Below are 69,968 nucleotides of genomic sequence, written 5' to 3'. Positions count from 1 at the left end.
CCCTGCCCCATCCCCTTCACCCCCCATCTCCCGTCCTTCGCCTGCTGCTCTCCTTTGGATCTGCTCCCTAGCTCCTGTTCCCCACCCTGTATCTTCCCTCTTCATCACCCCTCTGTGTTCCAGTCAAGCTGCTCTTCCTCCTCCTCCATGTGGTCTGGGCCTAGCAGGTGGGTAATGGAGAGCCCAGGAGAGACAGGCTCCCTGCTGTTCCCACTGGTGCCTACTGCAGCCCCACACTGTGGCAAAGAGCAATCACAGGGCCAGTCCTGCTCAGATTCATTATCGGTGGTGCTGACAGCTGTACGTATGATGCAGTAACACTCTTCATCCCAAAAGATCCCATCACGTTTCATTGCCTCTGAATAAAGCGCTTGCTTCCATCTCCATTGAAAAGCATCTGCCTCTGGGGTGGCATCTGTTTAACGACACAGAAAAACATTACCCAGCAGTGTTGCAGGAGAAGAAGCAAAACATAATTTCTTCACTTCAGAGTTCAGGTGGAATCATAGCAATGTAGGCCTGGAAGGGACCTTGAAAGGTCATCTAGTCTAGTCCCCTGCACTGAGACAGAGCTAAGTATCATCTAGCCCAGTGTTTCTCAACCTTTTTGATACCAGGGACTGGCTTGCTGCCTTCCTAAACTCTGTCCGGGAGATATCGGGGCTGGCGCCAGTCCACGGACTGGCTGTTGAGATTCACTGATCTAGCCCCTGACATCCCTGACAGGTGTTTGTCTAACCTGTTCTTAAAAACCTCCAATGATGGAGATCCCACGACCTCTCCAGGTAATTTGTAACTTACAGCTAGGAACTTTTTCCTAACCTAAATCTCCCTTATTGCAATTTAAGCCCATTATTTCTTGTCCTGTCCTCAGTGGCAAAGGAGAACAATTAGTCACCCTCCTCCTTATAACAATCTTTGATATAACTGAAGACTGTTATCATAGCCCCCTTCATCTCTCTTCTCCAGACTAAACAAACCCAGTTTTTTCAACCTTTCCTCATAGGTCAGGTTTTCTAGACCTTTAATGATTTTTTGTTGCTCTCTTCTGGACTTTCTCCAATTTGTCAGCATCCTTCCTGAAGTGTGGTGCCCAGAACTGGACGCAATACTCCAGTTGAGGCCGTATCAGGGTGGAGTACAGCAGAAAAATTACTTCTTGTGTCTTGCTTACAACCCTCCCGCTAATACGTCCCAGAATGATGTTTGCTTTTTTTTGCAATGGTGTTACCTGGTTGACTCATATTTACTCTGTGACCCACTATGATCCCCAGATCCTTTTCTGCTGTGCTCCTTCCTAGGCAGTCATTGCCCATTTTGTATGTGTGCAGTTGCTTATTCCTTCCTAAATGGAGTACTTTGCATTTGTCTGTATTGAATTTCATCCTATTTATTTTAGACCAGTTCTCCAGTTTGTCAAGATCATTTTACATTCTAATCCTGTCCTCCAAAGCATTTGCAATAGCTTGGTATTGTCCACAAACTTTGTAAGTGTGTTCTTTGTGCCAATATCCAAATAATTTATGGAGACACTGAACAGAACCAGACCCAGGACGGATCCCTGCGGGACCCCACTCGATTTGCCCTTCCAGGTTGGCTGTGAACCGTGATCACTACTCTCTGAGTACCGTTTTCCAACCCATTGTTCACACACCTTATAGAAGGCTGAATGTAGTTACCCAAGTTGACGGGTCCTTTGGGCGAACTCCTCTTCTCTTGCGAAAAGGGTGGTGGGGTTTTTAATAACCACGAATTTTCAGGATCTTGATTGTTTTTTTAATCTCATCTACAAGGTCCCACCAAACCTCCAACCCAGGATTCAGTGCAGGGAGCTGTGCGGGGTTGGGGGACAGGCACCCAGAGGGTAGTGCCACTGCAGCAGTGTAGCACAGCATGCGGACGGACAGACCCCCGCACCAGAAAAGCATGTGAACACGCTGCATATTCTTCGCGTAGGACGAGCAACTGGCTCAAAGAGCAATGAGCAAAGCTATGTGTTTTGGGGAACAGAATCGGAAGCCACCACAGGGGGATGTTATGGGCTTGTCTACCAGTGTCGATCTCGCCCTGCTCTGGGAATGCTCTGGAAACATGAGCAAACGACCTGCACCAGGGCAACCATGCAGATGCTGCAGAGGTGCAGGAAAGCCAAGTGGGTCAATTAATGGCTCTAGCAAGGAAATTGCAGACCGAAGGCAAATCTGGGGGCTTTGTTATGGGCTCCAGAGGTCGGAGCAGCTGTGGGGAAATAGTTAGTTATAAAACCCATATGCTTGTGAATGGAACACCAGGGTGTGGGAAGAGGGAGGGACAGACCGTGCTAGCAAGGGCCAGGAAATGACCAGGGTGCACTGAGTGGGACTGAACATCAGAGCCGCACATTCAAGGCCGTTCACACCCTTCCCTCCCTGAGAGACCCACAGACTGTGCCCTGGAAGCTTTGATTATTCAGCCTTATTTGTGCTGCAGGCCCCAGCCAAGGCCAGGACTGCGCTGGGCACTGCACCGGCACACGGGGAGGCCTTGGGGATCAGCAATGACCATTGTGGAAGGGGCAGGAAAGGCAGATTCCTCTGGGTAAAGCAGGGGAATGGCCTGACCTCTCCGTCCCTGTTTGGTTTTATGGACAGGAAGGCAAAGCCCAAAACACAGCACCTCCCTTCCCCCCACAAAAGAGGGAGAGGGGAGCGTGACTGTCCTGGGAGAGCAGGTGCTGGCTGCCAATAAATAATGACAGACGCCGCAGCAGGCAGCTGAGGGCGCAGGAGGCCTGGCAGGATCAGGCCCTCGGAGGCAGAGGGGGAGAGACAAAGGCAGGGCGGAGGGAGCTCCTTTCCCCACTTGCTCTGAGTCAGCGCCTCCACCACAAACCAGATGTGGTTCGTTTCGCCCTTTGACAGTGACCTTTAAAGAGCTGACTCCACGGCCGCGCCGTCCTGCCCACAGACTGACACAGCCGCCCGTGGCTCACCAGGCGCTCACTGAGCGAAGAAAAGGAGCCATGCGGAGCAGTGGCCGTAGCCGTTCGGGGGGGGGGGGGGGGTAACGCAGCCCCAGCGTGCAGCATGATTTAAACTGGGGACTGGCTGAGCCGCTTTGCACAGAGCGTGTCCTGCCCACTGGGGACCAGCCACAACCATCCCTAGAAACCACTTTCTAGGTTGCTGGGTCCTGCCACCCCACCAAGTCCAGCGCTGGAGGGGACCCCAGCTGCACAAATGGAATACACAGCTCGATGGAACCGTGTGGGGAAGAAGCCTGTGACACAGCTGGGTCCCCACGGCACAATCGACTCTGTAGGGCAGACAGGACTGTCCCCCCTGGGTAGGAAACCACATGTACCAGCCTCCCCTCCTGCCCTGTGTCTGCCTTGCCGGCTCCGCCTGTCTCTCCCTCTGGGCCTGTGCAGACAGAACGGGGACCGTGAGTAAGCGGGTCAGCAACAGCCCCTGAAAGTGGCTCAGGTGACTAAACCCAGGGCCGGTGGGGCCGAACTGCCTGTGGCAAGGAGACTGGTTCCCCTTTGCGCTTGGCTCAAGTTCAGCGCTCCTTGGTGCGGCCAGTTTGATTGACCAGTGGACCCTCATCGTCCTGTCCTCATTGACCCTTGTGTATCATCAGCGCAGATAGCTCTTGAGTTAATCTAATTACTTGATTTCCCAGCCAGGGGCTTACTCCATAAAGTCCTTGGATAATGAGAGTATCTGGCTCCAAAGCTACGGTGTTAAAAACCCCAGAAGAAAGCCCCAACCAAGCCCACAGCAGATCTTTGCATATTACTTTCTGCATCTTTTTAAAGTGACCTGGGGGAAAAATAAAGAAGCTAGAAATGCAAAGAATCCAGCAGTCAGGTTTTTCCTTATATTCTTCTCAGTAACATTTCCACATTAATGGATAATTTACAACCCGTTTAACCCCTTCCACGCTACTGACACAAATCTGCTCTCCTTTGTGCAATAGCCTTCTTTGAAAAAAGCCAGCCCCGCCTTTTAGCTAGTGTTTGCATTGAGACAACACAAATAATTCCAGAGAGTGCGGGTGGATTGGTTTGCTAATCTCTAGGGAGGGGAAAAATGTGACAAATGTTGAGCATGGTGCTTGAGTCTGTGGCTGGTTCTCTGGGGGTCACTCCAAGGGCCAGGGAGGGTCCAGCCAGGGGAGGGGAGGTGTCTCACCCCATGGCACAAGTGCAGTTTTGGTGGAAAGGTGGATTTTTGCCACAGACCAAAAACCCAAAGCTCTCATTAACTCAGGTGTGTGCGCTGGGATCCAGGACCTGGGGCATTGGGGCTCACCTGGACGAGGTATTCAGGTAACCATGTGCCCAAGGGCGTGGCCCTAGCAACGAACTGGCCGGCCCAGTTGGTAGGGCCCGGCCCATGTGCCCCTGCCTCTTCAGCGATGGTGGTTTCGTTATCAGCTTGATGCGCCAGTAGGAAGCAGGGGTCATTTCTGAGAAATGCAAAAGGCAGTCACTGTTTGTATTGAAAAGGGGGGAGGGGCCCGTGGGAGGGAGGTTGGCGATCAGGTGTAACTATTTGACAACTGGAACAGGATCGCACGGGAAGGTTTTTTCCATTAAAATGCGAGTGAATTTAGTGCTCATGAAGTTGAGGAGCTGACAGCGCAGGCTTGAGCCAGGCATCTTGCAGGCAGGTGCTGCGCAGCTTTTCCCTCACACAGCTCTGCCAGGGCACTCCAGTCCTGACCTGCAGCCTCCCCGTTAGCCCAGCCCCGGGCCCCACAAAGCTCTGCCAGCGTCCCTCACACCCTGCCTGGGCTCCCTCCAGCTCCCCCGCTTCTCTAGTGCGGGGCATCCCAGACAGCTCCTCAGTCCCGACCGGGGCCCACCCTGCTCTGCCTGGCCTGGGTTTCTCCTGAGCAGGCTGAAAGCTGATGGATGGATTTGTGATGGGCAGCGAACCAGGCTGAACTGAACATTTTTCTCTTTTAACCACAACCCCGTGTCTCAGCGTGGGGGCTCCTAAGTGAATGGTGATGGCATCACCCCACTCGGGGAGTTGCGCCACCCACACCCATTCCCACCGAGGCTGCAAATGGTACCGTGGCCTCTCCAGCCACTGAGCCCTTAAGATCCAAAAAGACAATGCAAGTAATCCCTTCCCAGAAGCCTTGGCGGGAACATTCCCTGGCATCTGGTACAGGGTCCTGGCCTGGCACCTGGGCTTTGCACCCCTCACTGCCGTTGCTCTGCTGCGTGCCCTGGGGCAGGCCCCGGCTGCTCAGTGGGGAATATGATGCCACCTTTGTACTTTGCAATTGAGGGATTAAAGGCAGGTGCAGCGCATGACCCTTATTGGAGAGTTTGCAAGAAGAGCAGAGTATCAGGGTCCTGCAAAGCCCAAGCCAGGTTCGTTTAGGGTTTAAGCCCCAAACTTCCAGAAGCATCCTCCACTTTTGGGTGCCCAACTCGAGACCCTTAGAGTCTGATCAGCAAAGGGGTCAAGCACCTGCTGCTCCCCCAGACTGCATCTCTGCGGGCCCACCGTGCCGCAGACGGGCTCCCCATACGCAGAGCCCTTTGAAAAGCGTTGGCCTGGTTCACCTTTAGCGGATGGTGACGCCAGGCCAGAGCTTCTAGCAGCCCCCCCTCCCTGGGCGGTTCGGTGTCCTGCGCATTGGTCGTTCAAGACCTAGGCGCAGATCCCCAGCTGGCGCAATCGTAGCTCTAATGAAGCTACAGGAACGGTGCAGGACCTGGCCCATGGGTTTGCTGACACCCCCGGGCAATCACCAGGGCACGCGGATATCGAGGCCTTAACGAAACTTGAGTGGCTGAGAAGCATCCGTGCAGCGGGGCTAGCTCTGGACATGCTCACAGGGGAGTGGGCGGGCGCTTCCCAATGACCGCCCTGAAGAAGTGGACGAAGCAAGCCTGGGACACAGTGTTCTCGCTGCAAAGTGCATGGCGTCCCGCTCCCCCCCCCATCCCCCCAGTGCCAGGGGCTTGGCATGCTCGCGGGGGAGTGCGCCTAACAAAGGCTGGGCTGTGCCTTGGCCGGCTCCCGTGAATCTGCACGCTTTGCCAGTGAGATCAGCGCGTGCGAGCAGCTCTGGCTTTTTCTGTGCAGCCGGGAGGGAGCGCTGGGCAGCGAGCAATTCTGCTGGCCGCGGGGCTCTGGAAACCCTATCTGTCAAGCATGTGACTCCGCTCCCAGCGTGATTTACTGTGACGGCTCCCAATCTATTCAATTTACTTCGACATTACTCACCGATGCAGGACACGGAGGCCGAGAGCCTGGATCAGATCCAGCAGGGGCGACGGAGAGGGCAGAGCGGGGGAAGAACTAAAGCCAAACTGGCAACCTCACGAGCAGCTTTTCACCCCGGCCCAGTTTTATTGAGCAGAATAAGCTGGCACGACGTGCCAGTGTGAGCCACCCGCCCCTTCGCCTTGCTCCGTCCACATGGCCCGGATCCTCCTCCAGTGCAAATCCAGGCCACTCCACCAACTTCGGGGAGCAGGCGAAGCAGCACAGGGAGGGTGGGGGAGAGCAGGACTCCCTTCTCCCTCCGCTCCCAGGCTTGGGTAAGCGGTGCTCCCCCCCTCCATGGATGGGTCCGGGAAGAGGGCTGCCCCGCTTCCGCTCTGATCTACACTCACTGCTGGTGATGCTGCTCTACGCCAGTTGAGGATCCTGCCCCATGTGTTCCCCATTAGGGGTGTGAGGTTATCAGCCCGTCAGCAGCTCCAAGCACGCTTTGGGGGGCTGTGATAAATAACCATAATGAACGGAGCAGTGACAGCCCGCAAGGAAATATTGCTCTCCCAGCACGAGATTGACATTGTAAAGAGGGGTGGCGGGGGGCGGGAATGAGGTGCAGGTTGGGGGGCTGGCAGGTATTTTTCCTCCTGCCTTAAAAAAAACCCTGTGAAATAAAAGTTATAAATCTAGCGTGTCAGGAAAGGCCCAACAATATGTATCTTTGTTTGGTAACGTCCCTCGCCTAGGAACTGGCCTGGCTCGGGGGCTGCTCTGTGTGCACAGGGATGTAATGAAATATGCCCACCTCAGACCTGAACTACCGCCCTCCCGACGGCCAGCTCCACCCTCAGGATCATTAGGGGCCTGGCAGCTAGATGGAAACACGGCGCTCCCACCTCGCCGGCCTTGCCCTCCCATACAGCGAGCCGGGAAGGGCATGACCTGCAACCCGTGTTCCAGCAGGGCCTGGGCGCTGGCGGTGTAGGTGGTGCTCATTCCAGAGGGCAGCAAGAAGGATTTCTAGAAACCTGACAAGATCTCAAAAGCTGGGCCCAGCCTCAGACCTGCCGAGCACTTTACGGCTTCTCCGAGTGTCAGGAGCCTGGAGTTAGTGGGAGAGGTAAGAAAGGAGCTCAGAATCAGGGCCCACCCGTGTAGATGCAGGCCTAGGCCCAAAGTCACAAAGTGAGTTAGGATTAGCGCTTGTTGTGGAACCCAGGCGTCCCTGGCTCTAACCGTTAGATCTCCAGAGTAGGAGTGGGGCACAAGGTCATGCAGTGAGTCAGTGGCAGAGATGAGAATGGAACCCAGGAGTCCCGACTCTCAGTCCCGCCGCCGGAACCACAAGCTGAGGATGAGCTGAAATTCTCACAGACAGGAGGAGAATGAGCCGGTTCAAGGGCCCACCCATGCTCAATTAACGGTCAGCTCTGGTGCCATGGCCCATAATCCCTGAGGACGTGGGGCAGGTCCACTCTCCGGGCTGCTAAAGTCACTAGGGAAATAGCTCAGGCTTGAGGCATGGCAGACACCAGCGGTGCTTTCTGACTGGCCGCCAGTGATGTCACTCACAGCCGTGTCATCAATGGGCACAGGTGCCACTTTCTGACTGGCCACCAGTGATGTCACAGCCACGCCGCTAATACCCAGGAAACGCCTCCCTCTGGTGTCTTTCCCCTTTGCAGATTCCATCTCGTGCCAGGCCTCAGACGCTCCCTGTGATTAGCTGCTCTTCTTGGGTGGTGAAAGCACGTTGGCCCCCGGCCCCGCGCGATGCATATGGTATAATTGCCCGGGAATGCGTGGCCCCCAGGGGCTCTCCCCAATCCAACACGCACTTGCTCAATTAGCTGCTGCTTCTCACACTGCGGATAAGAAGCAGCCGGTCGCCCGGCCTCCCCTTTACTGCTGGGAATGTGCTGCGGCAGGGGCCGATGGCTGGCTCTCTGAAGCTGCCTGGGCCTGGCTCTTCTCTGTGCCAGCCCTCATGCTCTTTGCCCACCCAGTCTGTCTGCAGAGGCCTCCGGCAACCTGGCTGGGTGCTGCAGGGTGTGGACCTGCCCTGCGTGGCTGTGGAGCCCACATAGACAGCTTTCATCAGGGTGTGAGTCCGCCAGGGCCCGGGTGCAGAAGGGAGATGCACTTTCGGGCTGGCTGGGCCAGTCAGAGAAGCCCAATGGGCTGCCGTGTCAGGTGACTGAGTCTGGGTCAGGAGCCACCCCTCCCTCCGGGGCCCACAGAGCCCGAGAATGTCTAGAGAGGGACACATCCACGGGCCAGGCCCTCCGCCAGTGCAACCCCGCCCGTCCCTGTCTCCTTGGGGGCCGGAGACCAGTGCCCATGTCACACAAATCACCTTCATGACCACAATGGGCACTGACCGGTCCCCTCCATGGCACCCCCAACAGGAGGCAAAGCGCTGGATGGGCCGCAGAGCCTGGGCGACCCACCTGTGCTCCTAGGGCCTGCATGGAGCAAGCAGTGCCCGTTGGACCTGCCCTGTGGATGCAGGCCCCAGGGGCTTCGACTCGGCACCAAATCCACACAAACCCAGGGAGCCTGGGTGGCGCATGTACCGCCGGCTGGGTACAGACCAACCCCAGGCCAGCCCAGCCGGCCACCAGCCTGGCCCATGGGCGGTGACTCACCCCAGCCCAGCTCCATGTGGCTCGTTCTGTCTGTGCCTATGAGCCTCTCTCTCACCTGACACAGCTGGTCCCTAGCAGGCTGGACTCTCAGCAGTGGTAGCACTCAGGCCACATGCCTGGCATCCTGCACCAGCAGCCGCTGCCAGGTTCCTTTCCTCCCCCAGACCTGCCCTCAGCTCCCGTCGATCCCAGCCGGCCCCTTGCAGGACAGAGCCCTTGTGACTCAGCAGGTTCCAGCAACAGGGTCACTGTGGTGTCGCCAGCCGACGCCTGATTCACACTCTGCTCTGGATATTCAATAGCTGCTTTCCCCTGGCTTTCCGTCCCTTTAACGGAGGCTCCATTACTTTTGATGTGAGGCTGAGTAAAAGCCATTCACTATAACTGAACAGTGCATGGTCTGTCTGTCCGGACTAGGCTGTTGCTCTGTCTGAGGGAGAGAGGAAGCTGTTGCCGGGAAGGCAATGACTGGAAATCAACTCACTGGTACTAAACTAGCCCCCACTAGCTCCCGTCCTCCCCTCAGCCCCGCTCCCCCCAGATGATTCACCAGAGATTTGGCTCAGCCTGGGAAATGGAACCAGGCCTGTTGCACTTCCCTGGGGCTCGTCCACCCATGGGTCTCATCCCCTCATTAATTAACGCAACCCTCACTGTGATAATTTCACCTGCCACTGAAATGCAGTCAGCTCTGGGGTGGAACGTGGCACCTGTTGAACAGCTCACAACAACACCACACAACAATTTTAGGACAGGAAGTGAGAGAGAATATTGTTGGCAATTGCATTTGCAGTGGGGTGGGGGCAGAGTGGGATGACTTAGGGCCCCAGTGGAATGGAATAGGCAATGATTATTGCTTTATTCTTGGTTGCTCCCAGCATCTCCCATGGGTACTGCTCACCCAGCTGGTGTGAATCCAGGGTGCTCCTCCACCTGTCATTTCACTGATGCCCTTGTTAGTTCACTAGGAACGTGCAGGGAGTGCACTTCTGTTCTCCGTCTCATCTATCTCACTAGCATGCTGGGAAATGCCTGGGGCCTTAAGAGTTAATCACCGGAATCAATAATCATCTAGTCCAAAGGAATCGCACTGAACGCCTGACTCACGCACCAATGCTCAGTACGTTGTGCTCCCTCCTAACATGCTTTGGCCCTGGCTGGAGGGGGAAGATCAGAACCGCTTAGCAGAGGAAGGCAGCAGCTGGCCAGCTGTTCAGGTGCCCTTTGCAGCAGAGAGCTGCATCTGAGAGGCCTGGATACGAGATGTCTCGCTCCCTGCTTCCCCTGCTGTGCGACCGGTGCCACCCAGCTGCAAAGGGGTGCATCCCTTAACGGCCACCATGCACCCTTGGTTTGGCTGGCGTGACCAGTCAGCGCAGAGGATGTCATACTTGTGGACAGTGATGCCAATATAAGAGTGTCGGGCCTGTACCAGGAAAGGCGCCTTCACCCAAACCCTCCTGTCATGCATCAGCTGGTCAACCTCCAGAGCCCCGCCCGGGCCCTCTTGCAAGATGACTGCCCCATAACAGAGCATCTCTGCTAACTAGGAGACTCCAAGACACGAGATGGGCAGGTGGCCCTGACATCTTCTCTGCCTTTGCACTCCAAGCTGGGAAATGCAATACCCCCCTGGAGGCTGCGTGACAGAGCTCTTCGGTACCATGGAGCCCCTTGCCTGGGCCTCAGGCAGGATTTGTCCTGACCATCTACTCTTCATGGTTTTCCCTTGTCCTGTTCTGAATGACTCAAATGACAGGGCTCCCACCACTTCCTTTGGGAGACTGCGTCTGGCCACGTTTGGGATGCGCCGATTGCCTAGTACCTAGATGATACACTTGGCTTATAGAAAGGCACTGGCAGGGGACAGCCAGTTCTCCGCCCTTCTCTTGGTTTATCCAGCACATCCCACTGCTCGACAGACCCCACGCTAACCTGCGCCCTCCACTTTCCATTGCCTCATTCCCGCCTCCGACCCACCCGGCTCCGTTCCTCTCCCCGCAGCAAGTGAGCGGAGGTGAGAGTTCATGCCGAGGGGTGATCCCAGCCGGGCCAGCCCCAGCGCGGACTGCGCCGCAGGAGAGCAGGCCTGGCTGCACCATCCTCCAGTCCAGGGAACTCCTGGGCACGCTCATCCCAGGGCCCCTCAGGCAGCCCCAGTGATGGAAGGGTCCCTGGGGCCTTGTGCCAGCCCTGCTGAGCACCGGCCCTGGCTCGCTGCTTCTCCAGCAGCAGCTCCAGCGCAGAGCCTGCAGCAGGGATGCATGTGGCACCGTTGCATCCCCTGCTGCCCGCACCCCCCCTCTCCTCCCCCCGTCTCTCTCCCAGACTCCCTCGCTCTGTGCAAAGCACGTCACGGGGCTACAGACACCGCCGGGCACCGCGCGCTCCCTCTCCCCGGGCTGGTGGGCTGCAGCCCCGCACTGCGAGCGGCCGGGGGGAGCCATGCAACGCGCCGGGATGGCGGGGCGCGGCCCCCTGCCCCTGCCCCTGCTCTGCCTCTGCCTGGCGCTGGCCTCCGCCGCGGGCTCCGAGGCTCCCTTCTCCCCGCCGCTGGGGGACATCGGCGCCTGCCAGCAGCGCTGCGGCCACCCCCCAGGCGCAGCCCGGGTGAGTGCGGCGGGTCCGAGCCCGGCTCTGCCCGCCTGGGAACCGGGGGGGGGGGGGGGGGGTTAGAGGAACAGATTTGTCGGGGGGGGAGGGAGCCTGTGAGCAAAAGCAAAACACCGGGGGGGGGGGTGGCGTCCATCTTCCAGTGTCTTTGCATCGTGCCGGGGGGGCGCCAGCCCTGCTGTCTGAAGGGGGGGGATTGATTTGTTTTGCAAGGAGGAAGGGGGCTGATGGGTCTAATTATTTTTTTTTTTGCAGCAGGGAGAAGGTTTGTCATGTGGAATCCCCCCCCCCCCCCAGCCTGGCTCTGCCTCTGCCTCTTTCTGCTTATGCGGGTTCGGGGCCTCTGGGCTGCCCGGCTCCCCTTTGAAAGCCTTGCCCATGGATTCCTGACCTCGCCTGGTGCTGGGGGGGGGGTCCTTTAAAAAACCTGAGCCGGGGGGGAGGGGGGTGTGAGCTTCTTACTAAAAATAAGGGCATTCATCAAGGAGATGCTCTTTGACTAGTGGAAGGTGCCCAGGCAGAGGCTGCTGCCCAGGTGCGGGGGTTGGGGGCGGGCGATGAGGGATGGTGTTGATAAAATTGCTGTTCATCCATTTTATTCTGCAAGGCACCAGGTGTCCAATTAAAGAGCAGAAGCCAGTGGCTGGATCTGGTTGTGTTATGCAGCCGGACACCTGCTTTCTTTCCCACAGCTCCCCCCTCACAGGCTCAGCTGAAAGATGTCTGTGTATTCCCCTCCCCGCCCCATTCTCCAGCAAACCCATGAGTGAGAGAAAAGCACTGCATCCCTAGGGCACCTTCTCCTTCCCGTATGCCTCCTCCGCCAGGGGGAGGGCCGTGTCGGAGACTGAGAACTGCCAAACTCCTCACACTGGTGCACGCACAGCATTGGATGAAGCTGTCGTTAGTGCTGGAGCCAATAGTGCGCTCAGGAAATCGCTTGAGTATCATTCATAAGAGCTGCAATGACAAGAACCAGACAAACAATAATCATTGAAAACCCCCCAGTTCTGGCTTCTAGACTAATAACTTCAAACTAAGGCCTCGGATCAGAGTCTGCCTAGCCTTGCCGTAATAAATGTACTAAGGTCGTACGTTGGCAGGTAGAAAAGGCCATCAAAGCTCCATGTGACATATCCAAACACAGCAGGGGAAAAGCCCAGGTGATTGTTTTAAAACCAGTCACATTTTCTGCTGTTAAAACCAGTTCAAGGGAGGGGGGGGAAATGCATGGTGTCATCAGACACTTGCCATCCATAATACACCCATAATAATAGTTTAGTTAAAAAGTAATTGAAATACTCCCCACCCCCATTCATGGTATCCACTCTGGTCATTCATCAGGAAAGAAGAATCCGGTCTTTGTCCTCCCAGACTTGGTAACCGATCCTTTGAAAATATATTGAACAGGTTTATCTGCACTTGGTGTCGTCCCCTTTCATCCAGAAATGGGACCGACTTTTGTTTGTGCAGCAACAATAAAAATACTTGAAAAACTCAAAGCCCAAGATTTTTCCAAGTCCTGGTCGTGTCCATTTTAGCTTTTGTTTTCTGGATTGTTTGTTTGCAATAAATAATGCTTCGGGGGAAGGATTTTCTCAAACGAACAGGAAGGCGGAGGGGGGGGGGGACTGGGGCTGTTCTGGGTAGGTTTTTGTACACGGGTGCGTGTGAGAACTCGTGTTATTCTGAAATGGGAAGGCTGATTTCCAAGCCATTTGGGCTGCTTTCTGGTTAGCGATCCTGCTTTGGAGGTGAAAGCGTGGAGTCCCTGTGGGTTCAGCCACAGGAGCTGGGTGCGAATCGAAAACATTTGGGGGGGTCTGTAACTTTATATCTCGCAAAGACCTGCTTAAAATGTGAAACCCGCTTGAAGTACATGACACATGCTGCAAAAAGGAAAAGCCTACAGCTGGCCTTAGCAACTCGCCCAAGCATGTGAGGGCAGCACCTGGCTTGTATGGCGTTCGGCTGGTTGCAGCCACCTCGCTGCGGCTTGTGGAGACTACAGATCCCAACATGCAATGTTCTATGGAGATCTGAGTGCCTTTGCTGGAACACTGCATGCTGGGTTCTGTCGCCTCTGCCCACGGCACCTCCATGTTTAAAAAAATCAGGGCAGCCTTGGGCTGTGCTGTAGAATTCCCAGGGTTGCTTTTGCACAAGGCTGAGGCTGCCCGCGATGTAGCAGAGAATGGAGGGGACTGGATGCTGCTGCAGTCCACTTGAATGCCAGCATCTCCTTCCTGCTGGAATAACTCCTCTGAGCCAGGATGTGCATAAAGCAGTGATTTCAGGGGGAGAGCTAGCAAATCGGGCAGCCTGGGCTCTTCCGGTGTATCCCCTTGCAAGTGGCTGTTTGTTTGCCCAGACAGAAGCTGGGCAGGCGGCGATAAAAGTTGTTTGTTTTAGTGACCCTGGACAGCGTCTCCCTTTCTTAGCAAGGATGATCCTACCCCGCTTCCATGCCCTAGGGCGTCCCTCAGTGTACAGGCCAGTTGTGTGATACATGGACCCTCGAAGAGGAAGTGTAAAATGGATCCTTCTAAAGGCTCATGCCGAAGGGTATCCAACGGCATCTCTGTTATCCGCGCAGCATTTGAGCATGAGAAATGCAGGGCTGCGCTCCCATTTCCTGGCACAGAGACGTTTGGGATTCAGCCCTGGTGTGCTGTGCAAAGCAGAGGTTATGAAGCTGTAGACTTAGGTAAATCGTGTGTCTTTGTCTGTTTTCAAACGCGACCATAGAGAAATACACTCCCGGGCTGGGAGGTTGCTGAACATGTCGAGCCAAAGGACAGACTGGTGGAGATGGGAAATTCCCTTGCCCCCTTTTGGAATAAATCACTCGTGGTCTCAGAAAACCAACCGTGCAGTTCTGTGGGCTCCATTTACCAGCCAGTGCTCAGTTATTCCCAGGCATTTTCCTTTCTTGCCCTTGTTTTAGTTCTGGGTTTACTGTCATTTAGTCTCATGCAGTGAGATCGCCACGCACGTAGAGAAGACTAATAAATTTGTTAGTCTCTAAGGTGCCACAAGTACTCCTGTTATTTTTGCGGATACAGACTAACACGGCTGCTACTCTGAAACGTAGAGAAGAGTAACCACAGCCCTACTTACAATCGCTGGTCCAGGGCCATGCTGACTTCCTGCCAAGCTTGCCTTAAAACTCACCTCTTTCACCCTCCCTGCAGAGTGCTCCGCGGTGACTGGGTCAGCTGCTTGTCAGACTGATGGGAATATCTCCTTCTTCCTGGGGGCTCCTGCCTGGTCTCTGTTGGGTCTGTTTGCTGTCTCTTGGCTAGAACACTGGCCTGAGACTCAGGAGATCTGGGTTCTATTCCTGTCTCTGCCACTGGCCTGTTAGATGACCCTGGGCAAGTCACGTCCTTGCTCCATGCCTCAGTTTCCCCATCTGTAAAATGGGGGTAATGATTTCAAATCTACTCATGCAAAGAGCTAGGTAGTGGTGTAGCTACTTTACTGTGGGTCAGGGACCCTCCTTTTGTTACGCGTGTGTCCGGCCCCGAGCATAATGGGCCTTGATCCCAGCCAGGCATGATCCCAATACACACGATATTGGTGATACTAACACTGGGGAGGGATCAATACTTCACACGCGTGTAAGGACGCCCCGTGCCAAGTGCAGGGCCTGAGCTGTGGTGCCACAGAGACTAAGGTGGAAGCGTCACATGGCTGGTTTCCAAGCAGCCTCCTCAGTGGCCGTGTGGGGCAGAGGTGAGCTCAGGTGAGAGGGCTCAGGGTTGGCCTCGCCTCACAGGGCTGCTGTGGGTGATTGCCTGGCAGAATCGGGCCCTGGCAAAGACAGCTAGGCGGGGGGAGGGGGCTGTGTGTCCTGCTGCGGCCCCGAACTCCCCCACTGCTGGTCAGTGACGATATGGGGGCAGGTTGCTGGGCGCAGCACCCAGGAGACGAGTGCAGCAAACGGCACCTCGGTTCTTTTGCTGCTGTGTTTGCTGAGGCCGGAGCAGGTCTCCCTGGGGCCCAGCCCCATGGTAGGAGCCATTTCTCTCGGGCCAGTCAGGATTCTGGGTGGGGGGGTGAAGGTGCCCTCAGGACTGTGCCCCCCCAGCAAACATATGCGTGGACAGCTACCCGCAGACTCCCCCACGTGCATGGGCCCACAGAGTCTGTGTGAGAAACGCACGTCCTGTTGGCTCGCCAGGCCCAGAGTTCTTGGGCAGCCAGACGTTTCCAATGTCACGCTGAGCTTTTCAGAGAACCATGCGGCGCTGCAGGCTGCCCAGTGCCAGGTGGGTCAGACCAGTGAGAGATGCAGAAGGCCAGCTCGGGCTCCTCTAGTCCAGGGGCTTTTCAACCTTTTGTCATTTGCGGATCCCTACAGAATTTCGAAGGGAGGGGCAGACCCCTTTGGAAATCGTAGACATAGTCTGCAGACCCCCAGGGCTCCATGGTCCACAGGTTGTGAACCACTGATCTAGTCCATTCCCCTGGGAGCCCTATCCCCGTTCCTTCCCTACAGTGTATTCTGCAGGGCCTTGTCCAGCCTCGCGGTAAATGCCCAACGCACTGGGGTTCCACCACCCCTCCGGGGAGACGGTGCCACCACCTAGACGTAGTGCTAGGTCTTGATGCTTGTGGTCCATCGACAGGGAGGAAGGATCTGGAGCTGGTGTCAGTGATCCAACCACTGGGGGTTCTGGTCCCATGCAGTGGATAGCGCCCTCCCGCCCCGCCCCTTCCCTGCTGCCCCAGTCCCAGAGCACAGCTGGGTCCCCAGGGGCATTCGGGTATTTGCAGGACACTGGGGTGCAGCCACTGCACTGTGTGTTGTACCGGCTCCTAGCTCTCCTCTTCCTCTCTCCAGGATGCCGTGCTCAACGCCTGTTACCGAGGATGCCGGCTGTTCTCCATCTGTCACTTTGTGGATGCGAGCGCCGAGCTGAACACAACCAGAGCCGAATGTGAATCAGGTAAAGAACAGCGCAGCCAATTAACTTTCCCTCCCCTCTTCTCCCACAGCCCCTCATTACATTGTCCAGAAGTGGCTTCTCCACTTATTCCTGTCAGGACAGAGGTTGCTTCTGCGCCTTCTGCGCTCCCATGCTGTCCAGACAAAGTTCCATGGCCGTGATGCACCAGCAGTGCAAATCCAGGCTGGCTCCGCTCGCTCCCTGGTGCAAATCCGGGCCGGCTCCGCTCGTTCCCTGGTGGAAATCCGAGCCAACTCCGCTCGCTCCCTGGTGCAAATCCGGGCTGGCTCCGCTCGCTCCCTGGTGCAAATCCGGGCCGGCTCCGCTCGTTCGCTGGTGCAAATCCGGGCCGGCTCCGCTCGCTCCCTGGTGCAAATCCGGGCCGGCTCCGCTCGTTCCCTGGTGGAAATCCGGGCCAACTCTGCTCGCTCCCTGGTGCAAATCCGGGCTGTCTCCGCTTGCTCCCTGGTGCAAATCCGGGCCGGCTCCGCTCACTCCCTGGTGGAAATCCGGGCCGGCTCCGCTCGTTCCCTGGTGGAAATCCTGGAAGTTGGAGGGTCACGTGGATGCAAGGCCCCACATGAACCCATTAGGGCTGTGGCCACAGCAAATACCAAGGGGATTAATAATGTTCTGATCGTGAGTTCAACCTCTCAAAGGGGTAGGAGAAGGGAGGGGAGGATCCTCTGCTGAAGCCAACCACCCCGCCAGGGGTGCAGCTCTAGCCTCACCGGCAGGCAGCTGCAAAGATGGAAGTTTCCCACAGCAGCAACCGAATCCCCCCGCCAGGCCGAAGGCTGTCCAGCAAGTTCCCGGTGCCATGTGAGCAAACCAGGCTTCCTCCCTGGCCCAGGGATGATGTGCTAACCCCCCAGTGCCTCTCATCACAAGGGATCCCAAAGCACTTTGCAGCCTCACTGAACTGCAGCCACCTCTGGGACGGAGCGGAGCAGCCGGTATTCAGCACCAGGGCGGGTGGACTTTTCAGCCGAGGCTATTTGGGCAACCCCCCTACTCTTGGGAAAAGTGCTCTGGGGGCTTTAATGTCCCCGCAGAGTAGACAAGGCCTCAGTGTCTAGGGTATTGTAGGGGAGACGACCCCCCTATGCCATGCCGCTGGGATCTCAGGATAGCTGCTTGGAACGGGGACTGGGCCGTTCCGGCGTGGGCTAATGCTCTGCTTATGGGAAATCCAGGTGTTTCCTATTGGAGGCTGAGACCTGTCTGGGAACGTTGTGCTGATTGCCATGATTGATTAGTCTTTGGGCAGAAATGAAATAGGGCATGGAGCCCGTCAGGCAGCCCTGTGTGTGCCCAGCTCAGCCCAGGGGCGCTCTCCGGGTGACTCCGCTGGGCTGTCGGACGGGGTTTGGCTGGTGGACACACCCTGGAGCTGGGTGTTTGACTCAGAGCTGGGGGGGTCTCATCCCAGTCCAGGGGGGGCGTTTGTCCACGTCACAGGACTTTGACTGTGACCTGGCTCTCTCTGTGCAGAAGTCCAGCTCTGGAATAGCAGTCAGGGCTGAGGAACGCTGACAGCTGCCCATGGAAGCCCAGGGCTGGCATAGCAGGGGGCTGTGGGTGCCCTGGAAGAGCAGGGTGGGCTCTGCCTGGCTCTAGGCCGTGCTGCCAGCCCCTTGTTGTCCTGAGCTCCGAATTCGCTCGTGTCCGACGGCTGCGGGTGCCCCGGCCCTGACCGTTCCCTTCCCCTCCTGTCTTGCAGCTTGTATCGAAGCCTATGGCAGCGCCGAGGAGCAGTTCGGCTGCACGACTGGATGCAGGAAGCAGCTGCCCGAATCGCAGAGCCGGAAAGACAAGGTTTCAGCCTCCTCTTTCCCTAGTGCCAAGGGGCTCTGCTGCCTGGGTAATGGGCCTGAACAGACCAGCTCGCAGCAGGGGGGCTGGAACAGTGTGTACAGTGGGGGGCCTGGGAGCCATTGAACCAAGCTGTAACCCCTGGGTATGATGGGAACCCCTTCAAGCCAGGGGGTGCAGCAGCTCCCCCAGCACCCCTAGTTGCAGCACCTCTGGATCATAGTGGGAGATGAGCACCAGCAGACGGCCCCTCCCGTCTCCGGCTCAGCCGCGCTGGCAGGGAAGCCAAGGAGCTGACGGAGTTTCATTCTCCCACCACGGCCCAAGGCTCCTGGGAGCAGGGTTAGAGCCAGGGTCCATTCCAGGCGGGGGCCGGAAGCCAGCTCGTGCTCATCTCTCGGCAGTGCTGAGCTGACCATCTGGCCAGCAGATTGGGTGAGCTCGGCCTCTCGCCTGGGACAGCTCGGAGGAAAACCTGGATCGACAGCACCTGGAATGGAGGCCCCCTCCTGCAGACAGAGCCCTGTCCATTCCAGGGGCAGTAACCAAAGGTCCCATTCAATGGCTGTGTCATGAGGAAATCTGGCGGGGCAGTTGCTGTCCTCAGCCCAGATCTGGGGGATCCCCGTGGGATGGGGCAGGCAGCAGTTCACGCCAAGGAACAGGGGAGGGCGGGTTGGATACAGGGCCGTTACCTTCTTCCTCATGCCCTTGTTATCTCTCGGGGGCCAAAGCCCAGAGAGCTGTGCTGCTGGCGCCTGTCGGCTCAGGGTGCCGTGAACGTACGGAGCCAACAGGGTGTCTTGGAGGAAGACGATCCGCTGGGCAGCTGGGGAGACCAGTGCAGGGCTGGCGGGATCTGCGGATGCAGAGGAATTCGCTGTCTGATTGAAGGATAGAGGGAGAGTTTGCCCTGCCCCCTCTGTCTAGACTCTGCATCCCGGAGGTAAGTGGAGCAGAGGAAGGGCACATGGACCTTGCATTGATTCGGCCCGGCAGGAATGCGTGGAACTCCCTTGTCCAGCAGCACGTTCTCCTCTCTTCCTTTTCCCTTCTTCCCTCGTCATCGTTCGTGCTGGCCAAAGGTGCAACGGGAAAAGGGACCCAACCCAGCTGTGTTCAAAGGGCAATGGCCAGGGCCGCCCTAGAAACGCAGCAGGTGGATCCGGCTGCACTCGGAGGGTGCATGATGGGAGCATTTGACCTTGTTCCCCCCCTTTCTGGTGGTGGTTCTGGCACAGTCCCCCAGGGGAGCTCTGCACTTTTTGGGCGGGTGATGCAGGGCTCCGTCCCCTCTTGGCACCTGTCCACGGTGCAACGTTGGCGCCAATGCCCTGGTGGGGGGAACCAGATTAGCCGTTTCCAGAGCCGGGAGCGGGAAGCAGCACAAGGGCACAGTTTCTGGAAACCGGCTCTAATCGGATTAGAGCTCTGTGGTCTGTCCGTCCCAGGAGGCCGAGGCTCGTGCATTTGGCTCCTTCTCCAAAGTGCTTGTGGGCAGAAGGCGGGGAAGGCAAGGGCTGGGAACATCCCCATGTGAGTGAGTCACGGTGCATCTGTTCCAGAGGAAGCCAGCCTGGGCTGCCGTGTCCTCAGAGCCACGGTCAGGCAGTGCCATCCAGCAGTTAGAGCAGAGAACAGGGGGGGAGGACACCTGGGTTCTCTGCCCGTCCTTGGAGGGGATTGTTAGCGAGTGAGCCAAGCAAGACACTGGGAGACAGGACTCCTGGCTCTGGAAGTGTCCAGCGAGCAGAGCAGTGGGGGCTGGGAGGCAGGACTCCGGGGTTCTATTCCTGCCTCTTGGAGAGGATGGGTATGTGGCTAGTGAGTAGAGTGGAGGACTGAGAGATTCGGGGGAACGGCAGCTGTTTTCCCCCCTACGTGCTCCCTGGCGGCTGTGTCAGGGAGCGTCATTCGGCTCTCAGCGTCATCTCTCCTGGGTGGAGCCTCATGGCTCACTCCCCAGCTCCCTGCTCTACACGGCGATATCCCCAGCGGCCTAAGCAGCCAGCGCTGGTGCTTCGCTCTCTCTCCGGGGGCTGAGACCAGCACGTTACCAGTTACCCCCCAGCTCCTGCTCAGCAAGCGCATTTATCCTGGAGGGTAAAAGCATTACAGAGAAAGCCTCTAAAACCAATAAAAGGCCCTACCTGCATTCTACCGAGAGGTGCCCCCGACTCCAGCCTGGGGCCCTGGTAGTGGTTGGTCCCTCAAACCCACAACTGGGCTTTTCCTCTGGTTACAAGTTCATATCAGCCTTGAGATCAGGAACCAGAATGAAGCCCTGAGTCTGTCCCAGCTCAGGCTGTTCAGGCCAAATCTCCCCTCTCGGTCTGTTGGTCCCTGGAGAATCCAGGCTGGACCAGAAGCCTGTAATCTGAGTGATTTGCCTTCATCACCCCCTGCTGTTTTCCCTTCCTTGCGGGGCTGTGGTAACCCTCTCCGCCCCCCCCCCCCCCCGGTGGAGCGCATACAGTCCCTGCTCCAGCCATGACAGAGCCCCTCAGTACCGATGGTCTGGAGATGGCACCACAGCGCAGCCAATCTCGGGCCAGACCCCCCGCCCCAGACTGATTGCAAGCCCCCACCGCGACCCTCGCATCCTTCTTCACCCAGTGGGAGTGTGTGAGGTGTTAGCCCTGTGCCCGGCAGGACCCCGGGGCGTGTGGTGAGGGGGCGTTGCTACCCAGACGCAGCTTTTATTGTTCTCAGCGGGGAGGGGTTGGATTTCGTTCAGCCCCAGCACGAGGTGTTGCATTGAGAGCACTGGGGTGGATTGAGCCCTGGGATACCCCAGCCTCCGCGTGCCCTGTGGGGCGTTGGGAGAGGCCGCCTGAGACTGGGCCCCTGGACGCTCTGTTTCACCGTCGCACGGCAAAGCTGCAATGATCAGACCTCTCTATAGCAGAGCGTGAGGAGACTGCCTGGAGCAGCAGGGGCTGGGAGCAAATCCGCTCCTTGGCCCCATGTACAGCACCTTGCATCTCCGCCCAGCTGCATTGTGGGGAGCTTTTGTCTCCTTTGGCAGCACTGGGGATTGGCGGGAGGAGGTGGGGCTAGAAGGGCCGATGGCCTGGTCTGGGATTGCAGGGTCCTGCGGGTGTGTGGTCAGTACCTGCTCCCCGGGACGCGGGGCCCCCATGCTGCTCCAAGCAGACACATGGCTGCTCCCCTGGGAGCCGTGCTCAGGGCCTGGGCGCAGGAGTATCCATACTCGCCCTCCAGTGGCTGGGGCAATGGATCCTGCTCTGCAGCTGTCTCACAGGGGCTGTTGATGGGCCTTCCCCCCGGAAGAGGTCTGGGGGCCAGGGCATGCAGACACGTGGGCGAGAGAGTGGCGCGGGCGCAGGCAGGGCAGCCTGGAGCCGCTGCGGCAGACATATCTGTGCTGACAGCTGCCACGGCAGACAGGCTCGGAGGAGTGACTGGCTGTGCCTGGCAGCGGGGAGGGAGTGTCGGTCCTGGCCAAACCTGGGGTTTAAAGCTTGCTGGTGGTTCTGGTGTCCAGTACGGCTGCTGCACAGAGCCCAGCCGCACGCCAAGGGGGTGATACCCTGGGGCTGTTTAGATTTTAAAGGTACTGGGAGACAAGTTCTGTCTCAGACCCCAGGAGGAGGCAGCGCTGTGTGTTCCGATCCCAGCTGACCTGGCCCCTGTGTGGACAGCAGAGGCAGTGAGAGCTAGTGGGCAGGGACAGCATTGACGCCTAGGTGGAGCCACGTCTAACGTGTCTCAGCCTGCCCGTCAGGAGGACGAGGTCAGTCGCTCTCTCCCTGGGGTTAAAGGCTTTTCCATTGGAACGGATTCATCTTCCACCATGCCACCTCCCTGCCGGTAATCCCCCGCCCGCATTTTGGGCAATGCTGGTGCAGATCTGCACAGTCCGACCCATCCTCTCCTTCCTCACATGCTGCGATGAGCAGGGAGGTTGGATCTGAGCTAGCACCGGTTGAAATGGACGGGGCAGTGACCATCTTGGAGCTATTGCTTCAGGCTCGCTGCAGACTCAGGCAGGCATCACTCCACCCTGTACGCTCACTTCACCTTTGGAAGCTCCAGCCGTAGCAGCTAGAGGCTGACTTCCTTTGTAAAATGAAAGAAACAGGAAAACTGTAGATCCTGGTTGCCATTTCCCCTTCCCGACGTCTCTCCCTTCCCCCCCCCCCCAACGCACACTCAGCAGATCAGCTGGCTGAAGATGGAGACGGCTGTGATAACTCCTCGTAGGCCACCTGTCTGAAGCACAGACATCTGGTCAGCTGTCCCCCTTTATTCAATTGCCCCACGTCCCCCTTGCCACCACATGGCAGCAGCCGTGTGTCGTACCCCCACATCGCAGCGTCATTACGCCAATGGCTGCAGCCCTTTGGAAGACGCTATCCTGGCTCTGCGCTCTGCAGCCGGGCATTTTGAATCCCTGCAATCTCAGGTCTTTGCAGCCCCTCACGCAGCAGTAAAATTCCCCATTAGCAAACAACACTTACAAATATTTGACAGCAAAAAGGGGTCTTTGCTTATTTCATGTCCTTGTCGTTCCCCCTCCGAGAATCCCGCCTGCATGGCACACCTTCGGGGCATTTGATGGTCACCAGGTACCTGGGATGCAGGAGACAGGTGAATGGCGCCAGTGCTTATAGGGAACCTTCTAATAACATTGCCCAGGGAGTGGGTTGGTCTGGGCTGTTGGAAGCAGAACCACCCAGTGCAGGGCTGTTGTGCTATTTAAATCAAATCATAAACGGCAGGTTCATTGCATTGTGCTAGGCCTGCCGTTGATTTGGGCTAAGCTAGGGGGTGGTGTTGAATTCCCAAGATGGAAGGTTCTTACCTGTGATTATTCCAGGCTCCCTGGGTTTTGATTGGCTATCCCTTTCTCCGCCTCTTTTCCTCCTACATTTAATTGATTCAGCTTTTGCCCAAATAACTGGGTTAGCCTTTGGCCTCGGGTAGAGGCTTTCACCTTTGCAGGATGGCTTTCTGCAGTAAGGAGCAAGGATCAGGCATGGGGATACGGTGCTGCCTCTATAGCTTCTCAGCCCAAGAGCTCAAAGTGCTTTCTACTAATTAATGAATGAACCCCTGGGAGGCTGGTAACAAGCATTAAACATGGGGAAACTTAGGTGTGAAATGGTCCCGTGACATGCCCAAGGCCGAACACAGAATCAGTGGCAGAGGTCAATGTTTTTCTTTGTGAGAAAGAAGCCTCAGTTGCTTGGCTGTATCGGAGTGGCAGCTGTCCCTGTAAAGGGGACAAGCATCTGTCCCTGCTTCCCCTGAAAGAATGGGTGGATGAAACTCTGTGAAAGGCCAGGTCCCAAACAAGATTGCTCCATGGCGATAGCGTTCCAAACATTCCCTGATTCCATTCATTCCACCCAAAATATGTTTCCTTTGGATTCCTGGGCAAGCAAGCAAAGCAGATTTAGCACAATAATCAGCTACAGAACCTGACCTATTTCTTTCCTGTTTGCTCATCTGACCGTATGAGGGGCTCTGGCATGCCCAGCCTTGGAAAATGTTCTACGTCCATGGCAAGGAGCAGCCAAGCAGATTCCAGCAGGGATGCTTTAAAACATAACAAACCTTGCAAAGAGCCAAGAATCCGGGGCATGGCTAAGCTGCCAAGATGAGAAATGCCCTCGGCATCTCAGCTCCTCTTCTTTATAACATTTTCATGTGAGTTTAGTGCTGGTGGAAGGAGCTGGGCTGGCAGCCACGCAGCCCCCGTTTATCCCCAGCGCCTCCTGCCAGTGTGTGTTGACTCTGATCTCCGTGGCCCGCTCAGCTCGCGGCCTTCGTGCTGAGGCCAATGGTGCTTCGAGAAGGCACGAGTGCTTGTGCAGGGGGCCCTAGACGGAGTCCTATGAACGCATTTCATGCCAGCCACTGCCCTGGGCGATATGGAGGTTAGCTGTCTTCTGTCCCCCTCCCTGCAGTATCTGAGAGTCTCCATGTCGGCAATGGATTAATCCTCGCGGTGCAGGGCTGTAATCCCCGTTGCACAGGTGGGGAAACTGAGGAACAGAGAGGCTAAGAGACTTGCCCCAGATCACAGAGAGACTCTGTGGCAGAGCTGAGAATTGAGGCCAGGTCTCCCAAGGGCTAGGCTAGTGCTCTAACCACTAGACCATCCTATCACTCTCAGGAGGGTTCATAGCTCATTAAGGCCAAGAGCGCTGCGGTGGGTCATTCAGCATGGTCTGGTCAATAGACCTGCTTTAGAGCCCTGGAGCAGAGCCTTGAGTCCTGAACGGCCTCTCCTGTGCGCTAGAGAGCCGGGGCTGGGGTGGGACAGGACAACGCGGAGGTTCCCAGCACAGCGAGCTGGTGCTCTTCTCTTTGCTGATTTTCAGAGTCTGGAGCTGCAGCCCGTGTCCTTCTCCATGTTTGACTTGGTCTCCAGCTTTTGCAACGACATCGTCAGCTCTGCCCAGAGCTTCATCTCCTCCACCTGGACCTTCTACCTGCAGGCAGACGATGGCAAAGTGGTGGTGTTCCAGGTAGGGCAGGCTCACGCTGCTGAGGTCATCAGTGGCCCTGCGTGGCTATGGGAACAGGGCACGGAACCCCATGCTTCAGGGCAGAAGCTAGTGCTGCAGGGGGTCAGGAAGGGGTTCCCTCTTATCCCACCCGTGCCGAGCATTTCACCAGTCACCAGGTATATTTGCCTTCCTGCAAAGCATCAGGTATTGGCCAGAACCAGGACTGGGACACCACATTAGGTACAGCAGGGAGGTAGGATACTGGGCTACCAGATGGAGTCATGGTCTGGTGCTAGACTAGATTGTCTCATCCAGCACTCAGACACTGCCGAGGTGACAGGCGCCCGAGAAGTACAATGGCCAGACAGACAGGCTGACTGACAAACCAGTGTCTGAGGATTTGTGGCAAGTCCTGCGTCCCTACAATAATAACTGCTGTGGTTTGTATCTGGTGCGGCCGAGGACGGGCCCTGAGATTGGGCCCCACTGTGCGAGGTGCTGCCCAGACACAGCGAGAGGCTGTCTCTGGGGGTTAATGCAGCAGGAGGGATCTGGCCCTCACTATTCCGCGTGCTTCCCCCCCATGGGCCAGTCCTGCCCCCACAGGAGGTTTTGGGGCTCAGTCACTAACTGCGTTTTGGTCCTTTTTGTTTCTGGTTGAACCCTAACCCCTCAGTCCCAGCCGGAGATCGAGTACCCGGTGCCCGAGGCGCCAGCGCCCAAGTCGGAGCTGATGGAGAAGTCCTGGCCTGTCTCCAGTCCTAACACCCTGAAGCCCCACATAGGTGAGCAAGGGGCAGTGCTTGGGCCAGGTGGGGCGAGGGGGCTGGGAGCTGCTGGAAAGTGCTTCCAGCTCTGAGCCGGTTTCTCTAGAGCCTGTGGCCTCTGATTAGCCCCCCTGGTACATGCACACACTCTTCTACCCGAGGGGCAGATCGCCCATCCCGCCCATGCCCCCCTCCACTGAGCTGGGACCATCCCCCCTACTCTGGGAGCTTCCACACACAGTCCTGACCTGGGGTGGGGCATCAGGCAGCTCAGGTGCCCTGTCCCCTTCCGTCTCCAGCCTCTGCCGAGGCTGCCAGCACGAGGCCTGTGGGGGTGGGTTTGAGCCGTGGACACCTGGGTGCTGGGAACCAAACTGAGAACCCACCAAACTCACTGCGCACGGGCTCCTGACCAGTCACAGCCCCATCGCGACGTTCCAGTGGGGGGCTGGGGGGGCTGTGCCCAGCCTCCTGGAGCCTAGTTTAACGCCTGGAGTGATCATTATTTTAAGACTTTGGGGGATGGTCTCATTCTAGGCTGCTATCAAGTAAGCCAGGTCAAGACCTTGCAGTCCTCTTTGCCCCGTTTTCTACCCTCCCCTTCCTGGCCTTGGCACGCGAGCAGCTGCCCCAGCTTCATTGGGGGCCCGGGTGGTTGTGCCCAGCCTGCTGTGGCCGGGGAGTCACTTGGGTCTGGGTGTCGTCCTGCCAGGCCCCCAGGAAAAGCTGGAGAAACCCCCCATGAAAGAGCCAAAGAGCAAAGCCAAGCTCCAGCACCTGGAGACCCAACAACCAGAGCACGACTTCCTGGGCTGCATGTCCAAGTAGGTGCAGGCCTGGCCCCGCAGGGGTGAGGGGGGCAGAGGGAGAGGCAGAATGAAAAGCCTTGGCAAATTGGGGGAGGGATATGTGGGGGGGAGAAAAAGAGACAGGGGGCTAGAAAGGGGATGGGGGGGTAGTGAGGTGGGGATAGGGATTTCCATTGCAGAATAAACCACTCTTGCAAAATGTTACTAGCAAGGGGTGGGGTTATTTGATCCAGGGGTGGGGCCATCTGGGTGAGGGGTGGGGTTATTTGATCCAGGGGCGGGGCCATCTGGGTGAGGGGTGGGGTTATTTGGTCCGGGGGCGGGGCTATCTGGTGAGGGGTGGGGTTATTTGGCCAGGGGTGAGACTGCAAAGGGAATGCTCCATGGAGGAGGCAGGTTGGTGGTAGCCAGGGGAAATCCTTCCCTCGTCGGCCAGCTCTGAATCCTGTTTGTGCCCCCCTCCACCCTGATGCCCAGCCATAAATTTGTCCTCTCTCTTTGGCGGGGGGTGGTGGGGTGCTACAGGCGCTCAGGCCTTCCTCGCTGGATCCTGGCTGCCTGCCTCTTCCTCTCCATCATGGTGATGTTGTGGCTCAGCTGTGCCAGCCTAGTGACCGCCCCGGACCAGCACATCAAGACCCAGGTACGGAGCCAGCCGGCATCCTAGGGCAAACTCAGGTGCAGATGCCACTGAGCCGGGACCGTGCGCTGAGCCCAGCTACAGCCCACTGGGGGACGTCCGGGTGGGCTGGGGGCACTTCGTACCCTTGGCCTGCATAGCACTGTCTGCTGGTGGAGAGCAGCATGGTGGTGACACTGAGTGGGGAGGAGAGCCTGGAAAGCACAAAAAAATACCCCATCCTCGCACATGCCCCCAGTACACCGGGGCCTTGGCACTTCACAGCGTGACGTTAGCCAAGCAGCGCCCGAGACTGGTTTATTTTGAGGGGTTAAATCGTGGCTCCAGTTGGGAAATAAATCCCAGAAACTCTGGGAGCTGTGGTGATAACAGACTCGGGGATGGGTCCCCGATGGGTGCAAACCAGCCCCCTGCCGCGATATGTCCCCCCTCTCTGCTGCCACAGCCCCCTCCACCCCCAGCCACGCCCTGTCACCTGGTGTCTGGCTATGACTCTCTTCCAGCCGCTGAGCATTAACGGCGATAAGGAGTACCTGGAGGACCTGGATGGCTCGGCCCCCTTTTCTCTGCACCCTGTGATTGCTGTCACCATCTGCCCAGCGGACGACAACGAGGAGGCGGGGCCGCTGCCGGTCAAGGTGGATCTGGACAAAACCGTGATCTAGAGCCCCTCCCCCACCCCCCGCCAGCCTGTCATCTCCATGCCTTATTTCCTGTGAACATTTTAATGCAACCCCCCCCCCTTTGTTTTGATCTGCCTTCCCGCTTTCTGCTGTTTTAAACCCCTGCACCGCACTGTGTCTGAAGATAACCGTCCTGGGCCATGAGGGAGCCATCAGCGTCCGGCCCCACCTCCATCTATTGTCCTCGTGCGTGGGAGGGGGAATTGTTTTCCTCCCCCTGTTCACAATCTCAGCCCCAGCCGGGAGCGGTACTGAGGGGGTTTCTTGCCTTGTGTCTCCGGTGCTCCAGGTGGGGAGCTTTAGTGAGAACAACACGGTCTGTGACCTTGGTTGGCTGGAGTCAGATGACTGGTGGGAGCACGGGGGGGCAGGGAGAGAGTGCGCCCTGCCGTGGGGGTGGGGAGGGAGCGTGGGAGTTGGCGTGGCAGCACCTGTCTGGAACAGGAGCTGCGTGTGGTGGGGGACCCCTTGGGGTTCACGGCAGAGCCCTCACCTGGCAAGCCTCAGGGCTGCTGGTTTTGCAGGAAGCGGATGGGGGCTCCATGGGGAGAGGATGTGGCAGTGGGGCGACTCCAGCTCTCGGTTCACTTTCCCTGGAGGCCGCGCGTTGGATGCGGAGGGGCGGGGGGGCCCGAGAGGAGATTCTGGCCCCGGGCAGGCAGTGAATAGATTCAGTCTCAGTAACTGCAGCAAGGCGCTTACGCTCGGGCAGACCCTGGATGCGACGCGTGTTATGCAGACCAAACTATACAGGATCGTTTCAGGGGGCAAGGCAAAGATGCCACATTTATTATAACAATTTGATCTACAAGCACTAGCTAATACCTTCACACACACACACACACACACACACACACACACACACACACACACACACACACACACACACACACACACACACACGTTACCAGTCCTGAACATAGCGTGAGGCCGTGGCTTGGGTTCGTCGCTTGTGGCGGTAACTGGCCAGGAAAGCCAGGCACAAGGAAGGGCTGGGTCTGCCCTCCCATGTTGGCAGCAGAATGTTACCCTCCAACGTTTTCCATCTCACCCGTCCTTTTTGTAGGCTTTAGTTTGAATCCAGAGTCTATAGGTCTTGCTGTGTCACGCTGCCTTTGGGTTCGGTGTGATTGATCACCCGTCAATTGCAGACGTGACTTTCAGCCTCGGACCTGGCTTTGATGTTTCTTCTGTTGTACCTTTGTTCTTTTCTTTTTAGGGTGGACTCTTCTTACTTTGTTAGGGCTGTTGTCTGCATCTTCAGCCATTGGTGTTTGAACTCTATTTTATCAGGACAGGCTGGTGCTGGAGGTTGATTCCATCATCCATACATCCCTCATTCACACATCTAAACTAAACTAATAAGATTACAGCAGGGTTTTGCAAAAATGAAGGTTGCAGCAAGCTTTTAGAAAATGGAGTAAGCGTTGTAAAATGGAGTTTGAATTACAGTATGGCAAACAGTGAACAGAAGTAGACAAGTGTAGTGGATGGCAAACAGTGAACAGAAGTTCCAATACTGAAACAGTGCAAGTCTCAGTGATTTAAGCAGGAATTGGATTGACAGTGAAACTTACAAGGGCAACTGGCTGAACGCTGTGGCTCTTAACAAGCATCTTAATTGTCAATTAGTGAGTTATTGGGGTAACCGGTTTTATGAATGAATGTTGTTTCATTCATAAAACTTTACGTATGAAGTTACATTAATAAAGTGAACAATTAAAAACAATGTCATTCATCAGTTCTACACGCGCTGCCCCCATGTGAAGGGTTTGCGCTGCTGCAGCTCTGCGCTGTCAATTAGGGTAAATCCGGCAGGTAGACAAGGCCCAAGGCTGACACCTAAGAGGCAGGGAGTGTCAGTGTTTCCCTGTTCCCGAGCCCAGGCACTCTGTAGAGCCCAGGGCAGGTGTGAGGGAGCTACCAGGACTCTTCTCCTACCACGGACAGGGTTTATGTCTGGTCCTTGCCAGACCATGCTCGGTGCAAGGAGCCTTGCTCTGAGCCAGATGCCGAGGAAGTTCCCTCTGGGGCTGTTCTACTAACGGTGGAGAGGGGGGGACCCCGTGGGGAGCTGTTTGGAACCCCCTGCAGCCTGTTCCCAGTGGGGATGCAGCTGCTGTGGAAGGGCCGGGTGGCAGGCCCCTATGCCACGGCATTGGAGCCAACTCAAGCCATTTCCCAGCTTGGCACCTTGCCCCAGCCCCGGCCTCCGAACACCAGCTCCCATAGAGCGTCAGGGCAATTCCTGAGGCACACCCCAGTGTGCCTGGACAAGGCCTCCCAATTCACCCCTTTTGCTGTAACTGCTCTAGATGGTGATTGTGCTCCTGTGGCCAGGCGTGGGGCGGGGAGCCTGTCTCACGGACGTTCCCTATCCCTTGACTTCACGTCTCATTTCCTTACGGTTTTGTTGTGCTGGCATGGGCCGCTGTCCCTGGGCACTCTGCATGGGCACTCGCGCTGAGAACACCCTTCTGCAGCAGAGGGAAATCCGCTCATCTGTCCATTCGCCTAACGCTGTCTGTATAGATTAACTTATTACCTTGGACTCCCTGCCCTTGGGTTTGAAAGCTGTATCTCTATTGACCCTTTACTTTGACGCTGCCTCGGTTTCACTGGATCCTGTAGGTTGTTATTGCAAAGAGACTCTTTCATCCTTCCCCCCTTCTGAGTTCTGTATCGTTCGGTATCACTTTAATGTGTGCAACATATCTGTTTTTTGGAGAGGGGGGAGGGCAGTTTGGGGAGGGGGGCGGGGATATTTTGTGTACGTGCTGGGATCCATCCCACTATTTTTCATGATAGCATTTCGGCAGATCAGCTCAGTGAGGTGACGTTTGTGGTGTTGTCCTGGCAGGTGCGTTCGAGCCAGCTGGGCCTCTCTGCCTTTCGAGTCAGCCATTAACGATCCGGGAGCGGAAAGCCCCTCGCAGCTGCGGCTCCGAGGGAAGCTGGGTTGAAATGGGGCGGGGGGACTGGAGAGTCGTCCGGGGATCCTTGTGTGTCCGGAATTGTTGGAGAGAGCTGGTTTGTTGTTTTTAGCTAAAAAAAGCTGTGACAGGAGCGCGGAGCGGGCTGGGGGGGCGGGGGGAGAAATGGAAATAAAGGTTTGTAAAAGAACCAGCAGGGCCTGTGGCTTTATTGGGGTCACCGTGGGGAAGGGGGCAGCGGCTCTCCATGTCGATGCACACCGGGGCATGCAGTGAACCAGCTCAACCCTTCTGTACCCTGTACCCCGCCCCCCGCCCCCAGCGACAGGGGAGGTCTCCGCAGAGCGCAAACAGATACGTTCTTGGTAGGGAAACCGCCCCCACCCCCAACCCCAACAAGAAGCAATCCCTACTCAGGCAGGGGGTGGCAGGGGTTTATGGGCCCAGGTCCTCGATGCCCTGGGAGGCCAAGGAGCACCGTGTTCCCCTCCCTGCCCTTCGTGGGAGCAGTGCCTCCTTTTGCTCTGCAGCCGGTGGTGCTGAAGGTCAGAGCTCACTGTGCTGCCTGGCCCGGCGTGGCCTCTCACCCCCGGGACAGGGGCAGCTCGATCTCTCCAGCTCCGCTGTCCCAAGCCTCCAAGAGCCTTTCTCCGCCTGGCTTCAGACTGACGCTGCTTCTCTCTGAGGCTCTTTCTCTCACTGTTAGCAAGGCGGTTAGAGGGCTTGTGGTTAGAGGGAGGATGCTCCTGTTCAAGACTCCTGCCAGGTCAGCCGAGGACACAGCTTCATCCCTTCCCTGGAGACGAGGCCCCTGGAGCCAGGCACTCGAAAGGCACAAAAGGGGGACCAAAGATCTGCACGGAACAAACGCCATTTGCCACCGACTTAGTGAGAAAGGAGAGGTACCGTTCCTGGGACAAGATGAAAGCCACCCCCCTCGCCGAGCAAGCGGTGGGGCCCGGGCGGGCGCCATGAAGTGGATTTCAGGAGTGGAATGCATGCTGTGCTGTGTCTGTGTGATTTGCGGGTTGTTATGGCGACAGTGCGGACTCATTCCAAGTCAGCCAGCAAATGCTGGGGTGGAAATCTGTGTGAAGGGCTGGGTCTCACGTTGGAGCCTTCCCGGCCGTCTCTAAGACAGGCAGCCGCGAGTGTCCAGGACGGGGAGGGACGAAAACTCCCCCACGAAGAGATGCTCTTTGGAGAGCTCCCCTAGGGAATCCCCTCTTTACAAGAGTAAACAGCTGCCTGCATCCAGCAGGACGCAGGGCTGAGGGGGCTCAGAGCTCCTCCCCAATGGGGCTTTGCCCTACACTTACTGCAGACTAAGGGCATTTCGCTCCCAGGCAGTGGGGCCGGCAAGGGCTGCGGGACTGCCCCCTCCCAGGGCACAGGCTGGTCCAAGGAGGGAGTGGAAGACAGCGCCTGGCTGGGAGGATGGTGTGTGATTGCACAAGTGCGTGGGTGGGTGGGTGGGCAGGAGGCCGTGGAAAGATACATAATTGTTGTGGGCTGACTCGGGAAAACTGCTGCCCTGTCTGCCGGGCTGTCCAGAGGAAAGGAAATCCAGGGACACACACGTTCTACAGACACACTCCCCCCGCGGCGTGTGCACACACGCTTGTCCACATGCCCACAGGCTCCTTTCCCCACATGTTCACCCCCTGGGAACGGGGGCCCCTGTCAGCTCCTGGAAACCCTGGCCGGGAGGCCCTCGGTGAATCCAGCAGCCGGTACCTGTCCCACGTGTCGTTACTGCTGTTTATCCTCCCGGTGCCTCACAACATGGCCCTCTTCCTGCTCCTGGCTCAGCCGTTCATATCGCTTGCTCCTCAGCACTATCCCCCGTCAGGCTTCCCAGCTCGCATAGGGCCCCCCTTTTCCACTGGGACTCAGTTTTCTCCCTGGCCTGGCTTATGGGGGCAGCAATCCTCCTCCGCCCCTGGAGTTCCCTTCATTTGACTTTCCATCTGGGAGGGTTTCCCACTGTCCATCCCCAGAAGCAGTGTTCCTTCGGTGGGGGCAGCTCCATTTCCGCCCACAGGCCACCAACCCAGGGACACCCCACAGACTTTAGCCCGGTGTCTATCCCATCCCTGGTAGGACATGCTCGGCTGTCCTCCCCGGCCTGCTCCTCGCAGTCTGGTGGATTCTGTGTCCCCTTAGGTGTTAAGCCCTTGGGCAGCTCTGTCTCCTCTGGGCCCGCTCACTGGGCATGGAGGGTTTGCCACTGACTCTGGGATGTCCTTGTACAGGAACCCCTTGCTTCTTCACCCCCTTCTCCAGCGTCTCTTCTGCCCCACATGTCCTACATGGGCCCCACTTCCTTGTTTTGTCATTTCTTGTCCAGGGGTTACTCATCTCCCCCGACTGGGCTCTGGGCACCACACTCGACCCCAGCCCTCCTCTTTTCTACCCTCCAATGAGGTTCCGTTTGCTGGACCTCCCTCGCCCACTTGAAGGGAGTGGAGTCCAGTCAGCTCCTAAGACCACAGGGTGGGGCAAAGTTCCCACTACCCAACGCTTTTCCATCGGAAACACCCCCGTCCTGCCAATGTGCTACTGCCACTGGAGACGTGTCTTTTCTCCCCGTGTTTGCACGTTATGCCTAGAGCGTCCCCTCCCAAAACCACACCAGCCTGCTCTGCACAAACAAGCACCCCCCGGCTACTGAATCACTAACCCCCACCTCCGGTCTTCAACGCCCCCCCCTTTACAGGGATTGCTTTTACTCCTTCAGAGAGCTTCCCATCACCCCAGCCCAGCAGTATTCCAGCAGTGCACGTTCCACAGGCCGGCACCCCACGGAATGGGGCCTCTTCCCCCGCACGGGCAGCTGGCTGTATCCTGGCTGATGAAAGTGACCTTATTTTCTCCCTGCTTGCACCCGCAGGTCTCACTACTGAGGGAATCTCACCTTTTCCCCCCTATCCCGACAAGCCGCTTTCCTTGGGAAATCTGCCTGGACACACTCCTCGGCCAACTTTTCCGCTGCCTCCATCACCTCTGGCTGGTGTCTCCTCACCCAGACCTTAGTGGTATCTGGGAGGCGCTGCATAAATTGCTCTAATACCATGGCATCCATGACCGCATCCACATCCTGCCCCCTTGGCCTCAGCCGTCCGGTGGCCCAATCAGTCAACTGCTGCACAAATGCGCCGGCTCTTACCCCATAAGTCCACCTGGCTGCCCTAAATTTCTCTGGGTGTCTTTCGGCTGACAAGCCTAGCCAATCCAGCGCAGCAGTCTTTACCACACTGTAGTTCTCGGCCTGCTCTTGGCTCAACACTGCGTAAGCGGCTTGAACGTCTCCCGCCACCTAGGGGCTAACCGGAGCGCCCCTAAACCTTGATCCCAGCCCCCGTTAGGTGCAATCTGTCAGTCCCAGTGCATTGGGATCATCCCCAGGCTCACTTTACAGAGTCCCAGCCCCCACAACTTCCATTCCCCAGGGCAGGGCTGGTCACGTTCTGTATTAACGGCTGCTCTCCCTGGGCCTGTTCCGTCACAAACTCCTGAAACGTTGGCGGTTGCGCCGCCTGTCACCCAAGCAGGGCTTGTCTCTGGTGTCTGGAACGCCTCCAGCGTCCACTGCATCGCCTTCCGCTGCTCTCCCAGCCACTGCATCGGCTCCTCCATCGTTCCCAGGCTCAGCCTGTCCTCCCACGGGCCACCTCTCGAGCCTCCCTGGCTCTGTGAACGGGCTCCCCCGTCAGCTCCTGGAAACCACGTCTGAGAGGCCCTCGGTGAATCCAGCAGCATGCGCAGCCCAGCCAGTACGTGCCCCAAGGGTCTTTATTGCTCTGTATACGCCAGATGCCTTGCAACATGGCAGCAGGTGTGTGGAGCCCCCTTCCTGCTCCTGGCTCAGCCTCGCTTCCCAGCACTATCCAGCTGGTGAGCTAACAACCTCATTAGCTCAGCAGGCTCCCTGCAGCGCAAGTGATCCTGGCTACCCTTCCAAACCCAAACTGCTGACGGCCCTCCTACACCAGTGCCCTGGCTGGGCTAAGGAACCAGGAGGGTGCTTGCAAAGGGCTCTGTTTATGGTTGCTAACAGCACCCTGTCACAATGCTGTACACACACACACTCTGACACAAATGTTTCACACACAGACATTACACGCATGCATGCTGCTCCCCCCCGAGCCATATATCTCCCCCCCACACACACACAGATAGACCCTCCCCCCATGCACACACTGGACAAACGCATTCTCCACACCGAGAGTGAAGGGGAAATTCCTGTAGTGGCCACGGCTCCCTTCATTCTGAGCCTGTCGCCTCCTTGGAGTTGGCCACGGCACTTGGTGCCCCAGGAGCCTGGAATTCGTTGCTTTGCCCAGGGCACGTGGTGACAGGCAGAGCCCTGGAAGTGACAGGATCTCTGCACCCAGGGCCTCAGCCTGATACCCTCTCTCAGGCAAATCTCCCAGCAAAGCCCAGAGATGCTTTGGGTGAATAGAATCCAAGCCAGGATGTGGGGCCGTGGCTCCCACGGGACAGGGACGGACAGTGTCACACGCAGAGTGCCTCGGGCCCATGTGTCTCAGCAGTGCTCTGTAGGGACCCCGGCGAGGGCTCTTGGTTCTCCATGGCCCCACAGTGCCATGCTGGGGAATTGGGGCCAGCACGTACTGCAAAGGGAGACACTCCCCCCCATTGGCTCCCCCACAGCACCATGCCCCCAGCTCCATGCTGGGGCATTGGGGCCAGACCTGACTCAGAGGAGAGAGCGCCCCCAACTGAGCCCCTTCCCTGCTGTGGGGGTGACTATGCTGAGGTTGCTTGGTTGGTACTGATCCATCCTCCCACGGCTGCTGCCTCTTCTTAGCTTTCAAGAGTCCTTCCGCCTAATTCTCTGGCTGCATGAAGGGTGCGTGGAGCAGCCCTGACATTGCGCGAACCACAGGTAGCACAGCAGTCACGTTTCCAAGGCAACCCATGTTCTGTGGTTACACTGGCCCGTTTCTCGTTAGGGAGCTCAGTTCACGTGAGCCCCGGGCTGCCGGGGAGGTGACACCAGGAGGGAGGGAGGGAGGAAGCCGCTGAGCGACGGGCGAAGGGCTGGGCTAGTCCTAGGGGCCGGACTCACAGGGTGAGCTCTGCTGTCACTTGCACCTTTGCTTCCAGGTCCCTGTTATAGCTCAGGCTCCGCAGCGGCTCTGGGGGCGAGAACGGCCCAGTGATGGGCTGGGTTAGGGGTAGGGAAGCCCGTGTGAGGCCTAAAGGCACATGGCCCGTCACAGGGATCCCCTACGCTGTTACCTGGGAAGCGAGACCCCTGTTGGTCCGTGCCCACCAGTGCGCATCAGTTCGGTGTGGGACAGGCCAGTTCTCTTTGAGAAGGGGCTTGGGCTCCAGGAAACCGTGGCCTTTGCGCTAAGGCTGAGGGGGGGAACTGGTGCCAAGTGTGCTGTGGACCCCTGTGCCACTAGAGACTAGACTGAGCCCAGCCAGCTCGCATCCTGCAGGCCGCCTGGCAGCTAGAGGGAGTGGCATCAGGTCACAGTGGCCTGAGATAAAGTCAAACAGGGACACAGAGGTGAGAGGCTCCATAGGCCAGCTCCAGTGTCCTCCTATTGCACAATTCTTATCTACGGGGAGTCACTTCTGGGCAAAGTGCTTGGGCTACTTGGAGTGGAGAACAGCTGTACAGCCCTTTCTGTGGGATTCACCCCGGGGCAGAGGCCCTGTATGAGGCCTAGGCACCTCTTCAGTCCCAGGTAAGCCTGGACGGCTCATGCACAGGGAAAAATTCACCCTGTGCCAGCAGCTGCATTAAAGTCCTGGTGAATTCTGACCCTCACCCTGCATCATCCCCAGGCCCCAGCGCAAATCCCCTGCACAGGCCTGACACCTTGTTTCTTGCTGGGGCTGTGAGAGTCAAACTCCTCGTTGCTGGCTCTACGTTCATGAAACAGCCTCCAAGAGCAGGTGAAGAGGATCCCAGCTCTAACTAGCAGGAGATGCATGAAATTAACCTGTTCCACTCCCCCCAGCAGGCGACCAATCTATTTTCCTTTGGATTCCCCCCCCCCATTTTGTTTATTACAGAAAAGACAAAAATCTCCGTGTGTGGCCCCATCTGCAAAGAAAAGAGAAATCTGCAAATCAATCTGCAATGGAATCGCCTCCCTCCTAGCCCCTAACTGCAGCTGATTATATGGTGGGTTGTTCCCCCCCTTAAGTGATCTGCAGCAGAAAGCAGCATCTGTGCTCCTCTACGCCCACACAAGCCTAAACAGCCCCTGCGCATCCAGGCACAGGTTGGAAAGAAATTCCAGACCAGTAGGTGGGGCCTGTTAGCCGCAGTAGAATAGAAAACACAAGTGACTCATCAGCACAACTGGTAGACTAGAAAAACAAGCCTCCCTCTCCCCCCCCTCCCTTTAAATCTATGCATCTCTGTCTCTCCTTGATTTCTAAGGGAGGGGGCCCTTCCCAGCAAGTCAGAGATAACAGCCTTGCAGGGAACTACCTGGGTCAGTGTCAATGCAACTGCCTCCATCAAGTGCAGGGTTTGCAACAGGGTGAGCATGACCGTCCTTTCCGTCAGTCTGTCTCTCTTTCCAACTGAGCAGGGGCTGTGAGAACCGAGTCGAGCACACACACTCTGTCAGCTGACCTGCCTATTCAAAGGTTACCTTTGCTTTCTTCACATGGTACAAGTGCACAGACACGTGTAATGGCCTTGGAGTAACTGGCTTTGGCCAGCCAGTGTGCTGTAGCCGGCGTCCTCGTCTCATGCTATTCTTTCCTCTCTCTTTGGGTTGAAGTGTGATGTCACCTGACGTGGCCACACAGCACTGCAGACTGCTGGGAAACTGGTTACGGCCCCAGGCCTGCATGCACAGAAAGTTCAGTCCTTGCAAGTCTCGTGAGTGGGTTTCCTCTCCCCCCCCCTTGTTACTCAAACTGAGCCAAGAGGCAGAGCTGCGGGTGACTCAATAAAAACAAAAACAAATGAAAACCAGTCTTCTCCTGGCGATAACGGGATTGGTTGTGTCTCCACCAGGCACATTCCAGAGAGGCGCGAGGGACTGGGGGGAACCTTAATGAAGCCAAATGATTTTCCGTATTCAAATGTCAAAGTTCAGCGAGGTGCCGCTGGCTGCATCTGGTGCAGCTGGTGCCTGGTGGCAATGCGGTGGGGAGGCATCGCACCCTCTCTGCAGCCAGCACAGAGCGTCTGGTGTGTGCATCCCGCCTTCAGCCAAGTGACATGCATTTTCCATTCCCTGCTCTTCATTACTTTTTGGAACATGGACAGCGTTACACTCGGCCACAAGGGGCTTTGTTTCCCTTTGTATTTATTTTCCCTGTGTTTTGCTGTCATGTGCTCTCTTGCCAGACTCGAAACTCAGCAAACCTGGTCACTGAAAGTACAAGTGTATGGCTGTGGTTTGGCTGGGGGGATGGGAATGTTACTCCCCTGGGTGCCAATCCAGGAAAGCACTTAAGCACCTGCTTAACTTTAGGCACTTGAGTAATCCTGTTGGTTTCACTGGCACATCAAATCAAGTGCCTGCATAAATGTTTGTCTGGATTGGGGTCAGTGGTTTCTACATAAGCCATGAATGGTACTTCCAGCTTTGGTGCCAGGTACTGTAAGCTCCCCCTGCCTTTTCTAGGGCCTGATCCTGTGATGAGCCAGGTGCCCTCAGCTCTCATTGACCTGAGTGGGAGTTGAAGGAACTAAGCACCTCACAGGAAGGTGCTAATACTTCCCCTGGGTTGGGCTTCAGTTCAGCACTTCTGCCTGCCTCCCATCCAGCTCTGCACCCTGTAGCCTGCTACGGGAATTGGGCCGCTCTTGGGTTTGCAAATGCAGAGCAAAATCCCAGCGGGAACTAGGAGGCTGGAAGAGATGAGATTTTTATCCTAGGAGCTGGCACAACTGCCTGAGAAGGCTGGCACCGTCTTGCTGCCTGGTACCAGTCTGAACAGCCAAGTTGCCTGCATCCTGGGGAGGGAGCAGATCTCATGCATTGTTCATATGCTGTACGGTAGTTTCAGCAGCATTTTAGCTTTACATTCTTTTTCTTGTCTTCCCACCATGAGAAAGAGAATGAAGCCTCATCGATTTGATCTCTTCCCCCCTGCTATTTGGATCTGTGGGTGTGAGTTTGTTGTGTCTGAGTTCATGCAGTTCTCGCTGCATGCTTACCTGAAGAGGTACTTATGTTAATTACAGGTTTCAGAGTAGCAGCCGTGTTAGTCTGTTTATGTTAATTAGCTGACCAAAGCCACATCAGTATTTGCAATGGAAATCTGCAGAGCAACTAAGAGGAAGAGAAAGGCTGGTATTGAAAAGGTCCCCACATATTTTGTGGGGAAGAAAATGTGTCACCTTAACCAGCTTCCTGGTGGAGAACAAATAATGCTCCAGTCATCAAAAACCTATCTATGTGAGAACATGATTGTGAAAAGACCCAGTCAGCACTAATGAGGGACTTGACAGGCCAAGATCCCGCATGTCCAGGAATCAGGTCCTGCAGTAATTACGTTGCAGAGCAACCCACTCATTACTCCCACACTCACCAGGGTACACACACATTCTCTGTCACACATGCTCTCCCCCTCCCCCCCCCAGGATTATGGGGGGATTAAGGCAGGACAGTCTGTCAAAAATGAAGAGTGACCAAAGCCAGCCGAGACACAGACACAGAAAGAGGCAATACACACACACATATTAAAAGGATGGGATACGATTATTATTTGCGTTAGGTATTTGTTCTAGACCCTGTGTCTTAGCTACTTAAACGATGCTGCTGTAAGAGTGATTCTTGCAAGTTAGCACAACACTGTCGCTATGAGAGCTGAGCAGTACCCTCAGTTTTGGAGAAAAGGAGAGATCAGCCTGCATTACCAGCTGGGCAGCTGGTGAGTTTAATCAGCCGGACTCAGGGGGAAAGTCACTGCATAACTAGTCCAGTAGCTGGCTTGGGCTATACCACGCTTTGGAAAGCTGAAAATGACGCCTTTGAAGCCAAGATAGGCCAGAGAGACAGTTCGCCCTCCCATTTCTCCATGACAATAGCAAGTAAAGGCACTTAGATGATCTTTTGTGCCTGGAATACTACAGTATAGCTGCTTAGGACCTGTTCCCTATCCCTATCCCCTCCACCCAACTATGCAAGTGATAATAGTGTGTGTTGTGAGAGATGCTTGTGTATAAATGGTTAATAAATAAAGTGCCAGTAGATGGCGCTCAAGAATATGCAGTGTTGCTATCTTATGGTTTTATCCCTAGTCTGGCCATATTTGGTGTGTTTCTTGGATCTCCAGGTTCTGGATTCATGTGAATATGTGAGAGAGACAGCTTTTATTTACAAAAATAGTTTATAGCCCTTGCGGTTTCAGAGTAAAGCTTGAAAATGTGAGCTGAGGGCACCCCAAAGGGTCAAGATGCAGAAGGTAAAGAAAAACAACCACAAATGTATTATTATTTTTAATAACTGCTGATTATTAAGCCAGTCTCATTTTGAGAGGGGGGACTTGACGCGTGATTTTTGAATGTTTGAGGTTGGCAATATTGAATTCCTTCCTTCAGCCCCTTTGCTATCTTGTTATTTGCTTCCTGCATCCATGCCTTTGTTTATACTGTCAGGCTGCGAGCCCTATTATATATCTGCAAAGTGTCCAGCCTGGCTTGGGTGCTATATGAGAAGGATGATTCAGGCACTAGAAGACTTAGGTTCAAGTCCCTGCTCTGCCACAGACTCCCTGTGTGCCCCTGGGAAAATCACTCAGTGCCTCAGTTCCCCATCTGTACAATGGGATGACAGCTTGGCCTTGCCTGCCAGGGGTGTTGGGAGGATAAATACATGAAAGACTGTGAGGTGCTCAGATACTACAGCAATGGAGGCCATAATAAAAAGGCCTTAGAGAGATATAAACATAATAATGGTAAGGTCCTCGGGACAGTCTCTGCCCTCCCTAGGGCTAAGCGCACTCAACAAATAATGAACAAAAGTAAAATAAATGTCAAATGGCACATGCAAAGCTCCTGGACCTGTTGTCAGAGATCAAGTGCCATCAGTATATGAAATAACCAGAAATATCCCCCATTGGTTTCCTTCTCCGCAGGACATGAGGCCGCATGCCTGGTCACCAGAGGAGTTATGGAATCCATCTTCCTTCCAGCATCTTATAAAGGTGTTTTTCATGCTTTGACAGACCTGGTGGGGTTTCTGTTAACTGGGGTCTGGGGAACATGTGAAAGGCATTTACAGCATGCGGCATAGTCTGGCTTTTCCTGCAGGGGAAGCAGAGGTGTGATGTTCATAGCTCCAATCCTTTGATCTGGCTCTCCTCAGAAAAGGCCTGAGAAGCCACTGCCGGGAAAGCCTGCAACTCGAGGGCAGCCTGGCTAGACAAGCAGTCAGCAAAGCTGTTTTATTGCTTTTCATATATTGGGCTGAGACTTAACAAATAAAGTCAGAGTGTTTCTTTTAAACACGTAAAGCAGCAGGGGGGCATGTGGGTAAGTGTTTATAGTATACAGTTACAGCTACAGAGGGGAACCTTAGGGGAAAGTGCAGGTTGATGAAAAATGAAGTGGAGACCAACTTCAGAGGAAAGTAACACGTGCGTGGGGTTGGGGAAGCATAGAGTACAGGGTCGGAGTCCATCAGAAACACCAGAAAACAGGTTCAGATAGCAATGTTTCTTCATGTGGTGTGTAAACTAGTGGTAAGAGCAAGGGACTAGGAGTCAGGACTCCTGGGTTCTGTAACTGACTCCGTTGACCTAGAGCAAGCCATTAACCTCTCTTTGCTTCCCCATCCCAAGCTGTAAGAGGCATTGTGAGCCAGTAGGTAGGGCATTAGAATGAAACTCAAGAGACCTGAGGATCTGCTGTTAACCTGCGGTTACCTTATGCAAGTCACTTCTCTCTATGCCTCTGTCCCCACCCCCCTTTGCTTGTCACAGCTATTTAGACTATCAGCTGTTTGGAGCAGGGACTGTCTCCATGTGTAGGTACAGCATTTAACACAATAGGGCCACATTCTTGTTTGGGGTCACTGTATGCTACAGGAATACAAGTCACAAATTAATAACTAGTTCTTCCCTCCTTGTCAGGGGCGTTGTGAGGCTGAAAACGAATGTCTTTAAAGTGCCATTAGATCCCAGGTGAAAGGTGCCAAATATGTTGAACTGCTCCACCAGATTTACAAGGATCAAGTTTGAAAAATACACAATTCCACTCTTTCAAATGAAATCAACTCTTTGAACTGCAGCAGCCTCAGCCAGTTCTCATCATGCTGCCTTGAGAGAGTATTCTGGGAAACAAAGCTTTCCAAATAAGTTTATTCTCTTGTACAAATTCCTTATCCCCCCTTTTCAGATGTGGAAACTGAGGCATGTAGAATCCAAAGTGACTGGCAAGGCCAGGATTAGACGATATTCTGATTTCCAAGTCTCCTCCCCTGCCTTCAGCTTTCTCTAGTTCTCTGCCGAGGTGCTTGCTGCATACTCTTAGAACTGCGTTGATGTTTATAGATCACCTGGAGCATCAGCATTTTGCCCAGCTGTTGATAATGTGCCTCCCTTAGCACACAGCCAACAGTGATTATGATGGTCTACATCAGTGGTTTTCAACCTGGGGTCCACAGACTATATCTAAGAATTTCCAAAGGGGTCCGCACCTCCATTCGAAATTTTGTAGGGATCTGCAAATGAAAAAAGGTTGAAGGCCCCTGTTCTAGGTGCATTGGGAAGTGGTGAAGAATGACGTTTTGGACAGAGAGGTAAGAAACCCAAGACGTGAGGATCTTTGACAACAGAACTGCACCCTCTGGAGGGTACTATTGTTCTTCCACAAAACTGTTCCTTTCAGTGAATGCTGGCACAGGTAGGCTGTGGTCTAATAATTACACAGCTCAGGATCCTTGCAGGGCTTCTCCCACAGTCCGCAAACAGTAGTGAAGTACAGCATGTGCTGGTCCTGTACACGGGATACAAGACACAAAGGACAGGGGCTGCCTGTAATGCCTGCACAGGGAGACTGCATAGCCTTTTCATGGGAAGGCACTGCCCCCTCTGAAATAAATTACATACCAAAACCAAAGTGGAAATGTTAACCACTTTGGTGCGGTCAAAAGTAGGTGCGCGAAACAGTGTGAAATAATAATATAACATAATAGACGCTAGAGATGGACAAGAGCTGCTAGATCAGACTGTGCTTGACACAAGGAGCTCCCAGGGTCTTCTGTGAGGGAGCCTTATGAGCTGTGATAGCAGGATTATTGTCAGCCACAGGTATGTTTGCCGTGCGACAGCAGCAGCGGCTCGCACCCTTTGGCACCTCAGTAACTGGTGATCACCTACAGCAGCCTGCTCTGTCCCAGGGGGCCTCTTTGGTGTGAATCTCTTCACAGGGTCCCACCCTCAGGGCCCAGCTGTTTTTGTAGGGCAGCACCCTTGGGATCTGACCAATTCTGTGGGGTGGCAGCACCACATGTACCTCCCCAGGCCTCTTCCTGGGGCTGTGCCAGGGGGCACCAAGGACCCAGTCTCCTGATGGGGGCACCATGGGGCAGGGGGCTCCTGGGGGCAGCATCGGGGGCACCAAGGACCCAGTCTCCCTATGGGGGCACCACAGGGCAGGGGGTTCCTGGGGGCAGCATTGGGGGCACCAAGGACCCAGTCTCCTGATGGGGGCACCATGGGGCAGGGGGCTCCTGGGGGCAGCATCGGGGGCACCAAGGACCCAGTCTCCCTATGGGGGCACCACAGGGCAGGGGGTTCCTGGGGGCAGCATCGGGGGCACCAAGGACCCAGTCTCCCTATGGGGGCACCACAGGGCAGGGGGTTCCTGGGGGCAGCATCGGGGGCACCAAGGACCCAGTCTCCTGATGGGGGCACCACAGGGCAGGGGGTTCCTGGGGGCAGCATCGGGGGCACCAAGGACCCAGTCTCCTGATGGGGGCACCACAGGGCAGGGGGCTCCTGGGGGCAGCATCGGGGGCACCAAGGACCCAGTCTCCCTATGGGGGCACCACAGGGCAGGGAGTTCCTGGGGGCAGCATCGGGGGCACCAAGGACCCAGTCTCCTGATGGGGGCACCACGGGGCAGGGGGCTCCTGGGGGCAGCATTGGGGGCACCAAGGACCCAGTCTCCCTATGGGGGCACCACAGGGCAGGGGGTTCCTGGGGGCAGCATTGGGGGCACCAAGGACCCAGTCTCCTGATGGGGGCACCACAGGGCAGGGGGTTCCTGGGGGCAGCATCGGGGGCACTAAGGACCCAGTCTCCTGATGGGGGCACCATGGGGCAGGGGGCTCCTGGGGGCAGCATCGGGGGCACCAAGGACCCAGTCTCCCTATGGGGGCCCCACAGGGCAGGGGGCTCCTGGGGCAGCGCCAGGGGGCCCCGACGAGCGGGCGGCGCCTCAGGCCCGTGGCTGCGGTGGGGAGGCCGGGCCGGGCCGGGCGGTGCGCGGCGGGCCCCGCTCGCTCCTGCCCCTTTAACGCGGCGGCGGCTCCAGCCCCAGCGCCGGGCCCGGCGGAGGCGCAGGGAAGATGGCGGAGTCCGGCGGGGCCGAGTTCGCCTTGGAGCGGCCGAGCAGGTGAGCGGGGCCGGGGCTCAAAATGCCCCCCGTGGCCCCTCCCCCATCGCTCCCCGCCCCCCCGGATCCCTTCCCCACCTGTCCCCCGATTCCTGCCCCCTCCCCCACCTGCCCCCTGTTCTCCCTCCCCTCCCCCACCAGCCCCCGATCCCTCTCCTCCCCTGACCTCTTTCTGCTCCCCCTTTCTCCCAGTGCTCCCATCCTTAGCTCTCTGCTGCTGCCTGGCCCCACTTCCTCCATTGCCCCCATCCCACTGCCCCCTCGCACGTGTGCCCCTGCCCCTTCTTGCACCCACCTGCTCCCCTCGCCTGTGCCCCCTGCACTTACCCCCTGCTCACCCACCTCTGCCTACCCTGATCCCTGCGTACCTGTGCCCCCACCTGCCCTGGCTCCCCCAGACACCGGCCTGTGCCCCTTCCTCCCCCAGGCCCCACCTTGCCCTGTGCCCCGCAGCGCACCCACTTAGACCCCCCCCCCCCCCGGGTCCCTCTCAACACACAGAGGAAAATAAAAGTCCGGAGAAATCTTTTTTTCTCCCCTTCCTGCTTCGAGACTTAGACTTTGTCTTTCTGCGCCAAAAAAAAAAAAAAAGTGTCTTTTTATGTCGAGATAGCAAATGCTATGTAAAATCATAGTTGGGATAAGATGCAGGGAGTTTTTACCTGAGTCTGTCCTGTTTCACACACACACACCCAGTTTATTGTGACTTGCTACATCAGGGTAAAAACTACAGTGCCTTGTCTCCACTAGGATTTTACATCAAAAGAGCTACCTTGGTGCAAAAATACACCTCTTCTGCAGTGAGGACACAGTCAGATCTCGCAACTGAACTGGAAGGGGAGGGAGGAAAAAGAATAAAATGAACATACTTAATGATGCCTTGACTCTGATGTCTGACCAGAGACATCAGAAGACACCCCCCCCTTCCAACCTCCCCAAAATCAGGGTCTTTCCTGGTAAACTAGAGGCGGAGGTGGTGGTGAATTATTGCTAATTCTTAATGTATTGATTGATTTCTGCGAAGACCAGTCCCTTTGAAGTAAACGTTTTTTATAAAGATTTTCTCCAATAGAATCAAACCTAGTCCTGAAATGAACAATGTGCATAGATATTAGTGGAGGAGGGGGAAATTGATTCCTAGGACTTCCTCCAAGATTGTATTAATAATCCCCAGACAAAAACTAGTCTTTGAAGAAATACTGCATCCTTGTTAGTTTTGTGATGCAGGCTCTTTTCTTTGGGGGAGAGAGAGGAAGTGGGCTGTGGCAAACAGCAAGTGAGTTTGCTCCTTGCCTTAATCTCTTAAACTGGCCTTAGTTCTTGGGATAGAGTTGTTCCTAGGGACTGGGCATAGGTGTTTGGGCTGAGATTTCTGACAAAGGGATTTTCCGGTGTGCTCTTTGTCACACTCCAGTACTGCTGTCTATAGTGTAAATGAAACAGGTTACACTGAGGTCTAGTCTGTGCTAGAAGAGGGGTTTCCTGGTAGAGAGTGGCAAACCCTCCTAGTGTAGATGCTGCTGTCTATCGACAGAGGAGTCTTTTGCCTGTTTGGCTTATGTCAGTTCCCCAAACAAAATAAGCTATGTCAGCAAAATGACTTTTTTGCGGGTGTGGCTATGTCTACATTAGGGTTTTTGTTGGTACAGGAAAGGTATAAAAAAATCGTACCACTAACCAACATTGTTGTATCAGCAAAAGTTCCTAGGATAAACCTGGCCACTCTTTCTTGAGTGCTCACAGTGAATTTAGACCCCCATCTTTTTGTATGAATAGTTGGGATAATGTTTTCCGATGTGCATAACTTTGCATTTATCAACAATTAATTTCATCTGCTATTTTGTTGCCCAGTCACCCAGTTTTGTGAGATCCCTTTGCAACTCTTTGGAGTCAGCTTTGGACTTAACTACCTTGAGTAATTTTGTATCATCTGCAAACAATGCCACCTCACTGTTTACCCCTTTCCCCAGACCATTTATGAATATGTTGAACAGCACAAGCCCAAGTACAGATCCTTGGGGGACCCTGCTATTTACCTCTCTCCATTGTGAAAACTGACCATTTATTCCTACCCTTTGTTTCCTATCTTTTAACCTGTTACTGATCCATGAGAGGACCTTCCCTCTTATCCCACGACAGCTTACTTTGCTTAAAAGCCTTTGGTGAGGGACCTTGTCAAAGGCTTTCTGAAAATCCAAGTATACTGTATCACCCTTGTCCACATGTTTGTTGACCCCTCTTGGAGTCATTGTGGAATTTGTGGGTCGTTCTCTGAAAACATCTGCTCAATGTGCAGCGACAGTCAAAAAAGCCAACAGAATGTTAGCAACCATTAGGAGAGGGATGGATAAGAAGACAGAAAATATCCTAATGCCATTATATAAATCTATGGTACACCCACACCTTAAATACTGCGTACAGTTCTGGTAAAAAATATATAAAAATTGAAAAAAGTACAGAGAAAGTGTGACATTCCCTCTGGTGTTCTCTGGACCCGTGATCTGTTAGGTCACTCCAATCCTTGACTCTGGGAGCCAGCCTTACGCTGCTCTGCTGTGAGAACCCCCACTCCTGGGCTGTTCACGCACAGCCTCTGGCATGTAAACTGCTTGGATTGTGCAACCGAATGACACTAGCCAATATCTCCGGTCCCAGACACAACCCTAGGAACCTCCGTCTTGCAGTGTCCAGTTATGCCCGCTGGATGCTGCAAGCTTACATGAATTTGGCAATTTAAGAAAGAAATTAATATGTACCAGGCTTGTTATCCCAAGGAGAGTCTCTGTCACGCTTCAGACCAAACACACTGCTTCAGGTAGAATAAACAAACAGATTTATTAACTATAAAAATAGATTTTAAGTGATTATAAATCAAAGCATAACAAGTCGGATTTGGTCAAATGAAATAAAAGCAAAACGCATTCTAAGCTGATCTTAACACTTTCAATGCCCTTACAAATTTAGATGCTTCTCACCAGAAGCTGGCTGGTTGCTCTTCAGCCAGGCTCTCCCCTTTGATCAGCGGTTCAGTCACTTGGGGTACGTCTATACTTACCTCCGGGTCCGGCGGTAAGCAATCGATCTTCTGGGATCGATTTATCGCGTCTTGTCTAGATGCGATAAATCGATCCCGGATCGATCCCGGAAGTGCTCGCCGTCGACGCCGGTACTCCTGCTCGGCGAGAGGAGTACGCGGAGTCGACGGGGGAGCCTGCCTGCCACGTGTGGACCCGCGGTAAGTTCGAACTAAGATAGTTCGACTTTAGCTACGTGAATAATGTAGCTGATGTTGCGTATCTTAGTTCGAAGTGGGGGGTTAGTGTGGACCAGCCCTTGGTGTGGTGTCTGTAGATGTAGGTGGAAGAAAGAGGAAGAGCATGGCAAAGTCTCTCCCTTTTATCATGTTCTGTCTTCACTTTGGAGTTAGGTGAGCATTACCTCATCCCAGTCCCAAACTGACTAAAGGAAGGGGGGTGACACACTGGAGAGTCCAACAGATCATTTTGTTGCTGCCTAGGCCAGCGTCCTTTGTTCCTGTGAGGCTGGGCTGGGTTTGTCCCATACATGCCCTGATGAGGTGTGAACTGCCCCTCTGCTCTTAGAGAGTTTTTGCCTGGGCTTATTTTAAGCCATGAAGACACATTTTCAGCCTCATAACTATATACATGAAATTACAGCCTATAACATTACTGTAACATTCTGTAACAACAATTACTATAACATCGCTATAACAACAATGCTCAGTGCATCATGAGCCTTCCGAAGACACCCGACATGACAAACTTTGCATTGGATACCACACAATCATTTTACAAGGATGAACATGGGGGTGCGGGGTGTTCCCCCGAGGTACAGAACGTCACAGAAGGGCAACAAAAATGGTTAGGGGTATGGAACAGCTTCCATATGAGGAAAATTTAAAAAGACTGGGACTTTTCATCTTGGAAAAGAGACGACTGAGGGAGGATATGACAGATCTATAAAAATCATGAATGGTGTGGAGAAAGTGAATAAGGAAGTGTTATTTACCCTTTCACGTAATATAAGAACCAGGGGTCACTCAATAAAATGAATAGGCAGCAGGTTTAAAACAAACATAAGGAAGTACTTATTCATATAATGCACAGTCGACCTGTGGAACTCATTGCCAGGGGATGTTGTGAAAGCCAAAAGTGTAACTGGGTTAAAAAAAGAATTAGATCTGTTCATGGTGAATAGATTCATCAATGGCTGTTAGCCAAGATGGTCAGGGATGTAACCGCATGCTCTGGTTGACCCTGAACTTCTGACTGCCAGAAGCTGGGACTGAACAACAGGAGATGGATCACTTGATAAATTGCCCTGTTCTGTTCATTTCCTCTGATGCATTTGGCACAAGCCACTGTTGGAAGACAGGATACTTGGCTAGATGGCCCGTTGGTTTGACCCAGTATGGCTGTTCTTATGTTATTAGAATTAGCTTTATGGGGGATAGGAAATGAAGGAATACTGGAATTCCATGCATTCCACTTTATTTGTATTTTAAAAAAGAAACTCCCTTAAAAACCCCAACAGATCTTTATGTTCTAGCAATTTCGTTTGGCTGACACCGAGAGTAAGGTTGATGGTCTCTGGAGCGTTCTTTTTCCAGGCCTCTGATTGTGGTGCAGGGTGAAGGAGAAGCAGTAAGGGCAGAAATTCCTGGAGGATTCTCTCCCCACTTCCCCAATTGTGATATAAATACACTTTGTGATGGGTACATGTGAGACTGTGAAATTTTACTTAGTTGTTTTAATTAAAAGAGGATTGGCTGTGCGGCAAATTTTGGTTTTCCTTCACTAGGAAATGTAATCATGTTTAATGACAATTTTTAACAGGTTTGGTGATCTAAAGCTGCAACAGACAAGTTGCATTCAGCTTTGTGTCAACTAGCGGGTAAACATGAGCCCCCGATTTACTTACATTACTGACATAATGCTGAACTGACTTGCTCTTTTCTAGGTTGATGTGTCTGATAATTCGATTGTTCAAAAATAAAGCTTAAACACAACTCAATTTCTTAGTGAAAATGAGGCCTAAATGTAATTATTCATGATTTTCAGAAGGTGTTTGGATTATTTAGATTGATTTTTTTTTTTTAAATAATGTCCTTTATCAATGGGGATTTATAGGAATGGGGTTAAGTGATCCAGGAAGATGTAAATGTTTCCATCAAAAATGACCAGCTACAGCTGTTGTTTGTATGCAGAAAAACATTTGATACCATTTAAGTATTGACGGTTTATAGGATATTTTCAGGTTACTCTGTTTTTGGGACCTATTTTAAAAATACCCCGATATAACGCGAATTCAGATATAACGCGGTAAAGCAGTGCTCGGGGGGGGAGGGGGGCTGCGCACTCCGGCAGATCAAAGCAAGTTCGATATAACGCGGTTTCACCTATAACGCGGTAAGATTTTTTGGCTCCCGAGGACAGCGTTATATCGAGGTAGAGGTGTATTTATTTCATACTGCTTTTCTGATCCCAAATATTTTATATAGGTTCCCTCCCAAAATCAAGCATTGCTGCTGTACTGATAACATCCCAGCCTTTCTTACTGGGCAGTCTAGCAACAGCACATGCAGGGTGCTGGGTTTCTCCGTACTTGCGTGTGTTGTGCTGGCCTTCCGCTCATCCAGTTTGTCTTCCTGTGATCTGTCAGGGGACTGAAAAGTACAAGGATCCTCCTGCAATTTGTATGTTTCAATCCCTTATGCTCGGAATAATGGAGCCAGACCAGTGGTGTAGAAGGACAGTGTGACATCTGTGAGGCTGGGCACGGAAGCAAAGCGGGGAGGGCTGATTTTTTGGCTCACTAGACACCATAATGTCCCCTTTAAAGGCTATGTAAGATTAACAGTTGATTCAGAAATCCAGCTCCAGATCTCTGCTGCACTGTTCAGGTGGGAGCTCTTCCATGTATACATTAAAACCTCGTATACTTCTGGGGTGTGTGTATAAAATACATATACGTAAAACCTGTTCACTGCTAAAAGATGTGTAGTTCCTTTGATTGTTGTGAACAGGCAACTACTTAATACAGGGTAGCAAAGACCATTCAGAGAACTTTTCAACGTGGGCACCTGCAATTGCATTGTTGTTGATACATTCTAAAGCACTACATACATAAACAATACCCCTCTCTTTGCAAGTTAAAATTTATAATTGTTCAAGTGACATTCTTCACATTTGGAAAAAATCCTGAAATCCTGAAGAGACTTCCCTTCCTGGCTGCATTAGCTGGTGACTCCAATGAAATTTAAACCGATGACCACGTCAAGGTGAGACTTGCTGTAGAGGGGATAGGAAATTTCTCAAGGATGGAGATCTTGTGGACCACTAGCACAGGTGACACAGTTAGTACATGGCTGTAAATACAGGTTTGATTGTGTACGCAGTGGGATTGCCACATGCTAGTTTTTCTGGTTTACGGCATGCGTTTGTTTTACTCTCATGATCTACAAGTTGTTACAGAACAGTGCTCAGTAACTTGCATTCCCTGTCAATTCTAAATCGTATACGACTGTGTCATTCCTTCACTTGGGAGGCCAAGTGTGCCCTCTCAACTTACGCTGTCTGCATTTGCAAAAGAAATAGTCAACACATGTATCATGCTGTAGGGAGGCAGTGTGCCTAGTGGCTAGAGCACAGGATTGGGGAAGAGGCCTTTCTGAATTCTAACCCTAGCTTTGCTACTGACTTGTTGTGTAGCCTTGGTGTGTCACTACACCTCTCTCCACCCCCAAGCCCTCCTCCTTAGAAATAGGGACACTAATTCTTATCTGCTTCCCGTGGATGCTGGGAAGGCTAGTTAATGTCTGTACTGCGTTTGGAAGATTTACAGTGCTATTTGTTCTGGAGACCCCATAAACCATCCAGAATGGAGCTTCAGCAGTTTGTTCCCTGCCCTGCGGAGAAACTGTTCTTGCATCGTTGCATGTTGGTTGTTTTGAAATAAAGGGCTCTGCCACTCTAGATACCACTATTGCTTTCTTAAGTGTGGGTTTGTGAGAGAGTTCAGGTGTCCTGACTGGAGATAGTGGGCATCATATGCAGTCAGTGGAGTGTGAGGGAGAAGCTTTAAGGGCATCTCCTACAGACCTTTATTTTGATTTGTTGTGGTAATTAAATATTTATTCTCTAAGGCAGATGAAAACAGTCCTTTGTTGCAGTTACACATACAGATACCATTTCAGTGATGCAGGGTTGTTCAAACAGCTGGAAATTCTGTCTGTGCAGAGGAATTACAACTGCGCTGTTAATGCTGTTCACTTTAAAATAACACAGTAACCTCCTAAAAGCCAGGAAATTCAGCTACGTCGGTCACACATCCTATACACTAACCCAGTAAGGCAGAGATGGTCTCAGAACTGCATATGATCTTGCATAGGCTGTGTGCTGCCGTACTGAGGCACCTAGAAGGCACAGACAGAAGAGTCACTCTAACCCTGAATTTGCCTGGGTTTTGCATAGTAAGAAGTACGCGTGCACACATACTGCACGTCCGTTCACATGTGTTTGCAATGCTTTTCAGTTACATCATTTCCCTTTTGATTGTTTAAAAGGCCTACAGTAAGAATTTAGTACCTTTAAAACAAAACCAAACTGATCCCAAATCCAACCCTTGTCTTTTGAAGTTAATGCTTCTTGCTTTTCGTGCAGTTGAGAGTTCATGAACGCAAAGGGCTTTTACATCCAGACCTTTCTATCTGGGTGAGGGAGAGGTTCAGGATACATAAATAGCTACATTTGGAAGAATGGGAACAGCCCAGGTCCTAAAGGAGGATTCCGACTCCAGAGAAGGTGGGTACAGAAGAGACAGCGAGACCGCTGGGAGGAGAAGCTTCCTGAACTGCACATTAGATTGAGGGATGGGTGAATTTTACTGCAGCGTTTGAAGACAAGAGGAAGGGTCCTGTTCTGCTCTAGGGAAAATCCTTTTGGACTCTAGAGAAAGGGTATTGTGCAGAGTCCCTCAGTGAGAACTGACTAGGGAGGGTCTCAGCAAGGTATCGGGAAGAGGTGTGAATTTGGAATAATCTACCACAGGAAATAAGAGAAGCAAGTGGTATAAACTTTTTTAGTAAACCAAACACTCCCGTTCCCCTATTTCCCCCCCCCCCCAATAATAAAAATGAAGCCTGCACAAAAGGAAAAATGTGAAATATTTCCCACAACCCAGGAATCCTATAATATACTTTGGTGTCACCTGCCAAGAGCAGAATGAATGGATGCAGGAGACCTACGATTTTCTGCAGCTTAAAAAATGCATGTGTCTCATTTCACATCAAGAACAAACAGGTCTGGGTTTTTTTCCTTCCTTCTAAAGAAGGTGGGTGAAAGAGATCAAATGTATCAGGAAGGAGGGCAAACCCAGTACAAAGGGAGATTATGGGCTGAACTGAGAGGCTAGGATTGAATTTATGTTGCTGTAACCTAATATACCTTTACTGTGAAGTCTGGTCCATTAGGGGACTTTTTTCCTCTAGGAACTATTCAAAAATTCAGTTTTGCATAGATTTATATTCTCTGCATTTGCAACAAGGAGCTATTAAAACAGATTTAGCTGCCAGCTATGGTAGACATAAATATATACTGGTATAAATGTTTATGCTGTAGTTGAGTCACTGTAAAAATGACTGCTGCTTTTTTTTCTTTCAGCATCTAAAGCCTTCTGGGTTGATGGTTTCAGATTATGTAGTTTGAAAGTAAACTTTGGAAGTGCTTTACATGCTTGTGAGTTACTCTATAAGTAAACATTTACTGCATTGTAAGAGACAATCCTGCATTAGTAGGGCAAAGGACTAGAGCAGGGGTTCACAAACTGTGGGTTGGGACCCCAAAGTGGGTTGTGATCCCATTTTAATGGGGTCGCCAAGGCTGGTGTTGGCCCTGGGCCCCAGCAGGTCTGAAGCCCAAGCCCCACTGCCCAGGGCTAAGGTCCCCTACCCAGGGCAGAAGCCCTTGGGCTTCAGTTTTGGCCTCCCCACCCGGGGCAGCAAGGCTCAGGTGGTGGGGCTCGGGCGGGCTCGGTCTTTGGTCCCCCCCCCGGTGTCGTGTAGTAATTTTTGTTGTTAGCGGGGGGTCACGGTGCAATGAAGTTTGAGAACCGCTGGACTAGGGCACTGGTTCTCAACCTGCAGCCTGAGGGCTGCTTGTGGCCCAATCAGCACACAGCTGCGGCCCATGTGACAACTTCAGGGCCATACAGGTAGTATATATATTGTGTGGATGCGGCCCAGATAACACACAGAGAGCTGCATATGCAGCCCACAGTGGTAACTAGGTTGAGAACCACTGGACTAGAGGGCCTATGAAGACTTTTTCCATTTCTAATTTATATTAACTATAATTGCTGACCTTTCGTAGAAGGAGAATAGAAAATGAAATGAACTGACCTTTCCAAAGGAAAGCCATTGCAGCACTCAGGTAGGACTTAGACTGTTCTGTTCAGTTAACACAGAGCAGATGGAGTTCAAGATGCGTAATGGAGAACCAGTTTATGTCCCATCAAAGACTCTTTAGAAATGCGGTAGGAGAGCTTATAATGGGCACATCCTTACCCAGACTGTAAGTGAAAAGGTCGTAGATAATGCGGGAAATGAGTGATATTAAGAGAATTTGACCATACAGAATTTGGAACTGGCATTATAATTCCAGGTGCTCATGCAGCTGCTTGCCAGTGCTGCAAACTCGGATTTCTTGTCTTTGCATTAAAGTGGCAGTGTTTAAAACGCTCTGGCAGGCAAAACGATGGCGTGTTTTTTTGTTTGTTTTTTGTTTTCCCCACTCTTGCTTCAGATTGGCAGTGGGTTAGCAGCACCAATCTGGTGGGTGGGTGTTTATGGAGGGAATTACTCCATGGGTCATGAAAGTTGAGCCTTAAATTCCCATCCCTTTTACTATATTTCACATTTTGTATGTGTAAGTAACAGAGGTAATTGATACTCTGTCACTTAGGGTGTGTCTACGCTTCAATTAGACTCCCACGGTTGGCCCATGCCAGCTGACTCAGGCTAAGGGGCTGTTTAATTGCAGGGTAGATGTCAGCCCCAGCTCTGGGACCCTCCCACCTCACAGGGTCCTAGAGCCCTGGCTCTGGACTGAGCCTGGACGTGTACACCACAGTGAAACAGCCCCTGAGCCCCGTGAGCCTGAGTCAGCTGGCATGGGCCTCCTGTGGGCTTTTCATGGCAGTGTAGACGCACCCTTATAGTGCAGTAGTGCCCAGACGTCCCAGTCAAGCGCTACAAAGACATATAGCAACAGAGACCTATCCTGACCCAAAGAGTTCACAATCTATCTTTGAAATAAGTTGTAGTGAGTGTGGAAAAAGGAGGAATGAGGGAAGGGAGGACAAGGGTAATGAAAATACCACGGCAGGGTTACGGAGGCAGCTACCACACAAAGTGCTGAGTCCAACACATCAGACATGGGGTAGATTGATAGATTTTTAAGGCCAGAAGGGGAGGGAGAAGTGTGATCAAGAAGTGTGACCTGCTGCATAATGGAGCAGAAAATTTCACCCAGTGACTCAGAGTGGAGGGAACTGTTCTTCCCTGCTCTGTATGGGGTGTTAGTATTGTGTGTTGTGTTTTGTTTTTTAATAAAATCGGCTCTCTGAGAGAGGGACAAGCTAGCCATCGCTGATTTGTGGTAGGTGTGGAAGCAGGGGTGGGTCTCGAGAAGGGATTTGAAGGCGGAAGCAGTGGCCTCATGGATTAATTCGGGTAGGGTGTTCCATGGTACCCGGTTCTATATTTCAGTCATGTGCACATGCTCTTGAACTAGAAGTATTGTCAGGGGTAGTGTGGGAAATGAAAATCAAACCAAGAGCCCCCACGTAGTTAAAGCCTGTTTGGGATCTGAATGAATTACTGCACTTCAGTATGGCACACAAGCGGGTTTGCCGTAACTCTTGCCTCTGCTTTTGCTGAGTTGTGGTCAGGGGGGCATTGTATTAGGCAAAGAAAACAAACAAAGGGTAGAAAAAACATGGGTCCAATTTTGGGGCCTAGGTGCTACTGTGATGCAGATAATACATCATGATTTTAAAAGAGGATCTCATTTTATGTAGTTGGGATTGGATGTATTTGGCTTGTTTTAAACTAGTGTTGTTTGGCTTCAGTTTGATTTAGAGACTGGATCTGGAGGATTAACAGACTATGACTCCAGAGGATGTAAGCCAGTCACGGAGGCTTTCTCTATCGTATCAGACAGGGTTATTACACATAAGGAGTATCGTGAAGACAGGGCACAGAATTTGTAACACTTTCCCGTGTAACCCTTTGAGGCACCTTAAAGGACCCTGGTTTTTTTCAGAAACTGCTGATCCCTCTGAAAATCAGGCCCATTGAAAGGGTGTCAATTTGGGCATCCAGATCATTGGGCACGTTTGAAACGCTTGGACAGACACGTTAGTCCAGAGCTCGATGCTCGTTCTGATCATTTATGATGAAAGACAAAGATGCCAGGGGACAAAAAGAGAAGAGGGAGAGGAGGTGGAGGAGGGAACAAAGAAATGAGCGAAATTTATTTTATTCATTGATGTTCCTAAAGGTGGTTGGGTTTCTCTGGAAAACAACCCCTCCACTCCGTTAATGTTTCATTAGCTGCTGATCATTAAGTAATTATTGTTAATTTGGGCAGGGAGAGGATGGTAGATTGTTGTTTCTGATGGTGGGCCACTCAGATTCCTGCTTGCTGCTGCTGGGCATGTAAGTAGGTTAATGGGCCAGGTATTTTTAAGAGCCACATGGCGGAGTAGCAGCTAACGGCCCTCCTCCTCCAAATTCCAAGCCTTCCATGTTAGTACGGAAGGAGCCGGATTAGTGGGTTTGGGCAGAGGGAAAGAGGGCCAGAGAAGTGGTGTCTTGAAGTCAAAGCACCTATTGATATGACTCCATCCATCAGTAAACTCTTCAGTGGTCTGTTTAGCCTTATTGCTCCTTGGTAATATTTGTCAGCGTGAGTTGCTGAAAACAACGACTTTATCGTTTGGGCGTGTGAGATAAAGCCGAAGGATCTGAAATATTACGGTAACCATGGCTACCACTGACTTATCCGAGGGAGTTTGACTGTTTTGTTTTGATTTTAAGTGTCTAATTGTAGTTTAGAAATTGGAATCTGAATGTGCTTTTTACATAGGCACGAAACTGAAGGCATTTAAATGAACTGCCATAGTAAAATCTCTCTCGTGCTACCTAAAGAAGGCCCTTTGTATTCAGACCATGCGTGCAAATTCAGGTGAGTCTCTCCGACTTCACTTTAGTTTTGCTGTCCTCACTGATGTGGGCTTAGCGGTGCCCGATGGACGGCTTGAAAGTCTGAAGTCCTTTTTTTTTTTTTATCCACAGTGCAAGCTTCATGCATGTAAACCTACCCGGGCTTCTTCACACCCCTGCAGTGTCTTACCTTTAGAGACTTCTCTACCATAGGGACTCTTACAAACACCGTCCCTCCGGTGCGACCCAGGGTTAGGACTAGTGGCAGCCTTAGTGTAGATGGGGCTCTTGTCTCAGACCTGTCTTTAGCACTGTCAGTTGTTGCTGTTGTTTATTTGAATTACAGTAGTGCCTAGAAGCCCTGTCTGGTGTCAGGGCTCCAGTGTGCTATACAAAGGACGAGACAGTCCCTGCCCCAAGGAGTTTGAGTCTAAACAGACAGACAAAGGTGGGAGGGGAAATAGATGCACAGAGAGAGGAAGTGACTTGCTGACCAGTGGCAGAGCCAAGTCTCCTGAGTCTCAGGCCAGCGCCATCAATGCCGGACCGTGCTGCCACTGGGAGCCTGCAGAACCCTGTGTACTCTAGGGCTCCCAGTGGCACCGGCAGTGGTGGTAACAGTCCCTAGTGTAGACACAGTGGAGGGATAAGAGTGGAGCTCAGTATCCAGGGGCCATTAAGTCCTTGGCCTTTTTTTCTGAGGCCTTGTCTACGTGGGGAAATTGTCCAGCATAACTTTTGCGGAATAAGCTCCTCTGCAATAGCTCGGCCATAATCGCTTCCCTGTGGACTCTCTGTTCTGGAATAAAAGTGACCTTGACTCCGGAATAGCCCATGTGGGAGAGTTACCCCGGAAGAGCTGTGCCGGTCCCTTTGCCCTTTATAGACAAGGCCCCAGACTGCTGTTTAGTTTTGCCTATACTGGGGAAATGCATCCCGTTAGAAAATGTGCTAATGAATGTTAACTCCTAGGGCTAACCCCAATCAGCTGATTTGTCTTGAAACAGGAGAACCCTTGGCCACACAAAGGGGAAAAAACTGTTTTAAACATTTGTTAGGTAAAACGTATGTTTTCTAATACAATGTGTTTGCCCAGGATAGAGAAGACCAAATGCTGCAGTTGTTTTTTTGTGAGACAAGGTGTGTGAGGTCAAATCTTTTATTGGACCAACTTCTGTTGGTGAGGGAGACAAGCTTTCGAGCCACACAGAGCACTTCTTCAGATTTGATTTTTTTTTTTTTCTTCAGGTTGTTTTTTGTGATATGTACCATTGAGACCCACCAAATTCCTTTCCCATGGGCTATGAAACAGCTATCACATAGTAATTGTTTTCAATCCTTTGTAGCTTGGGCTGGCTTCAAAGAGCAGCAGAGAGATGAAAGGTGTTGGATCCCATTACCTGTCTCTGAGTCAGCCAGTCCCTTTCACTAAATAGAACTGTGACTCTCACAGAGCTTATGGGAACATTTGGCCACTTTCATGGGCAGTGCCCATGAAACAATCACATACAATGAGCTGCACTTACCCTACTCAGGGCTTGTCTACACTAGAAAACGGTACCGTTTGAACTGGTCTATTAAAGCAGTACAATCCAATCCCCCTGACTTGCTGCAGATAGACTGGTAGAAAGATGCTGTTCCTGTATGGAAAGGGGAATAATTATACAAACCTTACATAACTATAAGTCATCATCCTAGCAGTGCAACTGTGTTAAAAGCCCATATCCTGCAAATGCTTTCAGGTCCTCTTCAAGTTAGTGTATAAAGCCCTCGGATGCCATGTAAATTGAATATAGTGTTATTGCTTTATGTGAATGTGGCTTTTTATTGTTGAATGTTTACACCAGGGTAATTCTGACTCGTTAATACAGACAGCCACTTCACCTTGCTCCCTGGACTGGGAGGAACTTGAAGTGCTACAGAAGCAGTATTCTCAGCTCTTGGTGAAAAACACTTTGCTTTTCTCTAGAGGTCTCTGTAGGTCCTCTGAGAGGCTCTGCAACAGAGGGAGTGGGTGGCCATAATGCTCAGCTTTGAGAGTGAAGAAATAAAATAAGGAAAATCCCCAAATGCCCCCAATCCTATCTTATTAAAAAGGGGGATGAGTGAGAGAAAAGGGAGCAAAGCTTTGCAGACCGAGTGAATAGCTTGGCATAGTTGTACAGTGAAGAAGGCATGTTCTGAAGCGCAGAGTGGTAGATGGTGACTCTTCCTTACTTTAGCCAGTGAGGCCGTTTCTTCTCTATCAGACGGTTACAGCGATAAGTGTACGGTATATGCAGATGATCTCAAATTAGATACGAACAGCCTTGCTAAGGCACTTTCAGATATTCAAGGCTTCCTTTTGTGCTTCATAGTCTCTGGAATTCAACTTCTGCCTCGCCTCGTTTCTCGTGTAGCACAAAGCCTGGGGAGCAAGGCCACACAGTGTAATGTATTGCACCATGATTTTGTGCCCTGTGGTAGGACAGACAGACTGGTTTGAGCTTAACCTGTTTTTATCACAAATCCCCTTTTACTAACTGCAGTGTTGTGAGACACAGGGCAGTGCTTGTTCCTGCCTCTCCCCCTTACCCCCCCCCGCCCCTTGGTTTCTCTGCGCCTCTTCTTCTGTTTCCTGTGGGTGTGATTATTTGTCTCGGTTGGACTTTGGGTTTCCAGTTTGAGCAGTTTATTTTCTGACAGTTTTGGGGTGGTACTTTTCAGTAAACCTAGCAAACATGGGCAACAATGCAGCAAAGAGTCCTGTGGCACCTTATAGACTTACAGACGTATTGGAGCATGAGCTTTCGTGGGTGAATACCCACTTCTTCGGATGCACCCACGAAAGCTCATGCTCCAAAACGTCTGTTAGTCTATAAGGTGCCACAGGACTCTTAGTCTGGATCTGTAAAAGCAGCAAACACGGCTCCCCCTCTGATAATGGGCAACAATAACTCTCCTTATGCTATTGGATTTTTCATGTGTTTTATCAAAAGGAGCTAAAGTGACTTTAATTGTTGGCTCCTTTGCATTTTTCACCCAAAAGTGTAAACACCAAGTAGACAGAGGAATTGTTGAGCATGGTGCAAGGGGGTATAACTAGGAGTAATGGATTGAAACTAAATGAAGGAGGAATATTGGTACGGGGTGAACTGGTGAACAGTGAGATCTCAGGCCTGCCCCCCACACAGATTTTGATCCACTTTACTGATTTTGGTTCAGGGTGTGATATTTTTTACCAAGATCGTTACACCAGTACAACCCCTAATGGGGTTCAGTTAGACTGTTATGGCTCATTCCCCATCCTGGATGGGAAAAGCAGTCCCAGGTCCCAGGTTAGAGTCGTAGAGTTTAAGGCCAAGGGCCATTAGATCAGCTAGTCTGAGCTGTGTATCAGAGCACTAAATTACACCCAGTTTAATCCTGTGTTGAGCCAAACAACTTGTATTTTGACTAATGAAAAACTTGCGTTTGGCTAAAGCAGATTTCCCAGACAGACAGACAGGCAGCCGCACTAGCACAGCTTTATAAATAAATCTGTTAGTCTTTAAGGTGCCACCAGACTCCTTGTTGTTTTTGTAGATACAGACTAACACGGCTACCCCCTGATACTTAGCACAGCTTTGTGGCTTGAACGATATTGGTATAGTGAAAGCAGTGCAGCCCTTGTGTGTAGACAAGCCCTTATACGGTGGAATAGGCTCCCACGGGAAGATGGACGTTTAAAACTGAACAGGACAGACTCCTGAAGAATGTTCCATTCATGAGAGATCCTGCCCTGGGGGAGAGACCAGATGTAACCTAATAAGTCTCTTCCATTTTCACTTTCCAAGATTAACAGCTAATAAGAGGAGATGTTTTAAGCCATGTTTTACCTGAACCTTTCTTTTTAAGCTTCTCATTTAAACTGGACTTGGTCCAATAGTTATTTCACAGGGTACAGAGATGGGGTAAGGCTTCATGTGCTCCAACCTCATTTATCTTTAGCCACTGAAGGGGGCAAGGGCACTGAAGGGGGCAAGGGCATTTTAATACAAGCTACGTGCATTTCTGCTCACAAGGAGAAATGGGTGGGGGCTAGTGACATTATCACTAAAGTAAAACCGATGCCAGAACTGGATTGAGCTCTATGAACCAAGACTTCGTCATACTGGTAGGCAGCTGATTTGTAACAGTGAATTACGTATACCCGGCCTAGAGGGATGCTACCACACTCGACCGCTCCCCAGATATAACCTTACATTAATGCTCTGATGGACCCCAAAGTGCTCCACAGTGACATGCATGTGGCACTCCTGATTAAGGTAGCTGCCTCGTGGGCAGAGCATGACAGCTGACCAGAATGCTGGCCAACCTCTGATGGATTTTCCTTAACTCATGCTGCCATAATGCACTGCATACAGGAAACTGTAATCGGATCACAACTAGGCAGTTGGCAAGTTGTGTTCACGGCTCCTTATTGGCTAAGAACTGGGCACATCCTGCTGATTTTGCTACCCTGTCTTCTCCTCCCCCCAGCTGACCTGCTTGTTTGTCCCATCCACTTCTTCTGTCTCTTGTTTTAGATTGTAAGCTCTTTGAACAGGGACTGTCATTTCATATATATTTGTACAGCCCCTTGCACAATGGGGGCCAACCCATTTGGCCTCTAGGCACTACTCCAATATAAATGTTAATAGCACCAATCCCTCCCCCACCTATTTAGTTAAAATACCAAATGCACTCATAGTATGGCTTGCATCTCCAGATGAGCTTGGCAGCAGTTAATCTCCAGGTAAAAGATGCACTGAACGTACATCCATAGATTACTGTGTAAATACAATGTCAGCAACTCATCAGGTTCGACAGGACCCATCTGGAACTCTTCTGTCACTCCCTCCCCCTTCCACAAAATATGCTAATTAGGGATGTAAATATCATTTTAAAAGTTAACTGGTCAAACGATTAACATGATATCATTTAACCGGTTAGCCCAGGTCCCTCTGGCCGGCACGGCATGGCCGGGGCTGGGGTCACCCCGGCACGGCTGGAGCTGCTGTGGCCAGCACGGCCGGGTCCTGGGGCTGGGGTCCCTCCGGTCAGCCGGCGTGGCCGGGCCTGGGGCTGCTCCAGCCGGCATGCAGGGGGTTAACGATAAGCCTAATGCTTACTGGTTAAACTTATACATCCCTAATGCTAATTAAAATCCGATGATCAGTAGTCCGAAAAAAGAATAATTTCTGCAAATCGAAATCCTGGCTTGAACACTGAGGTTCTTTCCAAAAGACAGAGAAGTGTGGGATGTTGAGCAAAATGACAAGAATAAGTGAACAGTGGATCAAATTTGAAAATAGGCCTCAAAAGTGATGTGTGAACCCCATCCCCAGTGTGGTGTGATTTCAAAGTTTGCAGGCCCAGCATCAGACAGGCTTGAAAATTCAGCCTAGACAATATACATCTTAATTGTAATTGTCTGCCCAGCTGCATGGAGGATCTGGGCTCTGATGTTCTGCTCGCCCTGTCTGTGTGGGGAAACTCACAGCTGCCAGTGAGAACCCTACGTGTAGCGGGTGAGGAAGTGGGGTCAAGACCCAGCATGTGGATCTGAGGGGAGAATTTTCCCCATAGCGAAGAACATGCACAAGATATTTCAAGAAACCCAAGAAGATGTTTACATGGGGAGGAGTCTAGTTACGGTGCAATTCCAAATGTTGCCTTGTACTAAATGGCAATGTCAGCGTTTGCACTCCCTCTTGGGATGTGGGCCAAGCTGGTGTGAAGGAAGCACTGGTTAGGGGTTAGTGGGGCTGGCCTGAGGATATACAGGGTGCCCCGCTCCAGCCGGGGCTGCTGCGGAGATTGAGCAGTCAGTTGTGTTCCCCTGCAGTGTCGAGGCCAGAGCTGGAGGTCCGGATGGGCTCTGTTAGTTAGTCACAACTGGGGGGTCCCAGCGGTGTGTGTGAATTACTTGGCCCTGTTTGCTGGTCTTTAGGCTGGCTCTGATCTGCTAGCCGAGAAGCCCATGGCAGCTGCAGGCTGACAGCTTGTTGTCAGTCATGTGAAAATGTAATTTAAAAATTCAGAAATCCGTCTGGGGTTGGGGGAGTGACAGCTAAGCTATGGACATCAGCATGTTCCTCGCTGCATTTGAGCTGGAGAACCTGCTACGATTGCTGTCCAACTGCTTTACATCACAGCATCTTCCCCAGCAGGTAGCTCCATAGGTATATCACACCTTTTAAATTTAAAAACCAGTCTGTTTCTCTTGTTCTGTTTTTAGCCTGGCTGACAAGAACCGCGCCCTGAAATGCACATTCTCTGCTCCTGGCCACAGCACCACTCTCCTGCAAGGACTGGCCTCGCTCCGGGCTCAGGTTCAGCTGCTTGATGTCATCCTCACTATAAATAACGAAGCGTTTCAGGTTCATAAAGTTGTCTTGGCTGCCTGCAGTGACTACTTCAGGTGAGAATCTGACAAGAAAGCAGAACCCGGCATCTCTTCCTTTGCCTTTCCTCCTTTACTCTCGGAAAGTTGGTGGGATGCTGTTTGTGAAAGTAAGCAGGGCTTTGGAGCTGTGCTCCGGCTCCGCTCCAGCTCCAGGCAAAAATCTGCAGCTCCACTGCTCCGGAGCTGCTCTGTGCTCCAGCTCCGGGCTCCGCTCCAAAGTCCTGAAAGTAAGGGCCGGCTGCTCACTCGCCCCGAGTAGTCACACTGAAGTCAGTGTGCGGCGTGAGCAGCTATTCAATATTCAATTCTAGGCCTTGGTCTCCTTTCATAGGCTGCATGGGCAGTGCTCTCTGCCTGCCAGGGAGGGAAACAGACCTCAGGCCACCCAGCGGTGGCTGTTCCTCCAGCTGATTAAGGAGGGTCATCGAGTGGCTCTGAGCTGGAAGGATGGTGGCCACAACCACAAGAGCCTCCAGGGGAGACGTTAGGTAGCAATAATGCAAATGCTAGCTCGTTATTTTCAACTGTTACATGTTATTTTATCTAAGATGTTATGGCCCCCATTAAGAACATCAGAATGGCCACCCTGGTCAGACCAGTGGTCCATCTAGCCCAGTATCCTGTGTCTGACCAGTGCCAAATGCTTCAAGAGGGAATGAACAGAACAGGGCAGTTACTGAGTGCTCCATCCCCTGTCGTCCATTCCCAGGTTTAGGGACACCTGGAGCATGGGGTTACATCCCTGACTATCTTGGCTAATAGCCACTGATGGACCTGTCCTCCAGGAACTCCGCTAATTCTTTTTTGAACCTAGTTACACTTTTGGCCTTCACAACATCCCCTGACAATGAGTTCCCCAGAGTGACTGTGCGTTGTATGAAGAAGCACTGCCTTCTGTTTGTTTTAAACCTGCTGCCTGTTCATTTCATCCGGTGACCCCTGGTTCTTGTGTTATGGGAAGGGATAAACTACACTTCCCTATTCATCTTCCACACCAGTCATGATTTTATAGACCTCTCTCATATCCCCTCTTAGGCGTCTCTTTTCTAAGCTGAATGGTCCCAGTCTTTGTCATCTCTCATTACCAGAGTAGCTGAGCATCATAGTTTGGCTGGACATATCCTTCCAGCACCCCCGGGAGGCAGGGCTGTCACCCTCCTGGTACCAATGCAGAACTGAGGCAGAAAAATAAGCTAACTTGCCCTAGGCCAGACCTGGAGTGAGTCTGAGGCAAAGCAGGGCGTTGGACCCAGCTGTCCTGAGTCACTAGCTAGCATCCTCACCCTGGGGCCCTCAAGCCTCTGTCAAACTGTTATTAATTTACAGCGCATTTGAGAGCGGGATCTCTTCCTGACAGGGAGGCGGCAGTTTCAAATGCTAAAGGGTACGGGGGGTCCAACAGGTGTTTTGATCCCTGTGTGCCACAGAGAGTCTGAGTTTCATTGGAGTTCTCGCCGAACGGCCGTTCGACCATGGGAGCTAAAGGGGCAAAGAGCCCAGTAGGTGGAGTCTGCAGTCCCTGGAAGTGCCAGCTCCTGCGTGGCCTGAGGGGCTTGGCTGCTGGATCCTGATGACCAAGAACACCAAGCACCGTGTGCAGGGATGTCTCTTTGATTTTTTTTTCCACCACGTTTTGCTGCCGCTCCAGGCTGCCTTGTTGTGTGTCTGTTTTCTTAGCCAATCCAGGAGCTGTGTTTTTTCCATTATCGTGAGCCCTAAAGGTTTCTCGCTCTCCCTAACAGGCAGGCGATTAACGATGGAGATGATCTTCCACCAAATGCTAATAGCACCATTTGTATTCATAAACGCTGTATGCAGTGCCACTGCTCGGGTGTTTTCACTGTCAGCCATAATTGCCTAGTAGGTTTCTTTTATAACTTCTGTTGTGTTAAGTAGGGCTGTCCTGGGGAACAGTGGTAGCATAATCTAGCCTTTGAAAATACCCCGGTTTTTATTCAGAAAGGTGGGGGGAGGAGAGAGCAATAAATGCCTCTTTCATACTTTTCTGTAGCCTGTATTTCAGAACCATAACACCTTTTACAGGAATTGCATTATTTCACTATTTCATAGAAAGGACCTCGAGAGGTCATCTAGTCCAGTCCCCTGCCTGTTTCCTTCTTCACATTCAGCTTCTCTACCCCACAAATACGGATGCATCCCAGGTGGACCGAAAGCAGCAAACTGCTCTGGGAGATGGTTCTGTGGTGGGCTTGTAATATAATGCTCCTTTCGGTTGCATGGACATACAATAGCAGTCAATAGTATTACTGGTCACTGGGCTATGGAAGGCCCATTTTATAGCCAGGTTTCCCACTCCACTCAGCTGTCTGTGTGCCCACGCTGGACTGCACCAATCCTTTCGGCACAGTTTGGGGAGGGGAATTGCAACTCCCTTGCCTCTGATGAAGTCCCCAAGCCATTATTTTACTCCTGTGTCTAACTCCTTGAAGGTACAAAATCAGTTTCCTTCTCTCCAAGGTGCCCCAATTTAGGTAGCCGTGACCGCCTAGTTAAGACCTTTTAAATCAAAGGAAAGGCCATTGGAGAACATGTCAAACAAAATCCCCATGGAAAGCCTAACTCCTCCAAACTGCCAGATAGTTGTGAGGTTGGGGAGGGGCACTTTCCCCCTTCCCGGCTCTTTTAGGGTCTATCTACCCTGCAAGCGAAGGTGTAACTAGTGCGGGCATGCCGGCCCATGCCAGCTTTCAGCTGGATAGTGGGGTAACCAGAGCAGTGAAGACATGGCAGCACATGCTTGCCGTCTCAGGACTAGCCTGCCAGGGACCCTGGCGCAGTACTTGGGTTGCTGGCTTGTGCTGAAGGCCATGCCACCCCGTCTTCCCGGCGATTGTTCCCCGCACTAGCTCAATGAAAGGTAGTGTGAGTATTCCTCTAGGCGCTGCAGAGACAGCTTAACTTGCAGTGTAGATTGCGGCTGCTCCTTGATGTTTCTGCAGCTTCCTGCAGCAGCCCCATGGTGATGTACAAATCCAGGAGGGTGGCACTTGGAAGAGGGAGGCCCTAAAGTGGGGGGAAGCACATATCCATGAAAAGCCCTTTTTAAATTGCAGACCTTTTGAACCTTTATTCAGCCTGAGCCTGGTTTTGGTGAAAGTGGCTCCTCATTGCTTCTCCAGCAACCTGTTTGCGAGAGGCGTTTGCTCCCCGCGCCCCTCTGGCAATACTAGCTGAGGCATGTGTTCGCAAAACAAACCTTTGCACTCAAGCTCCCCACAAGGAACATAAATGGTGCCTAAGTTTAATGTAAACTTATAAATGATACGTGGATAGAGCCCCATCACGCCCACAGAGCGTGAATCTGGGAAACGCAGCTCTTACCCACAGGGCCGGCTCTAGGATTTTTGCCGCCCCAAGCAGAAACAATTTTGGCCGCCCCCCTCTCCCCCCGTTTTTTTCTTACCCCACCCCCAGCCCCGCCTCAGCTCCGCCCCTTCCCCAAATCCCCAGCCCTGCCTCCTCCCCCAGGCTGTCAAGCCTAGGAGGGAGGGAGGGGGAGAAGCGGCGTGCGCGCCGCGGCCACTCAGAGTCTCCCCCTCCCTCCCAGGCTCTCAAGCCTGGGAGGGAGGGGGAGCAGCGGCGGGCGAATCAGCTGTTTCACGCGCCGCGGCCGCTCGGGATCTCCCCCTCCCTCCCAGGTTTGAGAGCCTGGGAGGGAGGGGGAGCAGCGGCGTGCGAATCAGCTGTTTCGCGCACCGTGGCGGAGGTGAGCTAGGGCGGCCGGGGCACATTTTTAGGGGCGGCAGGGGCGGCATTCTGGCGCCGGCCATGCCGCCCCTAAAAATGTGCCGCCCCAAGCACCAGCTTGTTTTGCTGGTGCCTAGAGCCGGCCCTGCTTACCCAGAACAGCTAGACCAGTTTACTAGCTTTGCCTGCAGCACTTGGCTCAGCGTGTATAGCCCGTGGAATTTAGAAGCCTCCTGATGAGGGGATCCAGGGCCTAATCTGTGCAAGGCCTGGTCAACTGATTTGCTCACAGCTGTGCTGTAACTAGATATTGTTTTTAACTGCCTGCTAGACCCCTGCCGTCCTCCTGCAATACAACAGCAGCTTTTGGAAGATGCTGCAAACTTGCAGTTTCATAGGGAGTAGAGAATAGCCCTCAAAAACAGTAGTAGCTGGCAGGGAAGTACATAATTGCAGCAAATGTTTGTAGCTAAGTAGTTCTCGACGTCCTCAAGTAAAAACACTGATGGTCCTTTAATAGGCTTGTTCCAGATATTTCTGTGAAGTGTAAGACTCCGCAACTGATGCCTGGCACTCCTAGAGCGGCGGGTGTATAAGGGATGTGGCCAAAGCGTGCTGGGCATTAGCTTCCGGCAGGATGTCTCAGTGACAGACCAGCAGCGTGCTCTCTGCAGTTCTCCATCACGATTACCAAATGGAATTTTACACTCAAGAAAAGTCAGATCCTTGTATTGAGATTTGCAGCCAATTGCAAAGTTCTCCATGTGTCCAGAATCTTAAAGCCATTAATAAGTTCACACACAATACAGTGGGCCAAACTGAAATCCTTGTCTGAACCGCCCTGCTCCATGTAAATCCAAAGCATCATTGAACCTCCAAATGCCAGTGCCTGTAGAAATCTGTGCACTCTCATTGCATCCACAAAAACCCCATTTGCACTTGCAAACCAGGAATTTAGGTGTGCAGTTAACCCTGGTGGTTTTTGCAGGAGCAGGATTGAGACCTTATTTTTTTTATAACTGGAATATTTGATTCTTACCTTCCTTGTATGTTCCATGCATAAGTTTAGTATCTGTTATTTCGTGCTCCCATTTCTCTTCTGCAGTTAGGCCTTTCAAGATGCTGTGCTTTGATTACCAGCCCCCCCCCCTGCCCCTCCCGAACCTCTCCTCCCAAAAATCTTAAGGTAGATAGTGCATCATTGGAAACAAAAATTTCTCTTGTGTTTTTGACCTTCAGGGCAATGTTCACAGGAGGGATGAGAGAAACCAACCAAGATGTGATTGAACTGAAAGGGGTATCCGCAAAAGGACTGAAACACATAATAGACTTTGCTTATAGCGCTGAAGTGACTCTCGATCTTGATTGTATTCAGGATGTGCTGGGAGCTGCAGTCTTCCTCCAGATGGTGCCTGTGGTGGAGCTCTGTGAAGAGTTCCTGAAGTCTGCGATGAGTGTTGAAACGTGTCTTAATATCGGGCAGATGGCCACCACCTTCAGTCTTGCGTCCTTGAAGGAATCCGTGGACGCATTCACCTTTAGGCACTTCCTTCAGATTTCTGAGGAAGAGGACTTTCTCCACCTGCCCCTGGAGCGCCTTGTCTTCTTCCTGCAGAGCAATAAACTGAAGAGCTGCAGTGAAATAGACCTCTTCCACGCTGCCATCCGCTGGCTGCAGTATGACCAGTCCCGCCGTGCCAACGCCAGCCAGGTGCTCTGCCACATTCGCTTCCCACTCATGAAATCGTCCGAGTTGGTGGACAGCGTGCAGACCCTGGACATCATGGTGGAAGACGTCTTGTGCCGGCAGTATTTGCTGGAGGCGTTCAACTACCAGATCCTGCCCTTCCGCCAGCATGAGATGCAGTCTCCTCGAACCACCATCCGCTCAGACATCCTGTCCCTCATCACCTTTGGCGGCACCCCATACACTGACAACGACCGGACTGTGAGCGGCAAAGTGTATTACTTGCCGGACACCAATGTGCGTCAATTCAAGGAGCTCACTGAGATGGAGGTGGGCAGCAGCCATGCCTGTGTGGCTGTGCTCGACAACTTTGTCTACGTTGTGGGGGGGCAGCATCTGCAGTACCGCAGTGGGGAGGGAGCTGTCGATATCTGCTACCGCTATGACCCCCACTTAAACCAGTGGCTGCGCATCCAAGCCATGCAAGAGAGCAGGATACAATTTCAGCTGAACGTTTTGTACGGCATGGTGTATGCTACGGGTGGGAGGAACCGGTCGGGGAGCCTGGCCTCCGTAGAGAAGTACTGTCCCAAGAAGAATGAGTGGACCTATGTGTGTTCCCTCAAACGCAGGACGTGGGGGCATGCTGGGGCCACAGTGGGAGGCAAACTGTACATATCGGGTGGATATGGAATATCAGTAGAAGACAAAAAAGCTCTGCATTGTTATGACCCGGCAGTTGATCAATGGGAGTTTAAAACCCCAATGAATGAACCCAGAGTCCTGCATGCCATGGTCAGTGCAAATACCAGGATTTATGCCCTAGGAGGGCGCATGGACCATGTTGACCGTTGTTTTGATGTATTGGCTGTGGAATACTATGTGCCTGAAACTGACCAATGGACAACCGTGACCCCTATGCGGGCAGGTCAGTCAGAAGCTGGTTGTTGCTTGTTAGAAAAGAAGATCTATATTGTGGGAGGGTACAATTGGCACCTGAACAACGTAACGAGCATCGTGCAAGTGTATAACACGGAAACGGATGAATGGGAAAGGGACCTGCATTTCCCAGAGTCTTTTGCTGGCATAGCATGTGCTCCAGTTATACTACCACAAATAACAACCCAGAGATAACCATGTGCGACTGTGCTGTCTGTGAGCTCATCTCTTGTGTTGCATGGTCTCAGGACTGTGTGTTGTCTCTTTGTTGTTTGCAAATAACGGTGTGTGTTTCGTTTGTTTGGGGGGGAGGGCGGGGGAAGGAAGGAGGAAAATACCTTGCATTCCCTTCTCCAGGAAATCTCCTCCTCCTCTTATGTAGCATTCTGGCAGCGTGTTCCATCAGAAGCACTTGTCGACCAGTTAGACTTAACATATGCTACAGCTAGACAAGGCTCTTTGTTGTTGTTTTGGGGGGGAGGATGCATTTCTCTGACTGCCCATCTTTTTAACGAGGTCATGGATTGCAGGCAGGGACCGCTCAGGAGTGTGTGAAGTACTGTGGGATGTTTAGATGAGTTCCGATTTGATTTCATTAATGTTTCACAGTTCCAAAAGCTCACTGGGGTGTGTAGATTTGTGTTGTCTTGTTGTTTTTAACAAACAAAACCAAACTCTTTATAACATACTGACCTCCAGAAGCAATAAGGGGATGCTGGGAACTAGACGAGATGAGGTGCTTGGATTCTGACGCATGTTCTTGGCTTCCCAAGAAGTGATTTTTTTTCTTTCCTTTTGTCTAATAGGATACAGGTTCTCTCTGTTGATTCTGT

The 69,968-nt window shown here is 52.9% G+C and overlaps 2 protein-coding genes across 2 annotated transcripts; both read left to right on the top strand.

Annotated features, from left to right (window-relative positions):
* Window positions 1-11,320: 11,320 nt before the first annotated feature.
* On the top strand, window positions 11,321-27,621 carry TMEM59L (transmembrane protein 59 like). Its single transcript, XM_065422391.1, has 8 exons — window positions 11,321-11,485; window positions 16,338-16,443; window positions 18,167-18,261; window positions 24,612-24,758; window positions 25,417-25,525; window positions 26,220-26,331; window positions 26,842-26,959; window positions 27,460-27,621. The coding sequence occupies exons 1-8, from the start codon at window positions 11,321-11,323 to the stop codon at window positions 27,619-27,621; spliced, it is 1,014 nt and encodes a 337-aa protein (XP_065278463.1).
* A 16,479-nt stretch (window positions 27,622-44,100) lies between these two features.
* Window positions 44,101-69,330, top strand: KLHL26 (kelch like family member 26). Its single transcript, XM_065422309.1, has 3 exons — window positions 44,101-44,148; window positions 62,634-62,816; window positions 67,749-69,330. Exons 1-3 carry the CDS (start codon window positions 44,102-44,104, stop codon window positions 69,328-69,330), a joined length of 1,812 nt encoding a protein of 603 aa, XP_065278381.1. The 5' UTR covers window position 44,101.
* Window positions 69,331-69,968: the final 638 nt, after the last annotated feature.

This window comes from Emys orbicularis, chromosome 24, assembly GCF_028017835.1.
Source record: "Emys orbicularis isolate rEmyOrb1 chromosome 24, rEmyOrb1.hap1, whole genome shotgun sequence".
NCBI lineage: Eukaryota > Metazoa > Chordata > Testudines > Emydidae > Emys > Emys orbicularis.
The sequence above is the reverse complement of the archived record's forward strand: the minus strand, read 5'-3'. Positions and strand labels throughout refer to the sequence as shown.

Excerpts from the sequence above, each read along its gene's own strand:
- TMEM59L (XM_065422391.1), top strand. The coding sequence starts at position 11,321 with ATGCAACGCGCCGGGATGGCGGGGCGCGGCCCCCTGCCCCTGCCCCTG. Across the intron at positions 16,444-18,166 it reads CAGAGCCGAATGTGAATCAG|CTTGTATCGAAGCCTATGGC; the intron begins GTAAAGAACAGC and ends CCTGTCTTGCAG. Across the intron at positions 26,332-26,841 it reads TTCCTGGGCTGCATGTCCAA|GCGCTCAGGCCTTCCTCGCT; the intron begins GTAGGTGCAGGC and ends GGGGTGCTACAG.
- KLHL26 (XM_065422309.1), top strand. The coding sequence starts at position 44,102 with ATGGCGGAGTCCGGCGGGGCCGAGTTCGCCTTGGAGCGGCCGAGCAG. Across the intron at positions 44,149-62,633 it reads GCCTTGGAGCGGCCGAGCAG|CCTGGCTGACAAGAACCGCG; the intron begins GTGAGCGGGGCC and ends TTCTGTTTTTAG. Across the intron at positions 62,817-67,748 it reads GCCTGCAGTGACTACTTCAG|GGCAATGTTCACAGGAGGGA; the intron begins GTGAGAATCTGA and ends TTTGACCTTCAG.